Here is a 61,880-nt window from a genome sequence, read left to right on the forward strand (position 1 = left end):
ATAGTGTCTCATCCAAAAGGCACACATCCAACAGAGTAGCACTCCTTCAGCACTACACTGGAATATACACCTATATTTTATACTCAAGGAGCATTATTTAATAACACATGCAGGAGCAGGTAAAGAGGCAGATTAGGCAGGAGCTGAAATCTTGGTTTCCTGACATCAAGTTGAGAAATTCAGTCAGTGATGTGGCAGCCTATTTGCCATGCGTTTACCTATCATAAATACTCGTTAAATAATATCTTCAATTAAAGTCCAATCTTCAGAATTAAGAAATGTATGGCTCCTGTTTGCCAGCAGCTTAAAATAGATAGGATTGTTCAATCTTTGGATCTGAGGTATGGTTGTCCAACCCAGTGGCACATGGTGGGATGGTTGAGCAGAGGTTGGATAGTTCGGTAGCAACAAGGTTGAGGGGAGGGGAAAGAGTGATGGTTGGATCCTCAAATGGCAGTACAGCTGGCTGGAGGGAGAGAGGATGTCCAAAGGGCGTCAGGCTCTGATCTACACAGCAGGGTCCTTTGCTTGCAAGTTCTGGCAACGTGTGTCCAAGGAAGGCATCTGTACCGCACATGGAATCTCAGCAGTCAGAGAAGGGATGTCAAGCGTGGAGTTGGGCAGCACTAAGCTGGGGGGGGGGGGGACAGGAGAAGTGCCCAACTTTCGGCAAGAGTGAGGTGGTAAGATCAGACGGGAGACTGAAAAATCATGTTGGCGCCCCACTTTTTGCCTCCTCTGATCTTGCCCACACTGTTTTGCCAGTCAAATTGGCTTCAGCCCAGAAAGGGCACGAAGATGATTTAAATATTAATGATGAGGTTCTCCCCGGCAAGAATCACATACGGTCTCCACCAATGGTGGCCCGACGTGATGGCCTCACCAGGGGATCGGAAGCCATTGAAGCCTGCCAGGTGGTCGGGGTAGGGCTGTGCAGTGCCCATGGTGCAGTGCCAGCCTGACACTGTCCATTGGCACCTTAGCACTTCCCACTGGGCACCCTGGCAATGCCCTGAAACTCTTCAGAGTTGATGGGGAGATTGGTAGAGTGGGGGGGGGGTGGGGGGGGGTGCTTCCTATTCATCTCAAAACGTTACCATGTCCTTTAACTTTACATAGCAGTCTGTTATGTGAGAGCTTGTTGAAAACCTTCTGAAAGCCTAAGTAAACCACATCCACCGGTTCTTCTTGGTCAAATCTACTAGTTACATCCTCAAAGAATTCCAATAACTTTGTCAAACATGATTTCCCTTTTGTAAATCCATGCTGACGTTGTCTGATTGTACCACTGCCTTCCAAATGCTGAGTTAGGGAATCCTTGAAAATGGACTCCAGTAACTTTCACAGCATTGACGTTAGGCTCACTGGTCTACAGTTTCCTGTTTTCTCTATACCTCCCTTTCTGAATAACGGGCTTACATTAGCTACCCTCCAATCTGTAGGGACTATTCCGGAGTCCAAAGAATTTTAGAAAAAAGCCAAGGATCTACTATTTCCAGGGCCACTTCCTTAAGTACTCTGGGATGAAGATTATCAGGACCTGGAGATTTATTCACCTTCAATCCCATCAATTTCTCCAAAACTATTTAATTACTACTGCTGATTTCCTTCAGTTCCTCACTAAAACATGTTACTCTCAGCATTATTCTGATACATTATTCAAGTCTTCCTTTGTGAAGACTGAAGCAAAGTTTGAATTTAATTCCTCATCCATTTCTTTATTCCCCATTATAAATTCTCCTGTTTCTGACTGAAAGAGACCTATATCCATTTTTGCCAATCTTTTTCTCTTTACATGAATATAGAAACTTTTACATTTGGTTTTTATGTTTCCCTGCTAGCTTACTTTCATACTTTACTTTTCCCTTCTTAATCAATCCCTTCTTTTGCTGAATTTTAAACTGCTCCCAATCCTCAGGCCTATTGCATTTTCTTGCCAATTTGTATGCTTCTTTCTTGAATCTGATACTCTCCCTAATTCTCCTTGTAAGCCATGGTTTTGCCACAATTCCCTTACCACTCTTGCACCGAGCAGGAATAAACAACTTCTGGAGTTCACCTATTCATTCTTTAAATGCCTGCCATTGCCTGCACACTATCTTTCCTTTCAGTAATATTTCCCAGTTCATTATGGCCAATTCATGCCTCATACCATCATATTTATCTTTATTGAGATTCAGAACCCTGGTCTCAGAATGAGCTACATCACTATCCACCTCGACAAAGAAGGCTACCATATTATTGTCACTCGTCCCCAAGGGTTCTCTCACAACGAGATTGTCAAGTCATCTTTAAAATGCTTACTGACCACTTGGTAAACCAGCTCTCCAACTTGGCTTGCTGAACTCCTTCTTTAGTGGGCAGCAGGGTTGCACAGTGGTTAGCACTGCTGCTTCACAGCTCTAGGGTCCTGGGTTCAATTCTCGTCTCGGGTCACTGTCTGTGTGGAGTTTGCACATTCTCCTCTGCGTGGGTACTCCAGTTTCTCCCCACAGTCCAAAGATGTGCGGGTTAGGTTGATTGGCCATACTAAGAAATTGCTCCTTAGTGTCCAGGATAGCGGAGGCTAGAGGGATTAGTGGGTATAATATGTAAGCATGTGGGGGTAGGGCCTGGGTGGGATTGTGTTCAAAGCAGAGTCGATGGGCTGAAGGGCCTCTTCCTGCACTGTAGGGTTCTATGATTCTCTGTTCAACTCTTCCATTTTCTTCTGTCCTTGTGTCTGCCATACGGTCTCCATATTTTAACTTCCCTCATGTAACAACTTCCAGATCGCCATAGCCTGCCAGGTCACATGGACCAGTTTTTCTTATTATCCAAGGATTATAACTGATCCCTTTACAAGTGATACAAACTCTTTTATGTCCTTTTTAACATTAAAAAGAATACAGATCCCCCAGACGTTTTAAAGTAATTACAAAATTTTCCTGACTGTTACTGCTTCCAAGGTCAAACGCGATCACAATAGCAAGGAAGTTACAATAAACTTTATTAAAACACTGATTAGGCCTCATCTGGAGTTTGTGTTGAATTCTGAAATTCAGAAAGAACATCAAGGATGTAAGGAATGTCCAAAGGAATTTACTAGAATGGGTGTGGAATGAGAGATCTAGGCCCTGATTTTACTGGCACACCCACCCTGAAATCGGGGCAGGCGAGGTTCGCAGAATGGCATTCTCTGTTGGCCTCGGGCACAAACTTACGAGCCTTGGGCAGGCATGCCGCTAAAATTCCAGCCGTACAGTTTTTATAAAGAAACTGGAGAAGCTGGGGCTGTTCTTCATAGAACAGAGATTGTTGTGAGGAGATTGGGTTTAACACTTTGATTTAAGCAGTTTAGCCAGAGGAAGCGCGAGGGAGTATTTTTTTTTGCACAGTGAACTATTATTTTAAATGTATTGCCTGAAAGGATAACGGAACCAGATCCAACAGTGACTTTCAGCAGGAACTTGAATAAATCCTTGAAGGGAAGAAATTTCGGGGATATTGGGAAAGAGCTGGTAAGTGGGATAAGTCAGGTAATAACACCAAATGCGTAACACAGGCATGATGGGTTGAATGACTTCCATCTGTGCTGTATCATTCCAATTAAAATAAATCACAAATCCCATGCCCGGATTCTGGTTTGAAAAGCTGTAGTATGTACATCTACCCCTTCCTTACCACTTACAATGCACTCGATTGTCGACTCTAAACCATCAACTTGAGAAGGAGAAGTTTTGCCAAATTTCTCAGCAGTAAACTAATTCAATCCATGAAACTCTACATCACTTAAGTACAATGTTCCTAATGTATGGATCAGTTTTCTCCTTCTGTCACACATGTGTTCATGATCTGTGAAACACTCATATATAACATCATATCAGCTGCAACAACACATCAGTCATTGCTATTGAACTAGTTACCAAATCAGGCTTCTATATATTCATTAACTCACACCAGCCAGCAGAGGGTGAGGTTACATTAAATATAATTCTTTTTTGCTTCTCACACAAGGAGCCCATTACACGATGGTAATTTCTTATCCTGCACTCCACCCATAGGAAAATGCTGGAACAGCGTTTCAGAGTTTCCAAATCAAACTCCTAGAATCGTAGAATTCTCACTGTGCAGAAGTGGCTGTTTGGCCTATCAAGTTTTCGATATGTTATTTTACCCAGTCCTCGCTCCATTCTATCCCTGTAATCCCACACATGGCCAATCCACCTAACCTATACATCTTTGGATTGTGAGAGGAAACCGGAGCACCCGGAGGAAACCCACGCAGACACAGGGAGAATATGCTCCATACAGTCACCCAAGGCTGGAATTGAACACGGGACCCTGGAGCAGTGAGGCAGTGGTGCTGACGACTGTGCCACCAAGCCACCTCCTACAAGCTAACCCATTCAAATTTAACCAATGTGGGCATTCAATACTTTGGGAGGCACTGCTAATATACTCACGTTAAGATCAAAAATAAAACAGCAATAAAGTACAATCCTCCTCACAAATTAGCTGCTCCTAGTCACACTGTTGGGACTTAAAAGGTGTTGGCCCTCAGATTGGCCAGCAGCTTTTGGCAGTGGGCTCTTCATCCTTTCGAGGATTGAGGCCCTGTCGCCAGACAGCTACATGTCTGATGGGCACATCATTGCATCAGGGCATCTGGAACCATCCCTGTAAGAGTTGCCATCAGCTTTCTGGCTCGCTTTAGGGGCCACCATCACTTTCATTCATTCAGCCCTGTATGTGGGAAATCTCCAGAGATCTGGGCTTCTCGTGCAAGGGTGGGATGGCAAGGAGAAAGCAAAGAGTTACACACGAGGGAGAGAGAGAGGAATGAAGGAAACCATCAACATTATCCAGACCCTGACAAAAATGCAGCATAAAGTGCCAGGGGGAGGGGCATGTCTGGAAGGAATGTGCACGGTTCTATATTTGCTGGCTGCTTTCCTGAATGAAATGCTGCAATGGTTTCCCAAACTCCACTTGAGTTCACAGTTTGCTGGTAAACAAACGAAAGAGAAAGAAAATATATTATAATGTTCTCTCAGTGATAGATCATCCATGGCTAGGGAAAGGAATTTTAAATTGTATTGTAAAATCATTCGTTGCCAGGTAACATTGATTTTTAATTAAAAATGACAAAAGGTTGCTTGCTCTTTAAATGAAAAGGCCAAGTTTGCTGCTGAATATGGGAATGGAAATGTATGATTATGACACGAAATTGGCAACTTGGTAATCTGTCTTTGAAAAACAAAAAAGGACAATGAGAGCTGTTGGATTGTCAGGGGAAAAAGCAACACCAGATGTGCCATCGAGACAGGAGTCTGTCATTCCTACTCGATTTGGCTACATATGACTCTGGTCACAAACTGTCACAGAAAATTTGTGCAAGCTTTCTCCCACAATGGCGCCACTCATTTAACACATGTTTGGCATAAAACCTCTGTAATGTGCACAGGTAGAGCTGGAGAATCCTTGAGGAAATGAGGAACATCTGAGTAGGAGCACCGGAGTAGGCCATTTTGCCCATCGAACCAATTTCACCATTCTTCAACCTATTTTCACCTTCCTGCCTTTGACCCATACACCTGGAATGTCTCACTTTTTTAAGAATTTGCCCATTTACCAACCCAGGAGCACGCTGGCAATAATGTCCCAATACAGTTGCAGTGGGCAAATCCTTGCTAATGCCACAAACACTGAGGTGAGTTTTTATTGCATTGTCAGGACTGGAGCCTCTTTCAAAGATCTTCCATCAGGCTGCACGATACTGTGTGGAAACATAGACTGATGCTCAAAATGCCTCTGCTGCTTCCATGTGCCAAACTATGTGGACATTCCTGAGCAATTGAAGTGTGAAGTTTAACCTACGAGGCACTCAAACAACAGCCTCCCACGGAGCAGGGTCTTGGCACTGACGCTTTATATGATGGATATGCCCACCACATCATCACAAAAATGTATTTACGGGAACCTGAAGAGGGTGATAATGATGAGTTTCCATGTGAGGATGCAATTGCAGTGACACAGCACGGAAGATGTGCCCATGACCCTCTGATAGCCAATCCAAGAGGAATAAGGATCAGGCACCAAGACCCAAGCACATTTCCCCTGTCCCTTAGCGCCATGCCAGTGATTGGGAAGGCTTTTACAATCTATGAGACCACATATAAGGTTAGTATTCGGCCTTGGACCCTGAAGAGTCATGAGACCCTTCTTGCATCCACTTCCACGAGACGAAAAGCTGAGTCTGGGTGACAAAGTCCCTTAAGTGCCCATTGCAATTAATTGAGTTAAATTCCTTCAGCTGCCATAGTGAGGTTTGAACCTGTCTTACTTGGCCTGTGAATAACAAATCCAACAACGTTACCACCACACCAACATCTCCTGCCTGAGACTAAGACAGAATTAGACAGCACATTGCATCATGCCCCTTCTGCTGATGTATATAGATAAATACCCATATCCTCAAAGGATACCACAACAACTTGGAGGTGTATTTGGAGATGCTGACAAAGTCTAATGCCATGGGTGCCCCTGTCCTTCTTGGTGGTGAATAAGAACATAAGAACATAAGAAATAGGAGCAGGAGTAGGCCATCCAGCCCTTCGAGCCTGCCCCGCCATTCAATAAGATCATGGCTGATCTGTCACTGCTCAGTTCCACTTTCCCGCCCTCTCCCCATAACCCTTAATCCCCTCTCCTATCAAAAACCCATCAACCCGCGTCTTAAAAATATTTAGCGAGGCAGCCTCCACCACTTCAATATAATATAATATAATATAATATAACAGCTTTTGTTGGAAGACATGTCTTCTTCCACTTTTAAGGTGTGGCTGAATGCTTAGCTCTTTCCGCTCTTCAACTCCCTTTAAAGATTTACCCCTTGTAGACTAAATCACCTTCTGTTCCCACAACATCAGAGCTCCACAATCTCTCACCATTTAGATAATATACTTCTTTTTTATTCTTTCTACTAAAAATGTTGAGACCCCAGCACTGATACCAATGGCAGACCACTGGTTACATCTTAATAACCAGAAAATGATCGACATATGACTGAACTCTGTTTCCTATTACAAAAACAGAAAATGCTGGCAAATCTCAGCAGGTCTGATGGCATCTGTGGGGAGAGAATAGAGCCAACATTCTGAGTTTAGATGGCCCTTCTTCATTGCTTCATCTAGACTTGAAACATTGGCTCTATTCTCTCCCCACACATGCTGTCAGACCTGCTGAGATTTCCAGCATTTTCTGTTTTTGTTTCAGATTCCAGCATCCGCAGTATTTTGCTTTTATCACTTTCCTATTAGCTGGCCAATCTTCTATCCAAGTAATATGTTACCCCTGATGCCATGAGCTTTTATTTTTCACAACTACTTTTGATGTGTCTTCTGGAAATCTAAATACAGTACATTCACCGGTTCCCCTTTGTCCGCACAGATCTCCAATAAATTGGCTAAGTATGAACAAACTCATGGCTGGAATTCTCTGGCTGTTCACACCCCGCCACTGTTGCCAGCAAGAATAGAGAATTTAGAACTCAGCCAAACCTCTATTCACTGCAACGGGACCAGAGAATCCTGTTGGCATGAATGGCTGGAGAATCCTGCCCCATGTTGTCTGATTACCTTGAATTTTCCTAAGTGCCCTACTATAATGTCTTTCATGATACCTTTAATTTTCTCTGACAGATGTTAAACAAATTGGCCTGGAGTTTCCTGCTTTCTGGTTCCCTCCTTTTGAATAACATTCACTACTTTCCAATCTGCTGGGACTTCCCCAAGTCTAGAAAATTTTGGAAAGTTAAGTTAGCTCACTAGCCATTTCTTTTAAGATCCTAGGATGAAGTCCTTCAGGATCTGGTGACTTGTCAACTTACAGTTCCAACAGTTTGCTCAGTACCACATCCCCAGTGGTTGTAATTTTCCTGAGTTCTTTCCTCCCTTCCATTTCCTGATTTACAGATATTTCCCGGATTTTACTTGTGTCCTCTATATAATCCAGACTAATTAAAGATACTTGTTCAATTCATCTGTCATCACCTTATTTTCCATTATTATTTCTCCAGGCTCATTTTGACAGAATCATAGAATCACACACTGCAGAAGGAGGTCACTTGACCCACTGAGTCTGCACCGACCACAATCCCACTCAGGCCTTCTCCCTATAGCCTCATGCATTTACCCTAGCTAATCCCCCTGACCCTAATGGCCAATCCACCTAACCTGCACATTTTTGGACTGTGGGAGGAAACTGGAGCACCCGAAGGAAACCCATGCAGACACATAGAACATAGAACATTACAGCGCAGAACAGGCCCTTCGGCCCACGATGTTGCGCCGACCAGTTACAAAACAATGACCCACTAACCTAAACCAATCCCTTTTCGTCCATAAACCTATCCACGGATCTCTTAAACGCCCCCAAACTAGGCGCATTTACAACTGCAGCAGGCAGGGCATTCCAATCCCTCACCACCCTCTGGGTAAAGAGCCTACCCCTGACATCCGTCCTATAACTACCCCCCCTTAATTTAAAGCCATGCCCCCTCGTGCTAGGTTTCTCCAACAGAGGAAAAAGGCTATCACTATCCACCCTATCTAAACCTCTAATCATCTTATATGTTTCAATAAGATCCCCTCTTAGCCGCCTTCTTTCCAGCGAAAACAACCCCAAATCCCTCAGCCTCTCCTCATAGGACCTCCCCTCCATACCAGGCAACATCCTGGTAAACCTCCTCTGCACCCTCTCCAAAGTCTCCACATCCTTCCTGTAATGTGGGGACTAGAACTGCACACAGTACTCCAAGTGCGGCCGCACCAGAGTTGTGTACAGTTGCAACATAACGCTGCGACTCCTAAATTCAATCCCCCTACCAATAAATGCCAAGACACCGTATGCCTTCTTAACCTTATCTACTTGATTCCCAACTTTCAGGGATCTATGTACACATACACCTAGATCCCTCTGCTCATCCACACTATTCAAAGTCCTCCCGTTAGCCCTATACTCGACACATCTGTTATTCCTACCAAAGTGAATTACCTCACACTTCTCCGTATTAAACTCCATCTGCCGCCACCTCTCGGCCCAGCTCTTCGAGGGGAATGTGCAGACTCCTCACAGACAGTGACTTTCTATAAGACCAGTGCTCACTTTGTTAACTTTTTTTAAACATCTACAGAACTCGTACTACCTGTATTTATATTTCTAGCTATCTTTCTCTAGTACTCCAGTTGTTCTCTCCTTATTAATCTTTTAGTCATTCTTTGTTGTTTTTTATATCCTGTCCAATTTTCTCACCTGCCATTTGTCTTTGTCATTAAGTTTGTCCTTTTCACTAAGTTTGAGACTATCTTTAACTTTTTTAGTTAACCCCCAATGGTGGATTCACTCCTGAGAATTTTCCTTCTCTTTGGAATGTATTTATTCTGTATTTTCTAAAATGTCCCTGTAAATATCTTCTGCTGTATCTCTTTTGACTTATCCTTTAACCTAATTTGCCAGTTCCCTTTAGCTTGCTCCACTTTCATGCCCCCATTATTACCTTTATTTAAGTTTAAAATACTAGTCTTACATCCACTCTTCTTTCCCTCAAACTGAATATAAAATTCAATCATATTATGATCACTGTTACTTTGGGGTACTTTCACCAAGAGGTCTTAATTAATCCAACCTTGTTGCACAATATCAGAATTAATATATCTTGCTTTTTGGTGCCAAAATATGCTATCTTAAGAAACTATCCCCAAAACATTCTATGAATTCCTTATCTATGGCATTTTTACCCAAATGAGGGGGCAATTCTCCCAAAAATGTTTTCAGGGTTGAATTGGCAGGAAAACTGGTGTAAATAATGATTGTTTTTTCAGTGCAACTTCGGACAGTAATCTCCCACACTCTGTGCACTGCAGAGGTCACAATCATGAATATCATTTAAAAGTTCAGGGGAAGTGGCCTATTCACACCAGAGTCTGACAGTTCTGGCACTCTGTGCATGCGTAGGTTAACGTGCATGTTCAGCTGGCAGCTCGGAAGGCAAATGCAATGTGAGCATTTATGTCAAGAGGGCTAGAATACAAGAACAGGAATGTATTTCTGAGGCTGTATAAGGCTCTGGTCAGGTCCCATTTGGAGTATTGTGAGCAGTTTTGGAGTTTGCACATTCTCCCTGTGTCTGCGTGGGTTTCCTCTTGGTGCTCCAATTTCCTCCCAGTTCAAAGATATGTGGGTTAGGTTGATTGGCCATGCTAAATTAGTGTCAATGAGATTAATAGGCTAAGTGTGTGGGGTCATGGCGATAGGGCCTGGGTAGGATTATTGCTGGTGCCGGTTTAATGGGCCAAATGGCCTTCTCCTGTAACGTAGAGATTCTATGATTCTCTGATATACATCTGATCATTGATTGCAGCACATTGAACAAAGTTTGACCAAAGTTGTGGCAAAGTTTCAAATCACTTGCACGGATGCCTCAAGGAACAGTGGCAGAGCAATCGTGATACAGAGCAGGAGCTGCCCACCCTCCCTCATCAGGCCGCCATTTCAGGTCATACTTCTTTTAGGTCCCGCCCCCCCCACAAGCCCTGTCCCAAAGACATTTTTAAAGTTTTATTGGATTCTGCATTGGAACTAAGGCTGCTTTTTATTCTATTTTCTTATTTTCTATGTGTCTATGTTTATCATTTTCAATCATTAATGTTGCAATCTACTTTTCCACTTTAAAGTATATTGTGTGTTAAGTAGTTTTGTAATTAACTTGTTGGTAATGTATAGTGCCTCTTGTAGTCTGCTGTATGCAATTATAAGATCCCACCTTTCTAGCATTTTCTGCAAGTGGGAAGGCATAGCTTTTGAAGAGAGACTCCTGGTAGTTATAACATGGCCATCAAATTATTTAACAGGCTATCTGGGAAAAGGTAATATCCCTTAATAGTCACTTTCCCTGGGGGAGACATGGTTCAGTTTCTTAGTGTGAAGTTTTGCCTTGAACTCAGGTGAGGGTGATTGTTGAGGGAGTGCTTCTAATCTAGGGTAATCTACATTTGGGGCTACAGTTATAATCCGCTTCAAATTCAGGATAATTAGGTCTGCATAAGAGCAGGTTGACTGTATCGGAGAATCCTACAGGGCAGAAGGAGGCCATTCGGCCCATCACGTCTGCACTGACCACAATCCCACCTGGACCCTATCTCCATAATCCCATGCATTTACCCTAGCTAGTCCTTTGACACTCAGGGGCAATTTAGCATGGCCAATCAATCTAACTTGCATACCTTTGGACAGTGGGAGAAAACCGGAGCACCCGGAGGAAATCCACGCAGACACAGGGAGAAATGCAAACTCCGCACAGTCACCCAAGCCAGGAATCGAACCCAGGTCCCTGGCGCTGTGAGGCAACAGTGCCAACCACTATGCCATGGTGCTGCCCCTGTTCATTCCTTCATACCTCAAAATCGCATACTTTACTTTTCAGTTGCAGTTCAATTTCAATGAGCAACACTACAAGGGAAAGTCATACACAAGGTGGTTTTCTTTTGCCTTCCATGTGTGTTTTTAAAGGAAATACAACTCTTTTTCCCCAAGGATCCTCCATCTATCAGCTGTCATTGTCCCTTGAGGTTTTCGCTGTTTCGATCTCACCACTGAAAATCCATTAGTTCCACCATTGGCGGAGGCTGGTATGGGACCCTTACCTGAGCTTGGCGAAACTAGCAAAAGGGTAGAACAACCATCCCCTGAGACATCAAATGATCCTCAGGGGAAGAGGAGAGAAACATACTGAGGAAAGAATAAAGTTGGATTTCCGCATATTCCACAGAGCCACAGGCTTTCAGTTAGTGAAAAATCTATGGACTAGCTGCACCAATCAGTAGACCAGGCACATACTGTAGGAATGTAGAACCATTTACTAACACTTCAGTGTCCACATAAGATTACAGAAATACTGATGACAAAATTAATATTAAGACATTTGACTGCACAGTCACAAGACTTAATCCTGGAACATTTTGTCATGGGAGAACTAAAGATCAAACAGCAATGAGCCTTAAGGAACGGCAGTGAGTGAGAGAAGCAGCAGTGTTTGGACACGGCAAGTCCCATCTGATTTGACACGTTGATTGAATGGCTCAATTGGCTCAAAATAGCCTCACACCTACTTGATATGATTGTGTAATTCTGTGAAGATGTTCCCCCACCCTTCCATGGCAGCGATTTTTGCCGGGCCGGGAGATTTTTGTGTTGGCCGATTTGCGGAGTTCGCGCATGCGTTCGCACCGTGATAGCATCCCCCCCAGTACCAGATTTCTGGCGGCGCCAGCTCCCCGCCAGAAACTAACGGGGAGACGAGGAAATCATTTTGATATAAATTTGAATATATTTTAAATGAGATTAGCAGGCTCTGGACTGAAATCTCTGGGCCTGCTAACATCTCTCCCCCTCCATCCCCGCCAGAGTGTTTCACTCCAGTGAGGTCTACAGTAGCTCCCCACTTTCGAGGAGCTGGCGACCCTACCCCGCTGGAGTGAAGAGGGCAATTGAGACCGCCCCCCCCCAGAGTGTCGGGTGGCAGGAGGTTGCCCCCGGACATGGGCACTCTAGCAGTGCCCAAGGGACAAAGTGCCAATACCCAGGGGACACCTTGGCACTGCCCATCAGGCATGGGGCGGTACTAAGAGGGTGGGGCCTATGGGGGCAGAGCCTATGGGGGATGGGGCCTGCTGGTGTGAATGGTGGGGATGGGGGGGGTCCTGCTGCCACGCTGCAGTCAGGAGTGTGGGGGAAGGAGGGAGGCCAGTGATAATTGGGAAAGGTGAAGAAATGCCAGTTTTGCCAGCAACGCCCATATCCTTAGAAAACATTTTACAAAATTGCACGTTGTGAAATTGTGACCGTGTTCTACATGAAACATATATCACATCGTACAGGGTAGAAAATCTTCCTTCCATAAAATTTGTAAACATTATCACAGAGCCACAGTTATTATGGCACAGAAGGAGGCCTTTGGCCCATTATGTCTGCACTAGCTCTCCAAATAAGCATTATGGTGTAGTAATCAAGAAAAATGACTTCTGTTCATCATTGTGGCAGACAGCAGTTGAAGAGGATGTTCTTACCAGCTTGTCCCGCTAGGCAACGGACAGGTGAGTTGGTAAGATCTTGTGACAAGTGAAAAATGTGGTTCACACCCAATTTCTCACCTCTCACAATTTTACCGGGCCCAGATTCTTGGCGACATCAGCCTCATGCCTGGGAAGGGCACAAGACAGATTAAAATCATGACTTAAGTATTATTGGTGAGCCTGGGGTGCAATTGTCTGGGTTCACTTGCCTCACCGGCAAGGATCACATATGGTCCCCATCAGCGGGGACTTGATGTGGTGGCCTTGCTAGTAGGACCAGACGCCATTGAGGCATGCCCAGATAGTTGAGCGCAGGGATGGCAGTGCCAGCCTAGCACAGTCAGCCTGGCACCCTGGCACTGCCTGTCTGGAATTGCCCACTGGACAAGGGAGTAAAGCCTGAAGGGGCGGGGCCAAATGGGAGGGGGGTAGGGCCATTATGGAGGCATTGTCTAAAGGAAGGCATGAAGTGGGGGTGGTGCACACTCTGCACTGGGAATCGGCTGAGGGGAAGCTGTGTACTCTGCAACTGGCGATTGGCCACGGTGATGATCGACTGGGCCCAAGCCAAAGGGGCAGCAATCAACCAGGCTGGACTTGAGGGGGGCAACGATTGACTGGGCCATACTGGGTGGGTTCAATCAGCCAGGAGGCATGCACCCAGCCAGGCTGGAGGGCGTGATCGGCCATCAGGAGTGGGGTTGGTGTGTGATTGGCTGGGAGTGGGTGGGGAGGCAATATTCAGGGGAGCGTGGGGACCAATCGGCCAGGGAAGCCAGCAATCGCTGGCTGGGGGTTGGGGGAGGGCGCAGGTGTGTGGGGAGGCAGGCAATATCCGTGGTGGTGGGAATGTTGCACGGAACAGACAGAACAGAGCATGTTTATAATTGTGCCCTCTACTGTGAGCTGCTGACTTTCTGACAAGCTTAGACCCCACCTCTGCTCTGTCCCCCTGCTGGTGGGAGATTGAGCATCATTTTTTCCACTATATAATGTAAGCTTTCATCTGTGACGTTGCCGAAAGAATGGGAATTGAATCTCTCCCGTTTTCACATTTGTTCAGCATTTAGAATTATTGTGGTAAGATTGCCCCCAAAGTCTGGTATCTTTATATGAGCCAGTTGGCCATCTTTATGAGAAATAGCTTCCTGTAATATTAACAATATTCTTTAGTTGCTTCATGATTTAAATAAAAATCAGATATAAAAGCCAAGAGCTATCAGATTTTATTGCTCAATGTTTTAGCCCTTCTGTCATGGATTAGTCAGTTCATTTAGAAGCTCATATGACCTAAGGTTTCACCGCCCACCCAATAAGCATAATGCTGCTAAATAAGGGAAGACACTTCTATCAAAAGCCCTCAAATTTAGCACATGTTAGAAAGACTGGGAAGACTGAACGTATTGGGAAAAAGAGTAGGATGGTTTTTCCAAATGGCAAAGTTCAAAGTTCAAATTCCATGCGCACAACATCTCTGATGTAGAAGCATACATGGGAAGATGACACCAAGAAGGAATCAATGGGTAGTATAACAGCAAACTTAGGCAGATTGCAATAGAGATGGGAAGTCTGAGGGAGGTAAAATCCAATTCATAGAATCATAGAGTCCTACAGCACAGAAGGAGGCCTTTTGATCATCAAGTCTGCACTGACCACAACCCCCCCAGGCCCTATCCCCAAACCCCATGCATTTACCCATTAATCCTAGTAAGAAAGAGTTTGAGTAGTAGATAACACAATGGGTCTTCAAGTTGCATTGTACTCTGCAACCCAGGGCCATGTGAGGAATTTCTGATACTTATATTGGCTTCCTGCACTTGCCTTCAAACCCAGTGAAAATGCTTATCATGTGCAAAAGGGTCTGTGTTTTAATACTGTGGGTCTTTCTATCCTTTTTCCAAAACACTACACCTCATAAACTGGCACACAGTGTGACAATCTCAAAATATCATTCCCAGGAAAGCCAATCCTGTTTTTGGAGAGCTAGCATTCAGTAAAATAAAAATTTTAAAAATTGCCCTTGGTTTGACCAGTTGGATGAAGAACGTGGTGAGTGCTCAGAGTGAGTGATCACCAAGTTTATTTGGAAACAGTCACTGGTGAGTAAGCAGAGAACTAATAGCACTGGGTCATAGCACCGGGTCATTGCTATGATCTCAGCAGCTATTAGTTGAAACAGCTCTAAACCCTATCAAATGTTTCAAAGCTCCAAGCTCTTATGATCGTGTTTAAAACAGTGTTTTTTTAAAACTACTTTAATGTTAGGAAGCAAAGAAGCCTCAGCTGACAAATAAATGTTGGCAAAATAAGTGAATGAATACTTAATAGGTTCATATGTTCCTCTGTCTGCTACATTCAACGTAAAACCTATTTTAAAATGTGTTAGCATGTCTGTCAGATGACAAAATGTCACATGATCGTGTTAAGGCTGGCATCATCTCCAGTAATATTTAGGTTTCTATTCCTCGTGTATCATGGGGGTCTACGCATGCGCTAGTTATTGGAAGTGTTTACATGTTTCTACCTTCTCCTCCACCCCAGTAGAAGTGTAAAACAATATCCGGTGACTGATATTCGCTGAGAATATGATAACCTACCCCCAGGACTGGCATGTTGAAGAACTTCTCCACTGTCGCACCCATATTCAGCCCCCAAATTAATCTGCTGGATCACTCTCCCACATCCGAATTACATCTGCTGAATGTGTGTATTTGAATCCTGTAGTTTTTGCCAGCTCTTGTTTCTGCTGTTGCTCCAAGTCAAGCCTACTTGTGACTGACAAATAAATTTACTTTACGCATAGGTTTCATTAAACTTTTTTTAAAAAAATCCTCCAGTAAGAAAGGCTTATTTCACCTTTTCCCCAGCTATAACTCAGTGGTAGTAGCTTGGCTCTGACTCAGAAGGGTTCAAGTTATGCTCCAACAGAACACAAAATTCAGCCCGACAATTCTATGCAGCCTAAGGGATGCTGCACTGTCAGAACTATGAACATAAGAAGGAGAAGCAGGAGAAGGCCATATAGCCTATCGAGCCTACTCTTCCACTCAATACGATCATAGCTGATCTTCAGCTTCAACTCCACTATCCCACTAGTTCCCCATATTCCTTGATTATCTGAGAGATTAAAAACCTGTCCACCCAACAGTAAAATGTACGCAATGATGGCGCATCCACAACCCTCTGAGGTACAGAATTCCAAAGATTCAGAATCCTTTGAGTGAAGAAGTTTTCCTCAACTCAGTCCCAAATGAGTAGTGCCTTATCTTGTCCACTTGATCTAGCATCTGCAGCCAGAGGAAACAATGGCCTGAATTTTAAGGCAGGTGCTGATATAGGTGTCTAAAACCCCAAATGTGCAGATTAGACCTGATAGGAGCATATCTGAACTTGTGGATTTGTTTGGGTAGCCAGGGTACCTTTTGGAGGGGTGAGGCACCCTTTGGGGTACATCACGTATTCTTTGAGATTGTGAAAAATAGATATGATTGTACATAAAAATGCATAATAAACTCATTGGACTGTCAAGTTGACAAAGAACTGGCAAACTGTCAAAGAACTGCCAAGCTATAAAAATCCTATCAAAGAGCAGTCTTTACAAAGAACTGTCAAAATCACTGGAATTTTTAAAATTCATCCACGGGATGTGGGTATTGTTGTCTAGACCTGAATGTTTGCTGCCCAATCCTAATTGCCATTGAGAAGTGTGGTGGTGAGCTGCCTTCTTGAACCACTGCAGTCTATGACATGTAGGTATACCCACATTGCTATTAGGAAGGGAATGCCAGGTTTTTGATTCAGCAACAGTGAAAGACTGGCCATATAGTTCCAAGTCAAGATGGTGTGTATCTCGGAGGAGAACTTGCAGGTAGTGGTATTCCCACACATCTGCTGCCCTTTTTCTTCTAGATGGTAATGGTTGTGGGTTTGGAAAGTGCTGTCTAATGTGCCTTGGTGAATTCCTAAAGTACATCTTGTAGTTGGTACTTATTTCTGCCACTGTTCATCATTAGTGATAGAGGGAATACATGTAGGATGCGGTGGATGAAGTACAATCAAGTGGGCTGCATTGTTCTGGATTGTATTGAGCTTCTTGAGTGTTGTTGGAGCTGTACTCATGCAGGCAAGTGGAGAATATTCCATCAGGTTCCTGAATTATGACTTGCAGGTGATGAATAGATTTTCAGGAGTCAGAAGATAAATTACTTATCACAGAATTCCCAGCCCCTAACCTGCTCTTGTAGCCATTGTATTTATATGGCTAGTCCAGTTCCGTTTCTGGTTAATAGCGTGTTGATTGTGGGGAGCTGTAAATATCATTGGAACGGTCAAAGCTGTCAAGGGATTTAACTCTGCTGGGCTTTAATTGACAGAAAAATATGGAGTTTAAAGAACAATGATCATTATAGGATTTGTACTGCATGAAGGATTGTACAACCTAATAGTGTCAAGGTGGGGTGGCCACTTAAGCAGTTTGATTGTCAGCTCTGGGTAACTAGACTACAGAAATGTTTGTTTTTATAACAGTGCCACTGATCACTCTTCGCCACATCCCCGGCTGATCGCCACCCCGATTACAGAGCTGCCCCTGCCTTCCTTCATGCCCCTGCCCCTTCAGGCTCTGCCCATGTAGGCCCACCCCCTTGGCACTGTCCAGTGCCCAATGCCATGGTGCCTGGTGGGCACTGCCACAGTGGCAGTCTGGCAGTGCCAAGTTGTCAGGCTGGCATTGACATGTTGGTACTGCCCAAAGACCCTCCTGCCCCCAACCTCCTGAGGGGGCTTCAATGGCCTCCATTCTCACCAGCAGGTCCCCATTGATTAATACCATACATGATCATTGTCAGTGAAGACCCCCACTGCTGAGGACTCACTAGTCACATTTAAATTGCCTACTGGACATTTAAATCAGCCTTGCGCTCTTCCCTGCTTGATTTTTGAGCATTTGCCACTTATCTCCAACTGCCCTTGAATTGGGTGGCTTGTTGGACGATCTCAGAAGATAGTGAAGGGTTAGTCACGTTGCTTCCCTTCTCCCTTCCCTCTTTTATTAGTCATTTGTTCAGCAGCCCTGGAACTAAATGTGCAAGATGTCTCTGGGCCCATCCTGGCTGTCTAGGCTCAGCTTTCTTGTGCTTGCTCCAGCTGCATGCATTCTATATGCCTGTCCCACGGGCCAATGCAATAAATCCTCCCTTATTTTCTCCTCAGATATTGAACATTCCCCAGACAGAAGGGAGACATAATCTTCCTAATTGTGTATTCCAGTACTTTCTGTTCTCACTTCAGATTTGACTTTTTTTACTTAACAAGCCAAGGACTGACCCTCACAGTCAAGGCAATTTGGGTATCACAACCAATGATAGTTGCTGCTAAGCAATGTTAATTGCTGCTTTTTGTTTCCCCTACCTGAACTCTGCATTCTTCTCTTGCCTTTTCCCTTCATATTCATATGAATAGCTGATCCAAACTCTTCATTCTGGTCACATTTGCTTTGAACCCGCAAGTTCTTCAGCATCTAGACATAGCTACAAGATTTCTGTCACAAACTATCAGATCTAATATATCCTTGTGATTCTGAAAGGTGCAAAGGCCAACTTCTCTTCTAGAAAATGTTTCCAGTATGCTTTGTTGCATGTCAATGTTTTCCGTTCAGAGAATGATAACAAGATGTTCCAACCGGTATCTATGGCTCAGGAGCAGATAATGCAGCGTCACTGCAAATAGAGTTTGACATAACATTCCTGTACCTCTTGACCTTCAAAGTTTATTCTGATGTCCTTTCCTTGATGTCTGGAAAGAAATTGAACTTGTATTAAAATTTATCCGACTGCATAAATTGACGTTACCATGATGCACAAGGATATTTCTTTAATTTAAAAGCATTTTTCTGAAGGCATTGGTTCATAAAATCATAGAATCATACGGTGTAGAAAGGAGGTCATTCGGCCTATTGAGTCTGTATTGACAACAATCTCACCCAGATTCTATTCCTGTAACCCCACACATTTACCCTGCTAATCACCCTGACACTAGGGTCAATTTAGTTTGGCCAATCAACCTAAAGTATATATCTTTGCACTGGGGAGGAAACTGGAACACCCACAGGAAACCCATGCAGTGGGTGGGGGTCACAATCAGTCTGGGCGACGGGAGTGCCAGCGGTAGAAAGAACAAAGAAAATTACAGCACAGGAACAGGCCATTCGGCCCTCCAGACCTGCCTGACTTAACTAAAATCCCTTTCCCTTCCGGGGACCATATCGCTCTATTCCAATCCTATTCATGTATTTGTCAAGACGCCCTTAAAAGTCACTATCATACCCGCTTCCACTACCTTTCCTGGCAACGAGTTCCAGGCAACCACTGCTCCCTGTGTAAAGATGTTGCCTTGTACATCTCCTTTAAATCTTGCTCCTCGCACCTTAAACCTGTTCCCCCTAGTAATTGACTCTTTCGCCCTGGGAAAAAGCTTATGACTATCCACTTTGCTCATGCCTCTCATAATCTTGTAGACTTCTATCAGGCTGTCCCTCAACCTCTGTCTTTCCAGTGAGAACAAACTAAGTTTCTCCAACCTCTCCTCATAGCTAATGCCCTCCATACCAGGCAACACCCTGGTAAATCTTTTTTATACCCTCTTGAAAGCCTCCACATCCTTCTGGTAGTTTGGCGACCAGCATTAGACACTATATTCCAAGTGCGGCCTAATTAAGGCTCTATAAAGCTGCAACATGATTTGCCAATTTTTAAACTCAATGCCCCGGCCGATGAAGGCAAGCATGCCGTATGCCTTCTTGACTACTTTCTCCACCTGCATTGCCACTTTCAGTAACCTGTGTACCGTACACCCAGATCCCTTTGCTTATCAATACCCTTAAGGGTTCTGTCAATTCCTTTCTGTTTTAGACCTTCCAAAATACATCACCTCACATTTGTCCAGATTAAACTCCATCTGTCACCTCTTCACCAAATACCCAACCAATCTATATCCTGCTGTATCCTCTGATGGTCCTCAATCCCCAAATTCACCAACCTTTGTGTCGTCTGCAAACGTACTATGCTCATGCAGTGTGGGGCTCATGATCAGACTGGGCCCCCTCGATTGGGGGCGGGGAGCGGAGAGAGTTTTTGAGTTTCCTGCAACAATAGGGGCCTGACAGCTCTCTGTTTGTCTGTCAGATCCCTGCTGTTGGAATTGTACATGTGTAGAATCAGAGGTCTACACATGCAAAATAGCTCCCTCTGCAGATTGGCTGGTAAATTGGACCTCCCTGATCCTCGCACATTAGGCGTAGACTAAAATCATGAATAGGTCACTGAGACAGTGGGACGGCGGCGTGGGCTCGTTGGGCCGAAGGGCCTGTTTCCCGTGCTGTGTTGTTCTTTGTTCTTTGTAAATTAAGCCCAGCACACTGTCTGCAGCAGCTAGAAATGGTCTAGACCATTTTCTCAATGTCGAAGTCTGTAAGATTGGGTGTGAAAACTCACCCAAAAAAAAGGATCAGGAACTTTTCCATTTTCACGCTAGCTGGCCACTGTAGGTGGAATTTTGTGAGATGATTCTATGCGTGGCACAGATTGAGGTCTGTTTCACACCCATTGAAACCAAAGCAAGTGTTAGCCATGTTTATACTTTAAGGTCTTTGGGTAAAAATGGCTATACTTGAATATGTGTCCACATTCTCAAATCTAACGTATAATAACCTAAATATACATGAATTTTATCTAAGTACTCCTTCAAAAAGCTACTGACCCAATTTGGTGTATGATTGTGCCATTGTCTCATCTAAGTGGTCATTCTTCATGTGAACCTCTCGAGATTGTTCAACAATTGGAGAACATCACCACTGAGTCTAATAAAGTTACTTGTAGCAGTAATCACTGATAATCGGGAGCAGAAATTCAAGCTTTTTTTTCATCCAGCAGCTCAGATGTATTGGAACATTTTGCAGGACATTTTGGCCGAGACTACAACAGAAAACACATCCTCAATGTGGTCCAGAGCCAATGAATTGGTGTTTTCTGTACAATATTGTTCTGCAGACAAAGCTGGCAACCAATTTGCACAGAGGAAGGTCTCAGAAACTGCAAAGGAATGAATGACTGATGAAACTACTTGATGATGTTCACGTTTTAATATTGTTAATTGAGGATGTGTATTGGCCAACACACTGGAAGAATCTCTCCTCTTCTATGTAACAGTAGACAAAATGTTATGTCCTCTCCTGTGGTAGGGGGCATTCAGGCAGTTGTGGGGGGTGGGGGTAATGGAACACTGCCATCTTCTCTTCTCCAACCCGATTGAGTCCAGTGCAGGCAGGCTCAGGGACAGTTTTCCTGTCCTGTAACAAACTGAGACTGTAGGTGGCCAATTAATATCCACTGATGTCCTCATTGCACCACTGCCAATATTAAGCCAATGGTAGGTGGGGGATTTGCCATGTGGGGAACATGACAAGCAAACCAGTGAGGAGTTGCTTGTGGGGTTACAATAGAGTCCCTCTTTCAAAGGGATTCAGTGCCTGATGGAGGGACCCTGCACTGGGAGGATGGGGAATGCTAAGAGGTGAGAGCCACCACCTGGCACTTACTATTGATCCCCCTCACACTCTTCAGTTTAGAAGGATGAGGGAGGATCTTACTGAGACATATAAAATGATGAAGCTGGATAGGGTAGAGGTGGAGAGGTTCTTCCTGCTCAGAAGGGACAGCAGGATGAGAGGGCACAGCCTCAAGATAAGGGGGGGTGCAGTTTAGAACGGAGTTGAGGAGGAACTTCTTCACTCAAAGGGTGGTGAATCTCTGGAATTCTCTGCCCATTGAAATGGTGGAGGCTGCCTCGCTAAATATATTTAAGACACGGGTAGATAGGTTTTTGGTAGGCATGAGGATTAAGTGTCATGGGGAGAAAGTGGGTAAGTGGAACTGAGCCACTTCAGATCAGCCATGATCTTATTGAATGGCGGGGCAGGCTCGAGGGGCTAGATGGCCTACTCCTGCTCCTATTTCTTATGTTCTTATGTTCTTATCTGGGACCCTCCTCCCATCATTAGAGAAGCCATAATTCATGGTATCGGTGCATCTCATTCTATGTACTGGGCCCATCAGGATCAAAAGTTAAAGTTTATTTATTAGTCACAAGTAGACTTAAATTCACAGTGTAATGAAGTTACTGTGAAAATCAGTCAGAGAACCAACAGTCTTCTTAAGGCCAGCAGTGCATTACCTATATTGCATAATAGATGCTTACTGCAAAACCCTCTCCTTGCACCCAAAGCAATACATTGTGTAGAATCCAGGGTGAAAGTCCACTATCAAAAGAGAAAAAAGTAGCACCTAACACTTTCTAATAGAGGAATTTTTAAAATAAAAGAATATATTTAATGGCTTTAATATTTGTGATGCTACAGAACCCATGTTTTTATCTTGAAAATGACTCGTCATCTATTGGTTTGAAACCACTGGTTCAGTTTCAAAAGGCAACAACAGCACTTTGGTGACTTAAAACAGCATCGTCTCAGGTAGTCAAACATTATGGAGTAGTCTTTCTAAAAGAATCCATCAGTGACAATCATCTTCGAGAAATATGAAGGCTCATCTTCTGACCCATTTACAAACCATCTAGGTAATGTATGTATTCAACTGAGTGTGGAACAAGCCATTAGACGTACTGGCTTCAGGAATAGATTCTAGCTGAGAAGGGAATGTTTCCAGCCATAATCTAACCATGTTTAAAAATGGACCTGAAATCAACTAGCTATGACCATGTTTGGACAACTGGTTAGTTGGTGAGAGAGGATCACGTGATGAGCCAAATGACTGTCTTTTGTGTTTTCAGAAACTGCCATTCTCCAGGCCACTGAACAGAAGCAGGAGAAATGCAGGAAAGGAAGGCCCCTCAGTCGGCATACACACTTTTTCTCTCTCCCTCTCTTCATCCATCCATCCTGCATGCTGAAGCCCTGTCTGTAGTTTGACCAGCTATCTGTCGCAGGCAGCATCTAAGAAACCAATCCAGAGCTGCTAACTCCAGCGAACCTAATGGAAATCACCTGTCAACACTTTTAAATCATTCCATTGCAGAATTCAGAAAGACCACTGGGCCCAGTCGGAAACCCTTCAAGCCACCACCTGCCAGATCCATATGGAACTGCCATACTTTGACTTGAAAAACTGCTTAATTTAACTTCCAATCTTTTACTTATGCACTTGTGGATATGTGGGTATGTGGATATATGTGTGTGTGTGTGTGTGTGTGTGAAAGAGAGTCAGAGAGTTTTTATTGTGTTTTTTAGTGTAGGATTTAAGTAGGACAAATACTTTTCTTTTTTTAAAACTTACAAGGAAATCTGTCTTGTTTTACAACACAAACAAATTAAACACTCACTTAATTGACAAGCATAATCTTTCTAAAAAATATGTTGTGGTCAAACAAATATTGGGAAAAGAGAGAATCGCTCTACCTCTTTTCACATGACAGTCACAGTGGGTTCAGATTGGAATCTAATTGAAGACAATTAATTTCTAAATTGAAGAATGACTGCCCGGGAGTCTGGAATCTAATTGAGGGGGTCAGATGGTTTATATATAGAATAATAGGTAACTGGAATGAGGTACAGGTTGTAATCTAATTGTAAAGATCAGATAGTTTATGTTGTGAATAACAGGTAATAGAGCATTCTTGCAGAACCCAAAACACAACATCTAGAGTTAAATGTGATTCTGCCATTGGGCAGCACTTATTTAGCAATCCAGAGTATGCTAACACTCTGATGAAGACAAGGCGGGCAATGTTGAAGGAGGGCTATGTAAGGGGGGGGAGGCGGGGGTGGTGGGGGAGGAGGGCAAACTACAGAAGGAATGTGGAAGGAGGGCTGTACAATGAGAGGGGCAGGATGAGGGGTCATGACTGCTGGCAGAGGGGCAATGAGATGGACGAAGAAGATGAATGATGGAAGGCAGAAAGTTAACCAAAGGGAGGGAAGCTAGACTCTAACAAGACTGTGTGAAAAGCTCACCAACCAAGAGGGTCAAACAGATACCACACCATTTACTGGAAGAGGATGAATGAAAACTCCAGATGCGGTGGGTAGAGGTTCAAGTGTGGTATGGGCAGGTGATGGGTTCAGGGAGAGATTATAGAATTAAGGAACAGACCTTGTAACTTATGCAGGTGTGTTCATGTACATGTGTGTGTGTGTGTGTGTGTGTGTGTGTGTGTGTGTGTGTGTGTGTGTGTGTGTGTGTGTGTGTGTGTGTTTCTATGTGAGAGAGAGAGTCTGAGTTTTTTTCATATTGGGTTTTAAGTACAATAAATACTTTTCCTTTATATTTTTACAAACAAAGAAACCCGTATGTTTGCACAGTTTATGGTTAAAGCACTTAAACAGTTAAATGGTTACTTAATTGGCGAGCGTTCTCTTTGTCAAAAATGTGTTGTGCTCAAACCTTTTCCCTCTGGGTTGCTGACAGCCTGCACGGTCTAGTGTAGACGGGTGGGCTGGAGAGAATGATATGAGTGTGCGGGATTAGTGTGGCGCTGGGGCCTTTAAACCCACCTGCTGAGGACAGGTGGACAAATCACCACCAGGAGAGCTGGAGAGGAACTCACCCGTGCAAAATTAATAACACTTCAAGGGCAGAATCTGGTGCAGGATCTCACCCTTCTGACCAGCAGGACATGCGCCACTAGAACTATCCATTAATACACTTAGGTAGAATTTTCCCTCGTGACCGCCATGGGAATTGCAGCGGGCAGCATAGAAAATTCTGTGGACCGTGCAAGGGTCTATTGACCTCAGGCAAAATTTCTGGCCTTGGGGCAACTGCAGCCAAAAAATCTTGCCCTAAGTCTCAAAATTGGTGAATTCCACCTAAATGTTCTATCTGGAAATGATTTACAGGCTGAAATTTTAATCAAAGAATACAAAAGGTTACTATCTAGAATAACAGATAGCTGGAAATAACTTACTGGTTGAAATTTAATGGAGGGGTATAGAAAGTTATCATCTAGAATAGTGGATAGCTGGAAATGATTTATAGTCTGAAATTGGAGTTTCAGAGAATTTATATATAGGCTAGTTTAGATATCTAGAAGTATAACCTTGGCTTTAAAATCACCTCAAAGCGTTGAATAAGTTGGTTGATGTATTGCTAAGTCTTTGAAGTTGGCTTCAGTGGATTTGGACTCTTTTTTTCTGGTGTCCTGGTAGTTCTCTGATGGCCTACTCCCTCCCATCTTTTGCGTGTGGCTGTGTCCACAATTACAGTGTATTGACTGTCACGTCATTAGCGTTTGCTTATCAAGTCACCTTTGGAGGGAAGAGAAGGAAATCGTACAGATTCACGCACTTGGCTTGGCCGAGCACCTAGGCCCCCATTGCCTGTGTGGGCTCAGCCCAGTGAGTAGGTGCCTTTGGCATGCTCAGCTCGCGGGGATGTCAATGGTGTGAGTCCCCCGATGATTTCTGGAAGCAGTGATTGACTCAGCCTGATGGAGCAGCCAGCCTCCTAATGCCCTATAAATAGAGCCGGCTTACTCTCCCAAACATAGAGCAGCGATAGAATCAGCTGTCGGCATTTTCCCTCAGCCTGAAAGAGACGCAGACACAGCTGGGAGCAGGACTCCTTCCCCCACTTGAACTACGAGGACTCGAGCTTTTCAACTGCGTACCTGGAGAAAAAAGGCAAAGAAGACAATATACTAAGGAGAAACATTTTGGTAAGCAGTATATCTTTTGCAAGTTATGTAGCTGATTTTAAACCCTATTTAAGTTGGATTTTTATCACGTAGAAGATGAATGGGAGATGGAATTGGTGCCTCAGTGAAATTGTGAAAGGTACAATTGAGGATTGATTGTCCACTTCACACCACCTCAGTTTTCTGTAGCATTGACTTCAGAAGCGAGTCTGAATAGTGTTAAAGACCAATTTCATCCTCAGGGAAGCTTCACCATTAACAGTATTATTATATGGTATATTGCCTACCAAGGATTTGGGCCAGCATTACACTTTGTTTTCCAAGGAGCAGAAGTCTCCCTTTCTTTGGCAGACCAAGACTAAGCTGAACCTGAGCAGATTTGATGTATATGCCACCTTCTGTACTTTTTCTGTGAAATCTTTCAGCGTTAACTGAGCATCAATTGATTTAAGGATTCAAAAGATTCCACACAAAGTTTTTGAAAGTTCCCTGGAGGTCAAAATGTTCATTTAAAACTGAGATTCATTTCAGATTGAAGTGATAGTGCACTTGGTGTAAATGTGAGCCATTATGAGAAGCCCTTTCAGAGTGGTCTTCAAATCCTATTCTGCTATTTTCAAATGATGCTGTCAATTTTTAGGTGCACATACATGCCCAAACCCCTTTTGCAGAAATATAATTGCACCTTACGACACAATTACAGATATACTTGGATTGCCAGTATGAGTTCTGTACTGGATGTAAAGTAAAAAGTAAAATTTATTTATTTGTCACAAAGTAAGGCTTACATCAAGATTGCAATGAAGTTACTGTGAAATTCCCCTAGCCACCGCACTCTGGGTCAATGCACCTAACCCACACTATGGGAGGAAACAGGAGCACCTTGAGGAAACCCATGCAGACACAGGGAGAATGTGCAAACTCCAAACAGACAGTGACCCAAGTCAGGAATCGAACCTGGATCCCTGGCACTGTGAGGCAGCAGTGCTAACCACTGTGCCACTATGCCACCTATGTTTTTGTATAAAGGGTGCGGCAGGGAGATGTACTGTAACAAAGGCAGAAGCTCAGGGCAGGATAGTCAAAGGCTGTCTAAGCTGCTTGTTGGTCTTCTCATAATAGGTGTGAAACTATTATCAATAATGGAATAACTGATTCCTCCTCTGTACACTGCTGGTAAGGTTTGTAGATCAAGTTTTTGTGGGTTCAATAAAGTTATTGAACCATGATGAAGCTAGAACTTCATGAGTCAACTGCGATTGTTTAAAAAAAATTGTATCGATACTGTGGTAACTTAATATTTGATAGAGGAAGTTAACTGACTATTTCCATGACCTGAAATGTCAGCGTAATTCACAGACACACACTGTGTGTACAAAAATGCTGATGAACATGTATTTGAAGTTCTGTAGTCATCTAGTTTGCTACCATTTGATGAGTGGCAGAGAACATCAAGAGCTATGTTAGTATAATGCTTTTGCCTATGTAATAGTGATTACACTTTAAAAGTAATTCGTTAGTTGCAAAGAGCTTTTGGACATCCCTAAGGATATGATAGATATTGCACAGAATTTTCTTGCTTAAAAAGAGATTCATAATAGAGTAGAAAATCTGATATTGAACACAAACTAGAGGTTAAGGGGGAAGGTCAAAGGCAAGGTGAAAAAGATAGGTTTAGCAGAACTAGGGAAGTGGGAAATGTGGTAGCGAGGGGTTTGTTAAGAAATTTCCAGAGAGCATAGAGTGATGGTGGAAGTCTGGATCAAGGAGGAAAGTCTAACCAAACATAATGGAACAGTGTGTGCTACCTGGGAACTAAGATTACAGGAATGTCCAGAGTATCTTCATTGAGGCCTCCTCCAACGTTTGAGGATTTTGAAAGCACTGCACTGGGAGATGCAGAGACATTTAACAACAACAACTTGGCTAATTCTGATGTATAAGATTGTTAAAATGCTGTAAGCGAGTTGTTCGGAACAGATTATTTCACAGTCCTGGCATAAGTGTTTTAAAGTGACTTGTCATTTGCTGATTAAGCTTGAACACAGAAATTATCTCAAAAATCAGTGGCATAAGTTTTCTGTCCCAAGTTTCTCCATCCTCCCCCGAAGGCCCAAGCTGAGGCAAATATTCCAAAATACCGATGATCTTCCAGTAACTTGCTTGTGAGCCCAATTGTCATGAGTATTGATAGTGAGTGCATGCAGATTATTGGACTGAGTGAGCATCAGAACTGAGCACAATCCTGTCAAGCAAAAGCCATTTGATAGCAATTTGGAATGGGAGCCCTGGTTGATATTTCTGTTCCTAGCACATTCATGCTAACAGTATCACTCTGGATAAGAACAACTAACTTAGTGCAAATCAGGGATTGACGCTGGAGCAATGCTAACCTGTATAATTGACCAACCTGCAGATTACTTCCAGAGCCACTGGGTGATTAATATTAGAACACATCATTTACCAATCCTTCTTAGCAGGAATACATTGTCACGGCAATTGGAATTGACATAACAAGAGAAACACATTAATTATGGAGGACTTTAATCTTCATATAAATTTGATAATCTATAAAAGTGTAAAGTGGGGAGTTGGCAACAAGTTCCAGAATGTATCCTAAATACTTTTCCACATATATACCAATAGATACCATTTAGCACCGCTGCTTCACAGTGCCAGGGACCCGAGTTCAATTCCAACCTCATGTGACTGTCTGGGTGGACTTTGCATGTTCTCCCTATGTCTGCATGGCTTCCTCAGGTGCTCTGGCTTCCTCCCATACTCCAGGTGGTTAGGTGGATTGGTCATGCTAAATTGTCCCTTAGTGTCAGAGGTATTAGTGGGGTAAATACATGGGGTTGTAGGGATAAGGTCTGGGTGGGATTGTTATTGGTGCATGCTCAATGCACTGAATGGCCTCCTTCGACGCTGTAGAGATTCTACGAAAAGGTCATCGCAAAATGTAGAGCAAAATGTGTTCTGACTGGAGGAATAAATAGCATGGGAAAATGAAGCAAAGTATAAATAACATAATAAAAGGAGTTATCACCATTGTCCCTTACATTGGCTCCCAGTTTGCTCATGCCAAAATTTGAATTGTCCTCCTCGTTTTCAAATTCTTCCATGGTCTTTTCCCTCCCTGTCACCCGTCCTACAGCCCTCCAGAAGGTGTGTTCCTCCAACTCTGGAATCTTGCTCATTCCCAGTTTCTCTCATCCCTTCATCGACAGTCATACCTTCAACCATCTAGGCACCAAGCTAGGACCTAGCTAGGATTCCTATTCCTGATATCTAACAATTCCAGCTGGATGAGATCATTCTCAGTTCCCACTGTGCAAATAACAGACATCACTGTCTCTCTAAAACTCTTCACCTATTCTCCTTTTACGATGCACCCTAAAACTTACCTCATTGATCAGGCTGTTACATTCCAGTGCCCATATCTCATTTTCCAGCTTGGTGCCAAATTTTAGTTTATTATGCTTTTATGCAACACTCAGAGATGTTTACTTAAATTCAAGGTACTGTATGAAATATAAATTCTTACATTAGCATCGTGTTAACTGATTTTAGTAGGTGGTTTTCTAAAAAAATGAAAGATTTGCATTTATATATCACTTTCCCCAACATTGAATGTATCAAAGTGCTTTACAATACAAAGAAATGCTTTTGAAATGTAGTCACTGTTGACGTATAGGAAACATGGCAGCCAATTTGAATACAGCAACCTCCCACAAACGGCAATATAAAAATGATCTGTTTTTTTGGGATGTGGATTGAGGAATAAATATCAGCCAGAACACTGGGAATAACTCACCTGCTCTTCTTCAAAATTCCAGTTCCCTTCCCTCACCTAGTGGTGCACCAAGGCTTATTTTTCCATAGCTACCAATTCCTGGAACAAGTCACTACCTGTTGCCAGAGGCTTACAGTTTCTGGGAGCGCTACTCTACTTCGAGTGTGACTGACCAAGAGTCTCTCCCACTCTTACCACCAGCCATTGGCCTGGTGGAAGGATTTCACTGCCATGGAGGTGGCATGTGGTTAGCACTGCTGCCTCACAGTGCTATGGCCTCAAGGATCCATGTTTGATTCCAGCCGTGGGTCACTGTCTGTGTGGAGGCTGCATGTTCTCCCCATATCTGTGTGGATTTCCTCCTGGTGCTCCGGTTTTCTCACACAGTCCAAAGATGTGTAGGTTAGGTGGAGTAGTCATGGTAAGTGCATGGGGTTGTTGAGATTGGGTAGGAGTTGGACTTGGGTAAGGTGTTCTTTCGGTGAGTCTGTGCAGAATTAATGGGCCGAATGGCCTTCTTCTGCACTGTAAGGATTCTAGGTGGGGTCACCTTCGAAACTTGCATTGGGATGTGGGGCAGCCTGCCTTAACTTGTAATCCAGTCTGACCTCACCCTCTCAATGACTATCTACTAGCCAAAGATTAAGAATTTAAACATTAGAATGGCTCGAGTTTTTACCCACTGCTGCAGACATAAGGAAATTCTCAGGAATTTGTACGCTGTGAGTGAATTGATGGGTTAAGGAGGCTGAAGCTGTGAGCCTGAAATGTGTTGGAGTTAAGTAATTATTTAATGGGCTGAATCTGTCCAACCTCACCAACTGGTCTCTGCTATTCTTCACCAGCTGTCACTGCAGGGAAACCTCTTTCAGATTCCCTTCCAAGAATAGTGACTTTGCATTCTTGCAAAGCGAGACAAATGTCGGGAGCTTTGATGGACTTTCTTCCTGAGCTGTGAGCTATGATAGCTATTGTCTATCAGTGCGATTGTCATGAGCACGATGCTCAGCTTATTTTAAAACTGGCAATTTAAATAGAACATCAAGCATCCAGTCAGCAAGCAGACATTTGCTTTGCTGAATTTAGAACCCTGCCTGATTTTCAGCCACAGTTATGATACTACCCCAAGATCCATAGTATAGAGCCTGGATATACGATGTAGGTCTGGGCCTAAGACACAGGGCCAAGGTTCATGATACAGGCCCAGGCTTATAAGAGAGAGTCAAGGTTCATTATGCAAGAACAAACCTCTGATGCTGGATCAAGAGCAAACTAATAATGATCAGGATGCTGGAACAAGGCTAATGTTGCAGGAACATAGCATGCAGGCATCCCCAGGTTTGTAAAGAGTAGCTGATGGTTGAGATACATCAAAGAGTAATTTTGGCACTAAGTCTGAATTGTAAAAGCACAGAGATTGTGAGACATCTCACAGCTTTAAGGTCCTGGAAAAGGAACTGTATATATCAGATCTGAGGCTAAGGTCTTTGTTCCCAGGTCGGGTGAATAGAGCCAGGAGGTTTCCTGACTCCGTGAAACCAATTCTTAAAAATGTCCACCTGCAGGTCAGATTTTCGGTCTGTGGGACAGACTGAAATAAGAGTGGAGGTGGATGACCCTGAAACAAGCCCTGGAGGCCTGCCTCTGTGTGCCAGCATAGTGTTTAAATAAACAAAATACTGAAGCAAAAACCAGACTCCCAGTCCTCACCCCTCACCCCCACAAAACATACTCTGTTTGGCCGATCCATGCCAACATCTATCAACCCATATCCCCCACCTATTCTCATGGTTCCCCCATACCCCTATGTCAACCCACACACCCCCAACCCCCACACACAACACTTTGCCCTCACCTCCTCCATGCCAACTCGCCTATTAGCCTTGGATCCTTCTTTGACAGCTTTGATGACTTTGAGAGTTCTAAATATTCCCTTGACAGCTAGATAGTTTTTTTTGGCAGTGTTTTGACAGCTGGACAGTTCCTTGACAGCTTGACAGTTCCAAAGAGCTTATGTGTTACAAGTGCAAAATCTTGTTTAATTTTAATAGTCCGAAGGAGTGTCTAACCTCTCCCAAAGGGAATTTTACCTCTTACAAAGAGTGTCTTATCTCTCACAAAAGTGTTCCAGAGCCAAAATGAATACTTCAAGATCAGATCTCTTCTTACCCTATTCTATAAGTATCATAAATCCCACTTCAGCAGGGGGAGCTGATGATTTAAGCATCCAGCTGCCTCTGTGAATTGTGCATGTGTAAGTTCTAGTCTGACTCCAATCCCACCACTGCAAAGATGGGAAATGGCAGGTTCAGGGGCAGGACTTTGAGTTTTTGATAATTTCTGGGATTTTTGCCATGATGAAAATGCTCTCTGTTATGGTGAAAATCTGGGGCCATATTTCTACCATTGCCAATAATTCTTTATTGATTTGCCTTTTGCTAGACTTTGTCACCATATAATTGCCTACATGTTCATATCTTTACCTCAATGTTTCCTTGTCTCTTTATCTTCCTAATTATTATTTTACATTTCCCTTCACCAATAGTCTATCAACAATAAAGGATTAGCACTATTACATCATAGCACCAGGGACCTGGGTTCGATTCCCGGCTTGGATCATTGTCTGTGTGGAGTTTGCACATTCTCATGGGTTTCCTCCAGGTGCTCTGGTTTCTTCCCACAGTCCAAAGGTGTGTGAGTTAAGTGCATTGGCCATACTAAATTGCCCGTTAGTGTCCCAGGGTACATATGGTAGAGGGATTAGTGGATTAAATATGTGGAGTCACTGTAATAGGGCCTAGGTGGGATTGTTGTCGGTGCAGACATAATGGGCCAAATGGCCTCCTTCCCTCCTTCTGCACTGCAGATTTTCTATGATTCTAACAATAAGTAAACCCTTGACCAAGTCACCAATAATTCTCCCTACATGTTGTGAATGTTCCCTTCGAATCTCCAGCAGGAAATGAAGAGTAAAAGGAGATATCTTCAACAACATTCAAAATTCTCAGCAATGACTTGCTTTCCTCTGTTCCACTGGTGATTGCTGGAAAAGATCATTAAAAGAAGGTTCTTCCACTAAAATGACATGCTGCCTCTAATGGTTGTCAACCAAACCCTTTTCTAAGTGACCATTCCTAGTGCTGGCTTCAACTACTTTACCCTGATGCTGACGTGCTCTAAACCAGCTTTGTAGCTTAGTACTCCATCTTGATCAAACCTCTTACTAAAGCGATCAAGAGGTATGGGAGGAAAACAGGTTCAGAATATTGAATTTGATGATCAGCCATGATCAAAGTGGAGCAAGCTTGAAGGGCTGAATGGTTTATTCCCACTTCTATTTTCTATGTTTCTATGTTTAGTGCCTAAAGAATGCAATGAAAATTGCCCTTAATTTTTTAAAAATTAACAGTTCTAAGGAGATTATACCTCATGTTATGAAGTAGGAGAACAGTTCCAGCACCTCACATGAGTGCAGTTACCAGGCAGTTAGGCCTGCAGAGATCGTGTCAGGCCCAAAGCCAAGCTCCTGTTGCTTACTGACAGAGACAGCAATATTACCGCTAGTCTCAAAATATTCAGTGGAGTGTATGTGCCAGTTTAAATATAAACGGTTTACCCCACGTCTGGTAGACACACAGAGATTTATGCTGCAAAACATTTTCTAACCCGATAGACAAGTTAAATGGATTATCCATAATTAATGATGAGATTACAAATAAGGTTGGCGAACATGTGTCCGGTTTTGGCCAAGACAAATTTATTTTCCAGCACACTTTATGAAAATTTCTAAGAGATATGCTGAATAGGTATCTTCCTTAAATTAGTTATATTTTCCCTGTTTATTTCTGTGGCTCGTGATGTGAAGCAATTAAATGCTCAGTATACCTGTAGCATTTAGTAACACTGTTACTTCTTGGCTGGGAGACTGTGGCCGATATTTAATGTTTGGGTGAGGCTCATAAAATCCCGTCTGAGGCCAACGGAGAATTCCGTTCTGTGAGCCGCACCCACGTCAATTTCGGAGCAGGCGTGGAGGTAAAATTCCAGCCTATGGGTTCAAATACCACCCCATGAGTTTATGGTAATACACTGTCTAATGCTTAAGACCAAGGGAAAGCATGTCAGTGTTCCTGATAAGATACTAACAGCCTTAATTGTCTGTTCAGGCAAATGTCAAAGAATCCCTGATGCCATTTGAAAAAATGTGGGATTTTCTCTGGGGTCCAAGCAATCATTTGCCCTCACCAGTAGGAGACAAAGCTAAGTCCAACTAGTCAGTTGTTACATTGATTATTGGGACATCTTGTGATCTTGTGCAAAACGGCTACTGCATTTGCCAATAATTCAATTATAATGAATACACCTCAGTGTTTTTATAGTGCATAAACTGCTTAGTAATGTAATCTGCTATATAAATGCAAACTCAGAACCCAACAATGCACTGGTTCCCTGCGCTATCTCGTCTTTCTCCCGTCATCTGTCCATTTCTGCTCAATCCCTCCACCATCACTACCCCATGCCTTATTTCACTCCTAGCCCTCAATTCTCACTGCTGAGTGTGGTAAGGTGGGCGCTGCGATAGGGAAAGTGTGTATCTGCTCAAGCGTTCCTGTCTGTGGAACTGAAATAGTTGCATACAGCTGGTTAGGTGCATTGACCATGCTAAATTCTCCCTCAGTGTACCTGAACAGGCGCCAGAGTGAAGTGACTAGGAATTTTCACATTAATTTGTTGCAGTGTTAACATAAGCCTACTTGTGGCACTAGTAAATAAATAGACTTAAAGCTTACAGGCCTTCAAGACATCCAAAAGAAATGTTTTTGAAGTACCAGGTAAACAAGTATCAGCCTTGGAAATTAGAGCAACCTGAATCAGATACCATGCACTGGTACTTGTACACTTAAGGAGGATGTGATGTTATATTAAGCATCTGCTTGAGCTTTCAGATCATGGACATGGCAATTTTTGGTGACAAGTAAAAACACCTTGGCTAATATTTGCCATTCATCTCCTTGTTGTTATTGAGATCCAACTCTGTGCAAATTAACTGTTGCGATTACAGCAGTGGTTACATTTCAGGAATATTTATTTTTGATATCCTGAAGACATGAAAGAAGCTATATAAATCCAACTTCTTTCTTGGCTGTAAAAGGAACTCTTTGGTGCTTTCTCGGTATTTTGGATTTATACCAAAGAGTTCTCTTTGGAGCGCACTGTGAGTTCTCCACACAGTGGCAGACAAACAGCCACGAGACAATGAAAAGTTGGAACTGGCCTCACTCGCTATTGGGACATTTATTACACAGAAGAGCATGATGTGATTGTACAGCAGATCCTGTGATTGTTTAGTGTAAGTAACTTAAGGCCCTAAAGCCAGCTGACAGTGATTCCTGCAGGGACGGATCACAATCTCTTCCTGCCCTTGTTCCACACAATGGGTGGGCTGGCATTCCCTTTGCTTGAGGTCGTTGTTTATTCAGTGCTGATAACTCCAGCGACTGACACATTGTTGGCTGACAATTCAGAGCTGTGCTGTGCTGAGTCTGCAGCTCCCTCTGTATGTGCATGCGTGTGCATGTATTTTATGGTCGGTAATTAGCTCATTAATGATTGCAGCAGTACATCTGAAAAAACTCCAAAAGATTGAAAGACAGTTGCAAATTCATAGTTTGAGATTAATATTATTGATTTTTTTTGTGAATGATCTTTAGACCTGGGAGAGATGGATAATAAAATGCTGCAGCTTTATAAGACCCTAGTCGGACCCCACTTGGAGTACTGTGCGCAGTTCTGGTCGCCTCATTACAAGAAAAGTATGGAAGCTATTGAAAGGGTGCAGAGGAGATTTACAAGGATGTTGCCTGGATTGGGTGGCATGCCTTATGAGGATAGGTTGAGGGAGCTCAGTCTTTTCTCCCTGGAGAGGTGAAGGTTGAGAGGCGACCTGATAGAGGTTTATAAGATGTTGAGAGGTATAGATCGGGTGGATTCTCAGAGGCTAGTTCCCGGAGCTGAAATGTTCACTATGAGGGGACACAGGTTTAAGGTGCTGAGGAGCAGGTACAGAGGAGATGTCAGGGGTAAGTTTTTCACTCAGAGGGTGGTGAGTGAGTGGAATCAGCTGCCATCGGTGGTGGTGGAGGCGAACTCGTTGGGGTCTTTTAAGAGACTTCTGGATGAGTATATGGGATTTAATGGGATTGAGGGTTATAGGTAGGCCTAGTAGGTAGGGATATGATCAGCACAACTTGTGGGCCAAAGGGCCTGTTTGTGCTGTAGTTTTCTATGTTCTATGTTCTAAAAGTGTTTTTGAGTGATAATTAATGATCTTTTTAAAATGCGCACATTAAGAATTCTTCGTGAGGGGGTCTGGGATTCATAGTGCAGGATGCCACCAATAATATTTCAAGAGTAAGAGAGAATGCAAATCAAATGAGGAATGGATAGTTTGGACAAGCATTGCTTGGGATTGTGGAATAAAGAGGTATGAATACCCTAGGATTTCAGTTGATAACAGATCTGCAACTCACACTGTTTGCGGGATTCTTAGACATGGTTGACTCAACGTTTGTAAGAAATAGGGGACCAAACACAGAGCTGGGATGCCAATAGTATCATGAGATCAATAGCAGGAGCAAATTGCATTTCTATAGAGTTCCCCACATACATTAAAGGGTCAGATTTTCGGTACCAACACAGGTAGCTTGTGTCTGGAAGTTTGCTGAGTTATTGAATCCACTTTGATTTAAAGTGCCTAGTCACACACAACTTTAGCTCTGGGGGAGGGCATTCGGGGCTGGAGTCAGGTCCATTGATCCTAGAAGCAGATCCTAGGCAGCTTCAGACGTAGGTTGGTTGGAAGGCCTGGCTTTGTTCTCTATGGTTTCGTTCACTGGTTTAATAAAAGCAATTAGGCCACTTAGTCTTCCCCCTTCACACCATCTCAGCATCTGCCTCCCCCACACTATTCCCAAGGCTCCTCATACTCTCAGTGCCAACACATGCATAACTTTACTATACAAGCTTGGCTGAGAGCCTAAATCAATAAAAGGATTCGTTCAGCAGGGAATCTGTTTTGACAAGTGTAGTGAATTAATGACTTTATTTGATTGACATTTTAAGTGGTTACAATAAATTACTATTTCTATGATTTATTTCGTCAATGTCTCAGCATTTATTTGGACAAAATTAAGAGGTGTGAAGTGTTTGAAGCTTCTGTTATTGACACTTTAAGGATCTGTCTGATTTATAGGGCTGTAAGAATGCCAGTTTTTTTCTCAAGGAAAACTTCTGAATGGGCTTTTTCCTCAACACTTCCACACTTACCACTGTTGATAATGCAAATAGTGCATACTGGGTGAATGGGCATGGAAGAGGCATGAGTTGGCATAGAGTTGGGTTGGAGGATATGAGGGATCTTGAGAAGTGGATGGGGGCGTGGATAAGACATTTTAAACATGCCTTTCAAATCTTCACGAATACGGACTGTGGTTCTCGAGTTCTCTAAGAGGATATCAACCACGAGTTATGGGGAAGCTGGCCCAATTCCTCAAAAATTGCAGGAGGCTACGAGATGCCGAACCAGGCCAGGATGGACAGTGCTGGCTGGCTAGCCACACCTGTATCCCACACTGATAAAACTTTCCAGCACTGGAAATGGGAACAGGAATCCTGGAATCAGATTCTACCCTTGAAAATCCTGCCCAAATTGTCTCAAAGTGTTGAAAATGAAGAAGCAACAATGCTGATAAGAGCAGGAAAGGGAAAGACAGGAGGGTTATTGAGAGAGGAGCGTTAGTGAGAGGGCTGGACTGTATCAGTTGCAAGATTGGTTTGGAGAAGAGTTTTTGAAACAGGAGTAATGCAACATGGCAGGATATCTATCCAGGTTCCTGCATGACTGGGGAGAACTTATTAGCTGATCAAGCTAAACTGGAAGGTGCACTTCATGACTGAAACTCGATTTGTATTGGCAGCAATGGGAATGTGTCTGAGGGAAGTGAGTTGATCTATACTTCTAAAAAGTGCTTTCTTCAATAGATTGTGTAGCACTGTTTTCAGCCATATTTTCTTGAATTCTCTTCCTAAGACCATCTGCTTTGCCCTCATTAGCCTCTTTCAAAAATTCTTCAAAATCCGTTCCTTCAAACTATTCCCCGAATGGTTTTAACATTGTTCACATCTACTTTGCCTTCCATGAAGCACCTTTGGATGCGATGATGCCAAGTTGGGAGGTCATTTACTTGGGAGCAGTGGGTTACATAGGATTAAGTGCATGGGTAAAATTGTACCAGATGGCATTCAATGTGGGAGAGTATGATGTTTGAATCTGAGAAAGACATATCTGAATATTTTCTTACTGGGAGAGATTCTGCTCTGTGGAGCAACAGAAAGACTTGGGTTACCGTGTGAGCAAGTCACTAAAACATAGTGCACAGGTGCAAAAATGTGAATGTAATGTTGGCCTTTATCTCAAGGGGTTGGAATGCAACTGGGAGGAAGTTATGCCTTAGATTAATCTCAAATTCCTGGCCACTCCAGGACAATCCACATGGGTTGGCAACTAGTGGGCTCAGGCCTCCCTGCAGCAACTTGAACTGGATAGACCAGGATTGCACCAGTTGGAAATCGGAAACATTTTTCTTAAGAAGGCCTGTAGTTTTCTTGTTGTGGAGCAATTAAAAAAAACTCCTGAAATTTGATGAAATAAAAATCTTTCCTCTTGCAGCCAGGAAGAAATTATTGCACGGAGGGCATCCAAGACCAATAACCAGCCATTGGGAGGAAAAAAAGGTCTCTTCTGTCAGTGAGAGGTCAGCCACATCTATCTGTCTAAAAGATCTGCAGCAGGCCCTACAGTGAAGCCTGTGAGTATTCAGCATTCCATTCATTCTCTCTCAAACCATAGAGGTCAGGAGGACATCATAAGTAGACCATGACATTCCTGAATTGCTTGCAGAGGCAGAACTGTTCTTAAAGGGGCACCTTCATTTAAAAAAAATTGCTTGGCACATCTTTCAATTTACTTGTTAGTAACTAACCTGCAACAGTTGTATTATTGGGAAGGTAAATTGGAAACATTAAAGAGTTTGTGTTTGCTCTCTTTGGAAAAAATGTTGCCTGACCTGACTATTTCTAATATTTTCTACTAATATTTCAGGTTTCTAGTATCCGCAGTATTTTGATTTTGTATTATGGCACTGGTTATGTGAGTTCACCAGTTATCTAGAGGTCTAGACTAATAATCCACAATTTATAATCCCACCACAATGGGTTGAGAGCTTAAATTCAATTAAAAAGTCTAGGAAATAAAACGGTGACAGAATGGGTCACATTTCACCAGTTGTGGAACAGAATAGGAACAGGATTAGGTCATTCAACCCCTTGAGTTTTCTCTGCCATTCTCGAGATCATAGTTGATCTTTATCCTAATTCTATCTGCCCACTTTGGCTTCATATTCCTTAATACCTGCTAAGATGAGTGTTGGATCAAGCTCAAGATGGGATGCAATGCCTTATCCTACCAGGTTGGATCTTGTTTGTCTCTCTTTTGGAGGCCAGGAATTGGATTCAGTTTGAATTTTAACTTGGTTTTTGGAGCAAGTAAGGAGATGGATTCGCCCAGTCCACTCTGGGCTTTGTAACATTAAGAATGGAGTTTAAACTTTTAAAGATTATTGAGGTCAGATTTAACATAATCAATCGGGTAATCTACTGCTTTTTCTGGGAAAGATTGTTACATGCTTTTTGTGTGAAAAAGTATTTTCTAGCAGCATAGTCTGCCATTGGTTTTAAGGTAATGTCCTTTGTTCTAATGCTGTCCCACTAGTGGGAACAGTTGCTCTCTATCAAACTAGTTGTTGTCAAATTCCTAACCGTCTATTATCAGATCACTTTTTCTATTCCAGGGAGCACATTGTTTGGTTGTGTCATCACTCATAATTTTTCCCTGAAATCCTGGTAACATTAAGGTGGATCTGTGCTGATATATCCTGTTAAAGATCTTGTGCCCAGAACAGTTACAATACTCCAAATGCAGTCCAACCAGGCCTTTGGATAGTGTATCAAATCTCCTTCCCCATTAGCACTTTTTTTTTAGTTTTTGATCACTGTACAAATGGAATCCTAAAATCTCTTTGGACTTCACAGTTCCTAACTTTCCATCATCAAAAAATACCTGGATCTATCCTTTTCTTTATCCTTCTCTCGGGGCTGCACAGTAATGCAATGGTTAGCATTGCTGTCTCATGGTGCCAGGGATCGAAGTTCAATTCCGGCCTCAGGTACCTATGAGAAGTTTGCACATTCTCCCCATGTTTGCATGGGTTTCCTCCAAGTGTTCCAGTTTCCTCCCATAGTCCAAGGATGTGTGGGTTAGTTTGATTGGCCATGCTAAATTGCCACTTAGTGTCAGGAGGATTAGCAGGATAAATACATGGGGTTACAGGGTTAGGGGCCTGGGTGGGATTGTTGTCAGGGCAAACTTGATGGGCTGAATGGTCTCCTTCTGCACCTTCAAAATAGAAGGCCTCAGACTTGTCTGCATTGAAATCCATCTGTCAGAGTTTTGTCCATTCATTTAATCATAGAATCTCTACAGTGCAGAAGGAGGCCATTCGACCCATCAAGTCTGCACCAACAGCAATCCCACCTAGCCTTATCCCCGTAACTCCACATATTTACCCCTCCAACCCAAGCATCCTGGGACACTAAGGGGTAATTTAGCATGGCCAATGCACCTAACCCACACTTCTTTGGACTGTGGGAGGAAACCAGAGTACCCGGAGGAAACTCACGCAGACATGGGGAGAACATGCAGACACCACACAGACAGTGACCCCAGCCAGGAATTGAATCTAGGTCCCTGTGAGGCAACAGTGCTAACTGCTATACCACCGTGCCACCTAGCAATAAGTCTTTGTAATTTTATTCTTCTGACGACACGGCTAACAAAACCCACTTAAATTTGTGTCATCAGGAGAATGGAATTACAGCAATGATTGATCTTCAAATGTGCTTAATAGGCTGTGAAGTACAAGGACATGCTTAGTTAGTGAAAGACACCATGTAAATGCTTGTGTTTCTTTATTACACCATGTATGGGAAAACACTAGTTCCACAAGAGCAGAGTGATTTATATTCCACCAGACATGGGAAGCACAGACTTTTAATGGGGCAAATCGACACCTGCACTTTGAATTTTAAAAAGTCTCTTGCTTGCCAATCAAGTTACTGGTTAACATGAAAACTTCACTCAGGGAGAAATTACACTCCTTGTGAAGATCTGATTCAGTGGAATTTGTTAAGCACAGTAGCTGATGTGTGTGCGTTGGTTACATTTGTGCTGAGCTATTTTTATCCCATTCTGCCTGTTATTTTTACGGATCTGAAGAGTGTTTTATCCGACTGCCGCATGAACCTGCTCAGTGTTTCCCCTGCCAGTGGCAGCTCTTTGGCAGCTCAGTGAAGGATCAGGCAGTCAAGCAGGCTGCTTCCCGCAGCAGTGAGCAGCTGCTGTTCTGCTTCCTAAATGTACCCTCTTGGCTGAACGTGTAGCTGTATCCTTGTACACGATGCTCACATGACACCTTTTGGAAGGATGTTGCTACTTCAGGGCTCAGAAAAAAAAGAACGGGGTGGAAATTCGCCTCTATTGTACCTAGAATTAGCACCCCAATTGAAAGGCCTGAGGCAAGCCCGGCATCAAGCCTCGGGCCTTGTCTCACTCATTGTGGTGTGCTGCTTCACCCGCCAAACCTCCATAGGCAGCTTGCCTGTTTTAGAGAACAACATTAGCATGGTTGATGTTGTGCATAAGGGCTTTCAAAGGGTCTTTTAATGAGACTCCTAAAATAGGCTTGTTAACAAAATTGAACCCCTAGCCATTAAAGGGATGATGAGAGTGGCTCGGGGACAATCCAAAGATGTGCGGGTTAGGTGGATTGGCCGTGGTAAATTGCCCCTTGGTGTCAGGGGGACTAGCTGGGTAAATATGTAAGGTTAAGGGGATAGGACTTGGGTGGGATTGTTATCAGTGCAGTATCAATGGACCGAATGGCCTCCTTCTGCACTGTCTGGATTCTATGATTCTTCAATGATTCTATGACAGGAAACTGAGGATAGATGTGAACTGTTGTTTCCTGGACTGGAGGGAAGTGTATGGTGCCCTCCCCGGGGTGACTATTAGGACTTTCTGATATATAACCTGGACTTAGAGAGACAGGGCATAATTTCAAAATTTGAAGGTGACATAGCCAGATTGCCGAAATAAAAGGACACATAGAAGGTGCATTTCTGTGGAAAGGAAGAGAAGTGATCTAAATTGAAAGGGGTAGTGAACATATAGCATTTTTGGAGGTGAAGGGGTATGTTAGAAAAATATATGAGGCCCTTGGCTTCACAGATCATAGACCATAGAAGATCATAGAATCCCTACACTGCAGAAAGAGGCTATTCAGTTTATCATGCCTGCATGGATAGCAATCCCACCCAAACCCTATCACTATAACCCTTTGTATTTACCCTGCTTATCCCCCTGATAGCGAGAGGCAATTTAGCATGGCCAATCCACCTAACCCGCACATCTTTGGACTGTGGGAGGAAACTGGATCACCCAGAGGAAACCCATGCAGACACGGGGATAACATGCAAATTCCACACAGCCAATCACCCAAGGCTGGAATTGAACCTGGCTCCCTGGCACTGTGAGGCAGTAGTGCTAACCACTTTGCCACCATGCCACCATGGAGAAAAAGAATAGAAAAACAATAAAATCATGTTAAACCTTTCTAAAACATGACCTCAGAAAGGGTGCAGGGAAGATTCACTAGAATGGTGCCAAAGTCGCCCAAGCAATTGGAGCCCAAGCCATTTTCGTCAGGGGGTACCAACCAGATATTAGGATCCTCATTAACACATGTAATGTGCACATGTCCATTTTGGTCTGATGCCAGTTGCTTTCCAGGCATTCTTGGAGTGGTGGGCATAACATTGCAAACTTGGTGATTGTTGCCTCCTGTTTCCAATTGTAAAATGGACACAATGGTGTAAACCATAATTTATCCTTTTGTCTCTGCCCTCAACACTCCATATTTACAACATAATAAAATGTCCAAGTGGTGCAGGAAATGTTGGTCAAAGAATTACATTTTAAGGAGGCCTTCGATAGTTGGCAATGAGGTAGCCAGACAAAAATGTTCAGGGAGATAGAACATCATAGAATAATAAAATCCCTACCATTGCAGAAGGAGGCCACTCAGCCCACCGATGCCTGAGGCACACTACTGATCAGAAGCCTACATTTTGAAAAACAGCACTGGTTCTTCACCAGAGCTTCCCACCAAAATCAACAAAATCAGTTTTGTGTGCTGGGCTTTAGAAGCAGAATGAAGCTGCCAAGGGACTTGAAAGTAAGGATGATGTTGTTGGAGAATACAAAATCAGTAATCAGTAAAGGCTACAGCTGATGGATGTGCTTAAGGTGCTAAGTCATGGCAGGATACTCTTCCAAGGGCATTAGCTGCCCTGCTTTATACATTTGAAAATAGCCATTAAGTTGTGGCGTACATCAGAGCTTCTTCCAGCGTGGCTAGTTGGTAGCATGCTTAACCCCTAAGTTGAAGAATTTGAGCACTATTCCATTAGAGTCATAGAGGTTTACAGCATGGAAACAGGCCTTTCGGCCCAAATTGTCCATGTTACTCAGGTTTTACCATTAAGTTAGTCCTAATAGCCCACGTTTGACCCGCATCACTCTATACCAATCTTACCCATGTAACTGTCTAACAGGAATGTGCCTATCCTGAACACAGGTTAACACACTTTTGAAATCCTCCCACTTACCAGACATTCATTTGCCAGCCAAGAGATGCCCCCAGTGAGCTTTTGAAAGTTCCTGTCCATTACCATCAAAATTGGCCTTGCTCCAATTTAGAATTTTATCTTTTGGGCCACACCAATAGTTCTCATTAGTCTGAGGATATAATCTTGGTTGATATTAGTTTATACTATAGGAAGTGCTAAGTAGTAAGAGATGTCCTTTGGAAAAGAGGTTAAACTGAGATCATGGGTGGGATTCTCCGGCCTCGCTAATGCCAAAACCAGAGAATCCCGTGCAAAGTCAATAGACCTTTGTGTGATCTGCTCTCTGCCTGCTACGATTTCCGTGGCAAGTGGGAAAGGAGAACTCCCCCTAGTATCTGTCTGATTTAGGTGCATATTAAACACAAACTTTAACAAAGGTTGATAAGTTTGACATTTGAAAGGATAAGATCAAATGGCCTTCTTCATTTGAACAGCTTATTTATGGAAAACCTTTTACACAAATCATGTTCCTGTAGTTCTTATCAGACAAGGGCAGTGGATCCATGGGTTCACTACAACCTGCAAATTTCCCCTCCAAGTTACTTGCCATCCTTTCCTGGAAATATATCATGGTTTCTTCACTGTCGCTGGGTCAATATCCTGCTGCTGCTGCACTAACAACATTGTGGGTGTACCATGGACTGCAGCACTTCAAGAAGGCAGCTCGCCACTAGCTTCTCAAGGGCAATACGGGATGGGCAATAAATGCTGGCCTAGCCAGTGATACCCACATCCCTTGAATTCATTTTTAAAAACCCTAGGGTTGGGAGAGGAATTCCAGTCTGATTTTCCTTCTCTCTCCATTTCCTTCTTTCTCCAGTTGAAATAACCTGGTAATACCAGATGAGACTGAAACCTATGAATATGGGGTTTTCTAATCTGTAAGTCTCAGATCTATATAATTAGCAACTGAGGAAATCTGAGGAGGGAGCAGTGGCAAGTGGGCACATATTGAGTGTAGCAGAGGTGCGATGCTAACATCTACTACCAATTAAGTTTGAGTAAACTTCTATTTAAACTTCGAGATTCATTGGGTTTCAAAATGGGTTGGTGCCTGCTGAGACCTATAGTTATCAATTTATTTAATTCATTTTTAGGTCATTTCTTCTCAAGAGAGTATTCATCAGTCAGTGAACAACATTCACCAGCTCAAGGTAGGAGAAAAGAGTGAGTTTAATGGCACATTCGTTGATTTTATTTTGCAGTGGTCTCAATGGCTGACATTACATTGGTTCTATTCCTCGCTTCTCAATTCCATCCTCCCAAGGCAACACTGCACATTGTCACACCATCCATCGCCAACCCTCCATTGCACCCCTATTAATGATGTTTCAAAGAGTGCCTTTAACAGGATTGCATCAGAGATTCTGGGAAATGAACTTACTGCCTCCTCCCCTGTCATCCCTCTTCTGCATTTTCATTCCTTCTCGTTAGGCATTGGAATGCATTTGACTCTGGATTGTTGTCTCATGACAGGGGATCTCTGCCAAGTTACTTTGTTCTCTTTTCATGTTTAACTTCCAGTCTGTTAGAATCATAGAAAGTAGAAGCGGAGTAGACCATTCGGCCCGTCAATCCTGCTCTGCCATTCATTTTGATCATGGCTGATCACCAAATTCAATATCCTGATCCTGCCTTCCCCCCATATCCCTTGATCCCTTTAGCCTCAAGATTTATATCTAATTCCTTCTTGAAATCACACAACGTTTTGGCCTCAACTACTTTCTGTGGTATTGAATTCCACACATGCTAGGTGAAAAAAAATTCTTCTCACCTCAGTTCTAAAAAGTTTTCTCCTTATCCTCAAACTATGATCCCTAGTTCTGAACTCCCCCACTATCAGGAACATTCTTTCTGAATCTACCCTGCCCTAATCCTGTTAGAATTTTATAAGTTTTATAGTTCTTAGAGATTAAGGGACCATGCCAGATACATTTAAAGATAAACATTTTGATATCTGATTGTTTTTAATTTTACTCAAAGGTTTGAATTAGGAGCTGGAATAGATCCACTAGACTACTTGCTAAGGATCTTGAAGTCACATTTCCACCTGTAGTATTTGTGTTCAAACCTAGCTTTAATTGCTTGAAAGTCTCCTCTCGCCACCAGTGGTATGGACTCTAAGTGAAATGAGTTTGACAGTTCCTAATGTGTGCCACCTTGGTGCTAACTTTACATTCAATGTCCATCATAAACTCATCAAGACATAAGTTGCATCTATCATTAATCTTCGGACATTGGCTAACACATGATTAGGCTCAATTCTTTGGATAGTCACCAAATCAGCATAAATAGAAACCCAATATGCTTGAGAAACACCACTTACAAGGCATTAAATTTGAATAGATTACTTGTGTGTTTGCCCCAATTTATCACATCAACTTGCTCTCTCCAACATGTTAAACTTGTTTCCACCAATTCCTCACCTAAGTGACGCTCAGTTCAAAATCCTTTCTCCAGACACGGTCCATGTTGAGAAGGACAAAGTCTACGGTCTATTTGTTCACCATTCAAAATATCACACACCAATTTTGATATGTTCTTAGTAGCAAAAATAATCTGTGGTATTTAATTATTGTATAAAATCTGCTACACTTTGACCTGGAAGTACTATCACTGCATATGTGTTCGTGTGTGAAATTTGCCGTGATTTTGATTAACAAATGTCTTAAAGGGGGAATCTTGTCAACAAAAGGCTAATTATACTGTTTTTATAATAGCGTTCACCAACACTATTGACAAAAACACCATAATAGCACAAAAACTTTACCATTTTCACTTGAAAACAGTATGCCAAGATACTGTATTGAGCTCTTTGGGTCATCGTTCTTCCTGAAATGGCAATGTTTTCCCCTTTAAGACTTTTTTTTGCTGTGTTATTAATACTGAAGCACTCTGGGCTAGCATGGGGTAGGACTTCTGCTGTTTCTCTGATGTAAACTTCACTTACTTTATATCAAAGGCACCAAGTTCATTCCATAGAAAAATTATGGTGCAGAAAGAGGCCTTCAGCCCATCATGTAAACTACAGAAGTGGAGGAAAGAGAGTTGTAATGGCTCCATAGGTTCCAAAACAAATCATTTTGTTTAGCTTTGATAACTAATTTACTCAAGAGATATTGTACGTCCTGGTTCCTGTTAACATAAACTATCATTTATTGCCTACTCTACTGATATCATCACCTTTTTGATTTTATTGTCAAGGTACATAGGTATCTATAGACATTCCATTGATATGTCAATAAATTTTCACAATAGTTTGAGTGTATGCAGTCAATATTTAATTACAATTAGGCAGCTGGTTAGCTCCAGGTTGGACTGGTAGATTGTATCCACTCATTTAAGCTCCTTCCACTGGCAACAAACTCTAGGATGGCATGGTAGCACAGTGGTTAGCACTTCTGCCTCACAGCAACAGGAACCGGTGTTCAATTCCAGCCCTGGGTCACTGTCGGTGTGGAGTCTGCATGTTCTTCCTGTGTCTGAGTGGGTTTTCACTGGGTGCTGCCACACTCCAAAAATTGTGGGTTAGATGGATTTGGCCATGCTAAGTTCTTCCTTAGTGTCAGGGGGGCTAGTGAGATAAATACATGGGGCTACAGGGACAGGAACTGGGTAGGATTGTCGTCGGTACAGGCTTGATGGGCTGAATGGCCTCCTTCTGCACTGTAGGAATTCTATGATTCTATTACATATTCTAACTCACCCACTTACTCTCATGAGGAGAAGTTCTGCATTAATAGTCCCCTAATTCTGTTAAGCAAACTCCATACTACCTATCTATACTTACATATACTTTATTCAGTCCTGACCAGTTGGCTCTACCAATGCCAGGCCCATTATTTTTTACTAGATCTCTGTCTCCATGTATCCCTTTAACTTCCAATTTTATCCTGTTCAACTCTTGCTGAATGTGTAATTTTCCATCTCCAATTCTTCATGCATAGTTTACTTATAACATTGTTCTTCTTACAAGTCCCAGTCAGCCTGCTCGCAGCTGCATTATCTATGCGTTGTGATATTTTAGGCTGCGTTATTCCTGACTCTTTTGCATCAATGTAAAGTGGTTTAAGTTACTCATCAGTGCAAAGGTGGTAGGAAACTTAAAGGACTGCAGAGCACACTAAAGGCTAACGTATGGCACCCTTTCTCCAGAAGACTACAACACACCTGTTTTGAGCTCTCAAAGTATCAAGTATTTATTATTTCACCTGAATGTTTTGGATGATGCTCCTTCTTGTGCTCAATTAAGAGCATAAGAACATGAGAAATAGGAGCAGGAGTAGGCCATCTAGCCCTTCGAGCCTGCCCCGCCATTCAATAAGATCATGGCTGATCTGAAGTGGATCAGTTCCACTTTCCCGCTTTCTCCCCATAACCCTTAATTCCCTTGTCTATCAGAAACCTATCTACCCGTGACTTAAATATATTCAGCGAGGTAGCCTCCACCACTTCAATGGGCAGAGAATTCCAGAGATTCACCACCCTTTGAGTGAAGAAGTTCCTCCTCAACTCCATTCTAAACTGTCCCCCCCCTTATTTTGAGGCTGTGCCCTCTAGTTCTGCTATCCTTTCTAAGTGGGAAGAATCTCTCTACCTCTACCCTACCTAGCCCCTTGATTATCTTATATGTCTCTATAAGATCCCCCCTCAGCCTTCTAAACTCCAACAAGTACAGACCCAGTCTATTCAATCTCTCCTTGTAGGCTAACACCCTCATCTCCGGTATCAGCCTAGTGAACCTTCTCTGCACTCCCTCCAAGGCCAATATATCCTTTCGCAAATGCGGCGACCAAAACTGCACACAATGCTCCAGTTGTGGCCTCACCAGAGCCCTGAACAGTTGCAGCAAGACCTCCTTGCTTTTATATTCTATCCCCCTCACTATAAAGGCCAATTCCAGGATCTTTTCTCATATCTTTAGTTCTGGAACCATTCTGGAATTATTCGTGCCACCTTTCTCTGAGCATTTCCAAAGCATCTACACTCCTTTGAAGTTTAGGTCCACAAAATACATTCCAGGAGTAACCTCACCCATAGTCAGCACAGGGTTTAGATAATTTTGACCTAGTTTAAAGGAAACTTGTCATTTCCAAACTGGCATTTTTTTTTTGGATGAAAACATCTTGTTGGAATAATTCATGGCGCTGCTTTTTGTGGTGTGAAGAGGTCTTGCACATTGGTAGTCACCTGTCATCAGTCCACACTGCACGAACTGTGTCAACAGGGCTGGAGCAATGCTTTAAAAAATATTCACTATTAACCGTTTGACTTGAACTTTGATCCATACTAAACCATATTTGCATGCTACAGCACAAGGTACTTTTGCTAAATCCTCACAATGTAACCTTGTTTTACTAAAGATGGCACAGACCTTGGATAGGATCCAACAGTCAGGTGGGACTCAGAACTTGGAGAATGATTTTCTACCACCACCTCCACCGCCTGACATCCTCGAGGCTGCTACCAAGCCAAGCATAACAGTGGAAGACCAGCCGCAAAATATACCACCCCCTCCACAACAAACCTTTGTCCAATTTCACCAGCAGCGCCAAATTAATGAATTGAAGAGGCTTTATAAGCACATGCACCCAGAGCTGAGGAAAAACCTACAGGAGGTTGTCAATGAGGAGTGGGCTGAAGTGTTGGATGCTGAACGGACAGCTGCTGCTGTAACTTCTGGCACGAGCGGCAGTGCCAACACTACACTTCAAACTGAGGTGCAATCCATGCGCTGGATATTTGACAACTGGCCACTGGACACCATTGGAGATCACCAAGCGACTAAGAAGCTGAAAGAGGAGGAGGCCATCGTCAGCGGTGATGTGAAAAGCACATCATGGAAGTTTGAAAACCAAACAATTAATGACATCAGTGCCCAGTATTCAGAATTTTCCGGAATCTCAAGCGATGGGGAAGAACAAACAAAGGGTGATGTCCGCACAGCGCTGTGGTTGTTTGAAACTCAGCCTATGGATTCCCTGAATCAAATCTACTCCGAGGAGAGTGAGCTGCAAGAAGTAGTCCTGAAAGAACCTGTGCAGAAAGGGGATGTAAGAGGTACAAAATTGTTGTTTGAGACCCTTCCCTTGGGTGATTTGGGACGTAGCAACTCAGTGGAAGAGAGCAGCATTCTGCAACTGCGCTCAGAAATCCAGGAACTGAAAGGGGATGTGAACAAGACAGTGAAGTTATTTGAGACAGAACCCCTGTGTGCCATTCGAGATACTGTCGGGAACATCCATCAAATCAAGTCTATCTGCAGGGAGGAAATCCAACAGAGTGGTAATGTCCAAAGTGCCCGCTGGCTTTTTGAAACTCAACCCCTGGGCAGCATTAATAGAGATATCTCAAGGGTAAAAATTATTCGAGGCATCTCCTTGGAAGAGACTCAACAAGGTGGTGTTGGCAGGAAAAGGTGGCTCTTTGAAACACAGGCACTGGATGCCATCAACGAGCAAACTGAGGAGTCAAATTCCGTGGCTAGTGTGAAGATAATAGAAGGAGGAGATGTGAATAAGAAGTGTTGGCTCTTTGAAACTCAGTCCCTTGACTCCTTAAAAGAAAGCTCGTCTGAAGAGGTTGCTAAAGAACAAATAATTGGAGGCAATGTGCACAGCACTCTTTGGTTGTTTGAGACACAGCCAATGGAAAGTTTGAAGGACAGCTTTGAAGTTGGCCACTTAAAGAGAGTCGTGACAGAAGAAGAGAAGGGAGATGTGAAGCAAAGAGCTCATATGTTTGAAAGCTGCTCCCTGGATAGTATTAGCAAGGAACAAAGTGAGACCTCCAACCTTGACAAGACTTTAGACATACAGAAGGGAGATGTCAAAACTTATAAATCTCTCTTTGAAACTCTACCTCTTGATAGCATTAAAAATTCAGATGAAATCTCTGCTGAGCAGCAGGTTGAAGTGTTGGCTGGAAATGTAAATGAGAACAAAGCTCTCTTTGAAACCATCCCTCTTTACGCCATCATGGACGGTGCTGGTCATTGCCATCAAGTCAAGACAGTGAGTCGTGAACAAGTCATCAGTGGAGATGTCAAACATTACAGATGGATGTTTGAAACCCGCTGCTTGGATCAGTTTGATGAAGATATTAAAAATGTGGAACTGGTTAAAGGCATCACCAAAGAGGAGATGAGAGCTGGCAATATGGAGACAACAAGATGGCTATTTGAGACCCAGCCACTTGATGTCATACACGCCAATGTAAATAAAACAGAAATTCAAAGCTCTGACAACAAAGATGTGATAAAGGGTGATGTGAAGACATGTAAGTGGTTGTTTGAGACACAGCCAATGGATGCTTTGTATGAAAAAGTAGAGACCAAGCAGCAGGATGAAGCGCAACCAAAAGGCGATGTCAAATCATACACGTGGCTGTTTGAAACACAAGCACTGGACAGCATCAATGAGAATGGAGAACAGCACCTGAAAGTCTTCAGTGCAAACCTGGATGATGTTAAAGGGGTAAATGTGAAGACCACAAAGCACCTTTTTGAAACAGAACAAATTGGCAATATCGCTGAGGGCTTGGACGAGGCACAGAATATGAGATACACTAGCGAGGTGGACATCCAGTCAGGGAATGTATCGAGGGTGAAAGAAATCTACCAAAGCACCTCGCTCAGTGAAATAGGCGATGTGATGGAAAAAGGAAAGAGCTTCAAATCCACACAGGTGGATGCCACACAGTCTGGGTCAGGTTGTGTACACAAGTTCACCTGGCTGTTTGAGAATTGCCCAATTGACTCCATTAAAGACATGACAGAGGAGACCACACCCAGGAACACCATCACTGAAGTAAAGGGAGGCGATGTTGGTGGGAAAAGGTTTGTTTTCGAGACCTGCTCATTGGATCAGATAAAAGATGAAACTGATATCACGGAACTCAGTTCCGAAAAGGAAGAGTCAGTTGCCACTGGTGATGTGAAATCGTGTACCATGCTCTTTGAAACACAACCCCTTTATGCAATCCGAGATAAAGAAGGTCAATATCATGAAGTTACTACAGCAAAGAAGGAGGAAATCATGAGGGGAGACGTAAGGGGTACTAGGTGGCTCTTTGAAACCAAACCATTGGACACAATCAAGCCACAGGAGGAAGTGTTTGTGATCAGAGCTGTTACACAGGAGGATGTGCACCAGGGAGATGTGACAGCAGCTCGATGGAAATTTGAGACCCAGCCTTTGGATTCAATCAGAGATGAAGCGCACCGAGGAGTAAAAGTGGTGGATGAGGTCCGAGGAGGAGACGTGCAAGCAAGCAAGCAACTGTTTGAAGAGCAGCAAATAAGCCGCAAATATGTGAGGATGGTCAGTGTCAGCGATGTTCAAAGTGGAGATGTCAGGACTTCAACATGGCTGTTTGAAAATCTCCCCATTGACTCCTTGAAGGGAGGAGCTGAAGAAAGCACTGGTGCGAACACTGTCCACCGAGAAGATGTCCAGAGGGGAGACGTAAAAAGGTGTACTTGGTTGTTTGAGTCCCAACCATTGGACAGTTTAAAAGATTCAGATACTTCAATGAGCAAAGAAACCAATGAAGAAGTGACAAACGCTGACGTGAAGACCACAACATGGTTATTTGAAACAACACCCCTGGACACATTCATTCGTGCTCAATGTAGCACAGAGGGTACCGAGGCGATGGAACAAAGTGTCTATACAAGCTTACAGACTCTCTACAACTGCAATGCCATTACATCAAGGGGACTTATCATTGAATCGAGTGAGGTGGGCATTCTAAAAATGGCCAAATATCAACTGATGAGTCAGGATGGTCCACACATTCTAAAAGAAGAGGTTATTGGTGGTAATTTACAGAGAATTCTGTGGCAGTTGCTCCAAAGGAAGGAATCCCTCCATCCTGAAGGCATTGTGCTGAAGGAAGATGAAAGTGGGAGAATCTCTTCAAACAAGGTTCAGCTGTTCTCCCTGTCCGAAGTTAATGTTAGGAAAGAAGGAGACATTGTTAATGAACTTTATGGTCTTCTTACACAAGACAATAAAGTCAACAAAGGTATTTTGATTCAGGAGACTGAAAGAGGAATTGCTCAGATCACTGTTTACTTGCTAGTTAATCATCTCCAAAATGAAGGAGTTGAGAAAGAGGTGATCAAAGGGGATGTAAAATCTACTATTGATAGCCTTCTTGCTTCTGCCAAACAGCAAACAATGTCAACAACAGTCAGACGTGAGGAGAATGAGAAGGGAAATGTCCAACTGTACACAACGTGCATTGAATCAGGTACACTGGACTATCTCAAAGACAGAGACGAGGAATCTGATGACCCTTCAGATTCTTCCCAGAAAGAGGAGATTGTACGTGGTGATGTGGAAGGTGCTATACGGAATTTGAAAGAGAATAGAGGACAAATTGAAAGGACGGTAGATGACATTGTACCAGGGGATGTCAAAGCAACCAAGAAATACTTCTTAACTGAAACACAGACTGCCCATGATATTGGTCAGAAAGAGGAAATATCAGGTGGTGATACCAATCCTGTTGGTCAGTCCTTGGGTCCGACTGCAACTCAGTCTGTTATGATGGAGAAAGAAGGGTTTATGACTGGTGATGTTAAGGCTTCACTGCAGCCATTGAAGAATGCAAAGTATCAAAGAAGACAGATGGACAGGGAAGAAGTTATCTGTGACAATGTGAAAGGCCCTCTGGTTGCACCAAAGGAATTCATTTGTGAAAGAGGAGTGAGAGTTGGAGAGCATTCAGCAACTTCTGTCCATTCAGGAGGTGATGCATCCCTTGCAATGTCAGAGTTAAGGACGGCAAGTGCCACAGGTCAGGACCTTCGAGTAGCGATGGAGAACCTTAAAGAGGTTACAGCTGAAGCACAGACGATCCAGCACAAATCTAGCACACGAGAACACTTCAAAAGTAGCACCCAAGTCTCAGCAGCATCTCAGCAAAGTCATCAAGCTGTTCAGTACAAGAATGCAGTGGAAAAGGTGAAGGAAAATGCCCAAACATCCACTCAGCAGCAAATCAGCGCGGTGCCAAGGCATAGAACGAGTGCCCATGTGATTGTTACTCAGCCCCACCAGCTAAAGAGCCAACAGAATACTCAACAGGTCAGTGCCAAAGAGGGGCCAGGACATATTCAGTCATATTCAGCTTACTCTAATGAAAGTCAGAAAGGTGAACATTTAACCAAGATAGTTAAAAATGGCAGAGACGAAATAGGAACTGCTTCAGAACACATGCAGACTCATGGTCAATACTCGCCCACTAACTTAGAGGAGGAAGATCGGGCAGTGGCAGATCAGGCGATAATTATCAAGGGAGACGTAAAATCAACCATAGAGTCTTTAAAGAATTCAGTGGCAGAGCAGAAGCCTGTCGAGAGAGAGGATGTGGTCCGAGGTAACTTGCAGGCAGCTCTCCATTCTCTGGGAAAAGCTAATATGAATGTTTCCAAAGGTGACTTTAAAGCTGCCATGATATATAGAACTGCAGGCCAGTCAAGGCCGTGCGACCAAAAGAAAAGTGGTGTTAGAGCTGTTTGTAATCAAATTTCGCTATCACAATCTGACACTGAGTTTCCTCCTCCAGTTCCAGTGACCAAGTCCCCTGAGCCATCGAGAGAGGCTTGCGGCCGACCGTCTGTAGAGGGCAGCTCTTTTCCCTGCAACCTGTCTGAGGCCGTTCCAACGAAAATCCCAGCTGCTTCCCAGTTCCCTCCACCTCTTCCACCCAAGACTCATGAAAGAAACATCTCGCCCAAGCCAACCATCGCACGGAAGCCACAGGCAGTCCCTGCCAGGCACTCGACAATGCAGGGGGGCAAACCCGTTCCACCTCCCAAGCCTGAACATTTACAAGCAATCCGTTCTGTTCCAAGTCCACCTAATCCACCAAAAAACTATGCGTCAGCCATGCCATATTCAAACCCTTCTACAGCCTGCAACTCACCCAAGCATAAGACCCCAGTAAAACCTACCAGAGCATCGCTTCATACAGAAGCTGCCCATCTGTCAGAAGGTGAGGGTGCTCAGCAGAAAAGGCACAATGAGCAGTCCCTACCAGAACCAAAATCTAGGACAGCGACCCCTGCCATCAAACTAATGAGAACCCCCTTGCAGTTGGCAGAAGAGAAATTCAGACAGAGGAAGGAAGGACTTAGCCTGCCAACTGTAATGTTAACTAGCCCCGCAGAAAGCGTGGCATCGCAAGAGATGCGTCAACCAAGAGGGAAGAGCTACTCTGAAAGCCTTGTCGAGGCCAGTGGCCCAATGAACAGGGAACAAGTTGTATCAAAGGAGTTGACTGCAACAGGAAAGGTCCAGGGATTCAAGTCATCCTATTCAGAACAGGGCGTGGTGAGCATTGAAATGTCTCAAGGATTTAAAGCTGATCTTCATACTTCTGGCACCCAGAACAGGCCAAGTTCTCTCCAAAAAAACCAGGCCAACGGTCTGAAACAGGATGTGATAACGACAGAGACTGCTTTACCAAACAAAGTTAAAATTATGCCAAAAACCTCAGCCACGGCTAAGACACAAAAGAGCCATCAACAGTCTCAACTGAGTCCAGAGTTGCACCCACAACAGTCAGTCAGTGTATCGCCCGAACAACCACAGTCCCAAATTGCCCAGTGCCAAAGACGTGCTGATCAGCATGGGTTCAGTAACCAGGTATCAGCTGCAAATCGCCAACGGGAACCCTTACGCATAGAGCCGCAAAGCAGCCTGCAATCAGACACGGTTATAATGCGAGGAAACCGACAGCAGGGGAAAGAGAGCGAAGACGATCGCAGGAAAAGACTATCCGTTCACAAGGAGGAAATAATGCGAGGAAATGTGAAGGCAGCGATGGAGATATTTGAAAACCTGAGGAAGCGAGAAGAGCTGCAAAAGATCTTGTCTCAGGTGAAAGAGTTTGAAGAGGAGACTTTCAAAGTAGATGTGAAAGGACTCAAGAGCTTATTTGAGAATGTGCCTGATTGGGTGGTCCCTAAGAATAAGATGGTTAAGCCAATCAAACCAATTGATCGCCGAAAGGACGCACCGCAGAATCAGCCAAGGGTAGCCAAGGAGGAATTCGAAGGTTTGTCCTCTGTGGAACTTGTTTTTGAAGATCTTGAAAGGGCAAGTGCAGAGATCATCTATCTGAAGGAGCAGACATTGGCAAAACTGTTACACATTGAAGAGTCCATTAAAAAGGCTCTCTATTCTGTCTCCAATCTGAAATCGGAATCTGACATTGCAGGACTCTCTGGCCTCTTTGGAGAATCATTGGGAGCTGCTTCAAACCCCCTGTCTGGCAATATCAAAAAAATCAGTTTGGTCTCCAGCAAGTCAGGTACAGAAAAAACTAAAGAACTTGATGAAGGAAAAGAAAAGTTAAGCAATTCAGAGAAACAAGCTAGGCCACAGTTAGATATCCCAGTTGTCCCAGCCCGTGTGAACACACCATCATCTCCCTCCTACATTTCCATTGAATCGGCAGCTAGAAAACCCACAGATTCTTTAAAAAAAGACCTGTCAGCTCAACCGAGAGAGTGTGCGTGCATGTCTCCCGCTCCTAATAAGCAGGATGTCCCAACCCGATCTCCGGAAGTGACGACATGCAATGACCTTGAGGATTCAATTCTTTGCAATGGACACCAGGATGTTAGGATGCAGAGTGCTAAAGCTGAGACAATGAAGCAGCAGTCTGAGTGTGGGAAGAACTCCACACTGAGAGACACCAGTGAGTTCATTCATGCCAAGAATCGGAATGGAAGCAACATTGTCAGTGCCTGCGAAAATGTCCCCACTGGCTGTAGTCCTTTAAGTGGATTTAAAGGCAATGTCATTGATAGAACGCAGAGCCCGGTCCCTCAGAGAAGCAAAAGTGTCGTAGAGTTTAATACAGGGCCTGATGGAGGTGAGATAGTTGGTACAAAGACTGTCATGGAAAAATACGAAGAGATTGATAGATTTGGGAACAAAATTATTACATCAAAAACCTCAACCACAGTCACAAAGCAATCAGAGTCCAGAACCTCGTCAACATATGAAGTTGTTCAAGCACCACCCAGATATGAAGTTGCTACTTCTCCCCTTCCTAACAGGCACCTGCAAAGCCCAGTGAAGCTGGTAGAAGATTCACATCCAAATGCTAAAGAAAGTGGAGTGGTCTTTGTTTCCTATGGCAATCCCAATTCAGCCAAGAGATGTTAAATCTTAGAGTCACACCAGGTTCCTTTAAAGTGCAATCTACGGCACTGTGTACGAGAAACATAATGCTGGGAAGAAAATAAAACATGAAGCTAGAAATCTGAAATCAAACCAGAAAAGGTCTTGCACATGCACAGCAGGCCTGGTCAGCATCTGAAGGGATGGGTTAAGTGTGGGCACTTCCTCATACTGGCTAACTGCCAGATCCACTGCTAATGAAAGACCTACACCAAAAGTGCCAACCACTCTTCACCATTTCTTCCAGAAGAAAAAAAGTAGAGACTTGAAATGAAAAACCTAGAAGTTTAACACAAACTCGTCAACATCTGAAAAGAGAAACGACGAGTTAATGTTGTTTAAGATGTAAATCCTTAGCAGAGTTGAACTTTGCCTAAGGGCTTACAATCACAATATTGACCATCTATTCTGTTTTCATATGTCACTGCTCCTTGGTTCAACACTGCTTTTGACAATGACATTTGGATTCAATGGTGGGGGGGGTAGTGGGGGATAATTTTAACTTTGGGCAATGGTGTAAAATGCCACTTTTTATATATCATTCCCAATTTTTCTGTCGAATGGAACAGGAAATCATGTATTGGGCGTCAATCCAATTTCACACCATCTCTCAACGTTTAAATTACCCCCTCGTGTATAGCATACCTCCAGTGTTTCCTGTATTTTACTAAAGAATTGTAGTGTTGTGATTGTAATTAGACTACCATTTCGAATTACTATTCATTTTTTTCCTCAAGTTTCCCTGATACTTTAATTACATCCAACACAATGTATCAGCTTCTCTATTATCCTTCTGCCTGTGAACTGTTTGCGAAGTATTTTCTTTTTATATTCCACAGCCTGCCTTAATAAACATTTTTAATATTTTATCAATTTTATTGGATTCTGTTTCAGATTTTACAATATAAACCTTAGATCCTATTTGGGTTTCTTCAGAGAATCCCTACAGTGCAGGATGAAGTCATTCAGCCCATCAACCTGCACCAGCAACAGTCCCACAAAGGCCCCATCCCCATAACCCCCAGTATTTACCCTGCTAATCCCCCTGGCACAAATGGGCAATTTAATACGGCCAATCAACCTAAGCTGCACATCTTTAGAGTGTAGGAGGAAACTGGAGCCCCCGAAGGAAACCCATGCAGACATAGGAAGACTGTGCATCTTTCAAAATATCAATAGTTTTGAATTTGATATTTAATGTGCTGATCTGGAATTTTCTTAATGTGGCTCCTGTGCCTCTATTTGTAAATGCATTGCCAATTGTGAAACCAAGCCGCTAGACAAATGCTCCAGGGTTCAATTCCTGTTCACTGCTCAATTAGTGGATGGCAACAAGAATAATGGTTGTTGGAGATCTACAGTTGTCACCTCTGCCAGTTATTTCATTAGTGCTGGACCCAAAGGCAGCTCCTTTGCTCATTGAATTGTTTTGCTTGGCAGTTTTTGTCAATGATGGTTTAACAAGAACATAAGAACTAGGAGCAGGAGTAGGCCAGCCGGCCCCTGCTCCGCCATTTAATAAGATCATGGCTGATCTTTTCATGGACTCAGTTCCACTTACCCACCCGCTCACCATAACCCTTAATTCATTTACTGTTCAAAAATTTATCTATCCTCGCCTTAAAAATATTCAGTAAGGTAGCCTCAACTGCTTCACTGGGCAGAGAATTCCACAGATTCACAATCCTTGTGTGAAGAAGTTCCCCCTCAACTCAGTTCTAACCCTGCTTCCCCTTATTTTGAGGCTATGCCCCCTAGTTCTAATTTCACCTGCCAGTGGAAACAACTTCCCTGCTTCTATCTTATCTATTCCCTTCATAATCTTACATGTTTCTATAAGATCTCCCCTCATTCTTCTGAATTCCAATGAGTATAGCCCCAGTCTACTCAGTCTCTCCTCATAAGCCAACCTTCTCAACTCCGGAATCAACCTAGTGAATCTCCTCTGCAGCCCCTCCAGTGCCAATATATCCTTTCTCAAGTAAGGAGACCAAAACTGTACACAGTACTCCAGGTGTGGCCTCACTAGCACCTTATACAGCTGCCACATAGCCTTGCTGTTTTTAAACTCTATCCCTCTAGCAATGAAGGGCAAAATTCCATTTGCCTTCTTAATTACCTGCTGCACCTGCAAACCAATTTTTTTGTGATTCTTGCACAAGGATACCAGGTCCCTCTGCACAGCAGCATGCTGCAATTTTTTACCATTTAAATAGTAGTCCAATTAGCTGTTGTTCCTACCAAAATGGATGACCTCACATATGCCAACATTGCACTCCATCTGCCAGATAATTGCCCACTCACTTAAACTATCTACATCACTTTGCAGGCATTTAGTGCCCTCTACCTACTATTCATCTTAATACCATCTGCAAACTTTGACACACTACACTTGGTCCCCAACTCCAAATCATCTATGTAAATTGCAAACAATTGTGGACCTAACACTGATCCCTGAAGCACACCACTAGTCACTGATCACCAACCAGAAAAACACCCTTTTATCCTCACTCTTTGCTTTCTGTTAGTTGACCAATCCTCTATCCATGCTAATACATTACCCACAAACACCTTTATCTTATAAAGCGGCCTTTAGTGCAGCACCTTGTCGAATGCTTCCTGGAAATCCAGATACGCCACATCCACCGATTCCCTGTTGTCCATCACATTCGTAATGTCCTCAAAGAATTCCACTAAATTAGTTAAACGTGACTTACCTTTCATAAACCCATGCTGAGTCTTCCCAATGGGACAATTTCTATCCAGATGTTTCGCAGAATTGTTACAGTGCAGGCAGAGTCCATTCTGCTCATTGTGTTGGGGCCGACTCTCTGAATTACCAATTTACCTAGCACCATTCTCCCATCTTCTCCCTCTAACTTTGCACATTCTTCCTCTTCAGATAACAGTCCAATTAATTTCCTTCTGAATTTTTGGATTGAGCCTGCCTCCACTAGGCAGTGCATTCACGACCTTAACCACGTGTTATGTGAAAAAGCTTTTTCTCATGAAACACCCACATCCCATGAATGAATTTTAAGAAGGTAGTGCCCCCTACCTATACATTTTCATTACTTCAGGTACATTTGACAAGTACCCAGAAAGTCCAAGACTTGGGGGATCTTTTAACTTTAGATTTGATACTACACTAGAGTTAGTTTCTATGTGATATGAAGCAGGTGGGGTGTGGTATCCCCTCATCCAGATCAATTTTGGATTTATACCAAGGTATTTATGCAATGAGAGTGCACTTTGGGGAACTGGATGTCATCTGATCAATTTATTATCTATTGAGGTGAATCATCCTCAGCACAATGGTCTGAATTCTAATGTTGTGACAGGCGATGCACGAGCGGCACTAATCTGGATTAAAGGATGAGTAACCATGGGCTACACACTGATCATTGCACCCGAGTCTCCAAATAATCACTCCTGTCACATGATGCTCTGCATGAGAAGCACTAATTCCGGAAATCTATCCCAACAATCTTGATGCCAGTGAATCCAATGGGTTGATCTCTTCTTTGTGTTACTCAGGCCACCATTTTAGAATCAGGACTGCAAGCAGTTCAGGAGAAAAAAACCTTGTGATCATGAAGGCCTACCTTAATTCATTTATCCAGTACACAACTACGCCCATTGCACCATCAGACTATTGCTGCATCAATCGAGTTGTTCCCAGTATTAAATTGCAGCAGGGTGGCCATGGGGTAGGCTTCCCCTGCCCCCCTCCTGGTATTCTAACCAGGGAGCTGGGACTGTGGTGGTGGACATGTTAGTTACAAGTCCACTTTCCATCTTCCACACTCCGTGTACAATTCAAAAATTACAATGTTGGGCTTCTTTGCAAGAGCATCTCCTCCACGTGAGAGCCGTGGATAGCTGAGAGTGCAGGCAGGGCTTTGCATCTTCCAAAATATGGCACCTCCAGCAATGCAGCCTTGGGTTTTGTACTCAAGTCCTAGAGTATCCTTGATCCCACAACCTTCCACCTAGACAGAATGCTACTAAGCTAAAACATTACTAGAATTGTAAATTAATATCTTTGAGCCCAATATTTTTTGCAGTGAGGTTTTCTATCTAAAGGATTGGCAGGGAAGGCATCCCTGCCATTCACAGCAGGCATTTAAGTGTCAACTGGAGGTGGCCAGGTGGGGTGAATGTCCTTAAAGGTCCCCTGCTCTGAACAACCAATAAAGCCCCAGAGCAGGGAATCTCTCCAGCGGGATGAGTTCTCCTAGGGTAGAGATACTTTGGACGAGCTGTGAATGCATTCATGTAACTGTCTTATAAATAAAGTCTTTTTATTCCACTAAAGAAATCTCCAACAGTATATCATTACACCAGGATTGGGACAAGCAATTTCCAGATTCTAAACTCCAGTTTCCAGGATGGAGCAGGGAAGTGTGGGAATCTCACAGTTAGGAGAGGAGGTGGGGGTCGGGTGAGTGGGGAGAGGAGAGGAGGGTACGATGCTTGATGTGGAAATGGGGGTCAGAGTTTTTCTGGCCATTCACTTTGACGGGATTCTCTGGTCCCGCTGCAGTGATGTGAAGTAATGCATTTTGGAAGGTCTAATACAGGAAGGAAATATACAGAAAATGGAAGAAGCCTTAAGAGTATTGATAGGCAAAGGGATCTGGGTGTACACGTACACAGGTCACTGAAAGTGGCAATGTAGGTGAAGAAGGTAGTCAAGGTGGCATACGGCATGTTTGCCTTCATCAGCTGGAGTATTGAGTTTAAAAATTTGGACTAGCTGTGAATGCAGTTCATGTAACTATCTTGTAAATAAAGCCCATTTGTTCTACTAAAAGAATCTCCAAGAGTATATCATTGCACCAGGATTGGGACAAGCAGTTTCCAGATTCTAAACCCCAGTTTCCAGGATGGAGTAGGGAAGTGTGGGAATTTCACAGTTGGGAGAGGAGGTGAACGGGGAGAGAAGAGGAGGGAATGATGCTTAAAATGTCATGTTGCAGCTTTATAGAACCTTAGTTAGGTCGCATTTGGAACATCATGTTCAATTCTGGTTTTCACACTACCAGAAGGATGTGGATGCTTTGGAGAGGGTACAGAAAAGATTCACCAGGGTGTTGCCTGGTATGGAGGGCATTAGCTATGAGGAGAGGTTGGAGAAACTTGGTTTGTTCTCACTGGAATGACAGAGGTTGAGGGGCGACCTGATAGAAGTCTACAAGATCA

At 43.3% G+C, this 61,880-nt stretch overlaps 1 protein-coding gene across 2 annotated transcripts; it reads left to right on the forward strand.

Moving 5' to 3' along the window:
* Positions 1-25,680: 25,680 nt before the first annotated feature.
* Positions 25,681-57,553, forward strand: LOC145346797 (xin actin-binding repeat-containing protein 1-like). 2 transcript variants are annotated; one of them, XM_080194533.1, is made up of 5 exons: positions 25,681-25,835; positions 38,339-38,477; positions 44,571-44,627; positions 48,837-53,567; positions 54,049-54,141. In XM_080194533.1, exons 4-5 carry the CDS (start codon positions 48,837-48,839, stop codon positions 54,055-54,057), a joined length of 4,740 nt encoding a protein of 1,579 aa, XP_080050659.1. In that variant the 5' UTR covers positions 25,681-25,835; positions 38,339-38,477; positions 44,571-44,627; the 3' UTR covers positions 54,058-54,141. The 2 variants fall into 2 exon arrangements, with proteins under 2 accessions (XP_080050659.1, XP_080050658.1); XM_080194532.1 differs by having other exon boundaries at positions 48,837-57,553.
* Positions 57,554-61,880: the final 4,327 nt, after the last annotated feature.

This window comes from Carcharhinus amblyrhynchos, chromosome 8 (assembly GCF_965287045.1).
Source record: "Carcharhinus amblyrhynchos chromosome 8, sCarAmb.v2.hapA, whole genome shotgun sequence".
Lineage (NCBI taxonomy): Eukaryota > Metazoa > Chordata > Chondrichthyes > Carcharhiniformes > Carcharhinidae > Carcharhinus > Carcharhinus amblyrhynchos.

Bases quoted from the DNA above. Each gene is read 5' to 3' on its own strand.
- LOC145346797 (XM_080194532.1), top strand. From the start codon at position 48,837: ATGGCACAGACCTTGGATAGGATCCAACAGTCAGGTGGGACTCAGAAC.